The following is a 72,089-nucleotide window of genomic DNA, read 5'->3' as shown; positions in this document are numbered from 1 at the left end:
ATTTTTTCTAAATTTTCTGAATGAACCGGTCTAGATGAAATTGTTTGGTTGAAGCGGTTTAAATGTGAATGTGTTTTTGTATAAAATGGTATGTGAAACCTAGTAAGAACGAGTAATATTGGCTCAATGCTAATATTTAAATGGACGTTAGAATGGTTTCTCGAATTATTTCATGTATTATTTCTATAATTATTTCACTGGTTTCTCGAATTGATTCAACGCATTCAACAAGAATATTTTTTTACAGTTTTAATTTTACTTTCCCAGATATTAATGTAGTGACCCGAACTTTTCCATGTTTATATATATTAATTGAGATTGATATTTACATGATTAAATGTTTCCAACATGTTAAGCAATCAAACTTGTTAAGACTTGATTAATTGAAATAGGTTTCATATAGACAATTGACCACCCAAGTTGACCGGTGATTCACGAACGTTAAAACTTGTAAAAAAACTATATGATGACATATATATGGTTATATATATAGTTAACATGATATTATGATAAGTAAACATATCATTAATTATATTAACAATGAACTACATATGTAAAAACAAGACTACTAACTTAATGATTTTGAAACGAGACATATATGTAACGTTTATCGTTGTAACGACATTTAATGTATATATATCATATTAAGAGATATTCGTACATCATAATATCATGATAATATAATAATTTAAAATCTCTTTTGATATTATAAACATTGGGTTAACAACATTTAACAAGATCGTTAACCTAAAGGTTTCAAAACAACACTTACATGTAACGACTAACGATGACTTAACGACTCAGTTAAAATGTATATAGATGTAGTGTTTTAATATGTATTTATACACTTTTGAAAGACTTCAATACACTTATCAAAATACTTCTACTTAACAAAAATGCTTACAATTACATTCTCGTTCAGTTTCATCAACAATTCTACTCGTATGCACCCGTATTCGTACTCGTACAATACACAGCTTTTAGATGTATGTACTATTGGTATATACACTCCAATGATCAGCTCTTAGCAGCCCATGTGAGTCACCTAACACATGTGGGAACCATCATTTGGCAACTAGCATGAAATATCTCATAAGATTACAAAAATATGAGTAATCATTCATGACTTATTTACATGAAAACAAAATTACATATCCTTTATATCTAATCCATACACCAACGACCAAAAACACCTACAAACACTTTCATTCTTCAATTTTCTTCATCTAATTGAACTCTCTCAAGTTCTATCTTCAAGTTCTAAGTGTTCTTCATAAATTCCAAAAGTTCTAGTTTCATAAAATCAAGAATACTTTCAAGTTTGCTAGCTCACTTCCAATCTTGTAAGGTGATCATCCAACCTCAAGAAATCTTTGTTTCTTACAGTAGGTTATCATTCTAATACAAGGTAATAATCATATTCAAACTTTGGTTCAATTTCTATAACTATAACAATCTTATTTCAAGTGATGATCTTACTTGAACTTGTTTTCGTGTCATGATTTTGCTTCAAGAACTTTGAGCCATCCAAGGATCCATTGAAGCTAGATCCATTTTTCTCTTTTCCAGTAGGTTCATCCAAGGAACTTAAGGTAGTAATGATGTTCATAACATCATTCGATTCATACATATAAAGCTATCTTATTCGAAGGTTTAAACTTGTAATCACTAGAACATAGTTTAGTTAATTCTAAACTTGTTCGCAAACAAAAGTTAATCCTTCTAACTTGACTTTTAAAATCAACTAAACACATGTTCTATATCTATATGATATGCTAACTTAATGATTTAAAACCTGGAAACACGAAAAACACCGTAAAACCGGATTTACGCCGTCGTAGTAACACCGCGGGCTGTTTTGGGTTAGTTAATTAAAAACTATGATAAACTTTGATTTAAAAGTTGTTATTCTGAGAAAATGATTTTTATTATGAACATGAAACTATATCCAAAAATTATGGTTAAACTCAAAGTGGAAGTATGTTTTCTAAAATGGTCATCTAGACGTCGTTCTTTCGACTGAAATGACTACCTTTACAAAAACGACTTGTAACTTATTTTTCCGACTAGAAACCTATACTTTTTTTGTTTAGATTCATAAAATAGAGTTCAATATGAAACCATAGCAATTTGATTCACTCAAAACGGATTTAAAATGAAGAAGTTATGGGTAAAACAAGATTGGATAATTTTTCTCATTTTAGCTACGTGAAAATTGGTAACAAATCTATTCCAACCATAACTTAATCAACTTGTATTATATATTATGTAATCTTGAGATACCATAGACACGTATACAATGTTTCGACCTATCATGTCGACACATCTATATATATTTCGGAACAACCATAGACACTCTATATGTGAATGTTGGAGTTAGCTATACAGGGTTGAGGTTGATTCCAAAATATATATAGTTTGAGTTGTGATCAATACTGAGATACGTATACACTGGGTCGTGGATTGATTCAAGATAATATTTATCGATTTATTTCTGTACATCTAACTGTGGACAACTAGTTGTAGGTTACTAACGAGGACAGCTGACTTAATAAACTTAAAACATCAAAATATATTAAAAGTGTTGTAAATATATTTTGAACATACTTTGATATATATGTATATATTGTTATAGGTTCGTGAATCAACCAGTGGCCAAGTCTTACTTCCCGACGAAGTAAAAATCTGTGAAAGTGAGTTATAGTCCCACTTTTAAAATCTAATATTTTTGGGATGAGAATACATGCAGATTTTATAAATGATTTACAAAATAGACACAAGTACGTGAAACTACATTCTATGGTTGAATTATCGAAATCGAATATGCCCCTTTTTATTAAGTCTGGTAATCTAAGAATTAGGGAACAGACACCCTAATTGACGCGAATCCTAAAGATAGATCTATTGGGCCTAACAAACCCCATCCAAAGTACCGGATGCTTTAGTACTTCGAAATTTATATCATATCCGAAGGGTGTCCCGGAATGATGGGGATATTCTTATATATGCATCTTGTTAATGTTGGTTACCAGGTGTTCACCATATGAATGATTTTTATCTCTATGTATGGGATGTGTATTGAAATATGAAATCTTGTGGTCTATTGTTACGATTTGATATATATAGGTTAAACCTATAACTCACCAACATTTTTGTTGATGTTTAAAGCATGTTTATTCTCAGGTGAATATTAAGAGCTTCCGCTGTTGCATACTAAAATAAGGACAAGATTTGGAGTCCATGTTTGTATGATATTGTGTAAAAACTGCATTCAAGAAACTGATTTCGATGTAACATATTTGTATTGTAAACCATTATGTAATGGTCGTGTGTAAACAGGATATTTTAGATTATCATTATTTGATAATCTACGTAAAGCTTTTTAAACCTTTATTTATGAAATAAAGGTTATGGTTTGTTTTAAAAATGAATGCAGTCTTTGAAAAACGTCTCATATAGAGGTCAAAACCTCGCAACGAAATCAATTAATATGGAACGTTTTTAATCAATAAGAACGGGACATTTCAGTTGGTATCCGAGCGTTGGTCTTAGAGAACCAGAAAATTTGCATTAGTGTGTCTTATCGAGTTTGTTAGGATGCATTAGTGAGTCTGGACTTCGACCGTGTTTTCTTTAAAAATGATTGCTTAACATTTTTGTTAGAAACTATATATTTTTAACATATGAATATTATGTGATATATTAATCTCTTAACGTGTTTGATATTATGTGATAGATGTCTACCTCTAGAACAAGTCCCATTGACTCACCTAATAATAATGAAGAGTCAAATGTAAATTGGAATGATTTGTGGACTGATTCACAAGTTCCCGAAGAGGAACCGGAAGAAGAGTCGGAACCGGAAGAAGAATCGGAACCGGAAGAAGAATCGGAACCGGATGAAGAAATAGAACCGGTGGGGGAAATAATAAAACGGTTAAGTAAAAGAAAATCCTCAACCAACCGACCAAAGTTAATTATGGTCAATGGTGTTTCCGCCAAGGAAGCAAAATATTGGGAGGATTACCAATTCTCCGATGAATCGGATTTCGACGAGAATTCCGATGATGTTATAGAAATTACCCCAACTGAATTTAAAAAGGCAAAAGAAAATAATAAGGGAAAGGGCATAAAAATAGAGAAATCTAATTCCAACCCCGATGAACTTTATATGTATCGTCAACCCCCGAAGTCCTTAAGTTGTAACAATGACCCGGGAACCTCTAAACCACCAGGTTTTTCTAAACCAATGTGGACAACGACGGCTCGTATTAGGGGAACATCATATATCCCTAGAAACTTGGCAAAACGAACCAAAACCGAAGAAGAAGAAACGAGCGAGTCGGAATAAGATAGTTGTATTCGTGTGGTGTAATATATGGAATATAGTGTTCTTATGCTTTATGATATATGTAAAAATTGCTTGTATTAATAAGTATTTTTTTTATGAAACTAACTCTTGTCTATTTTACAGTTTAAAAACACAAAATGGATAGACAACCCAATATTTTAAGAGACCTACCCGGAGACATGATTGATGAAATCTTGTCTAGAGTCGGCCAGAATTCTTCGGCACAACTATTTAAGGCGAGATCAGTTTGTAAGACATTCGAAGAACGTTCCAAGAATGTCTTGGTTTATAAGAGACTTTCGTTTGAAAGATGGGGGATATCACATTGGGAAACCCATAAGTTACGATGTGTTTACTTTGACGCATATATTGCGGGGAACCCAAATGCTATTTTACGCAACGGGTTAAGAAATTATTTTGACTCAATATATCCGAATATTGGACTTCGTGATTTAGAAAAAGCGGCTAACATGCAACATAAAGAAGCATGTTATGCTTACGGATTAGTAATGTTCGCTTCTCACCAAAGTGAGAACAAGAACATCGGGCTACAACTATTAAACAAAACGTTTCCACAAGTGACGGAGTCGGTAATTGGGGTAAGAAATGAGGTTTTTAGATTATTACGGGACTGTTGGACATTACGTAACCCTCGTCCCTTTGATGACGTTACAACACGCTGTCATATCAACGGCCATAACGGTTATGTTGCACAAGACCAAGGATGGGAAGTAGTCCTAGTAAAACCAGAATGCATGACTTGTTTCTGGACGTATGAATTACGTGTCTTTATTGCCTTTGCCGAACGACTTGTGTACTAGCTAGAATTGTCTTCACAACTATCTTGTATCAAAGTTATTGTGTGCTATATTTCATGCTTTATGTAAAATAAGCGGTATTGTAAGTTTGTAAAATATTGTATAAAAGTTTGAACGCGAAATATTATTACAATCAGTTTTTCATATAGAATTGTAGTAGTTAAATTGTATATTAGCTACTAAGTATGAACTTAACGGGTAGGTACTACCCGAATTTAAACTTATAAAACGCTAATATGAAGAAAAAGCTTTTATAAATGAGTTCATATTATGCTACGAAATACTATTAACTACTCTTAATATTCTGTATGATTAACTTGTTCCATTTAACTATTTTGAAGGAAATGGCACCGACTACTCGACACACCGTGAATATGAATGAAGAGGAATTCCGTACTTTTCTAGCTTCAAACATAGCCGCAGTACAGGCTGCGCTACATACCAACAATAACCTTGGATCTAGCAGTACAGGAAATCGTGTAGGATGCACCTACAAAGAATTCACTGCCTGCAAACCTTTGGAATTTGATGGAACCGAAGGACCGATCGGATTGAAACGGTGGACCGAGAAGGTCGAATCGGTGTTTGCCATAAGTAAGTGTACTGAAGAGGACAAAGTAAAGTACGCTACGCATACCTTCACAGGTTCTGCGTTAACATGGTGGAATACCTATCTAGAGCAAGTGAGACAAGACGATGCGTACGCACTACCGTGGTCAGCATTCAAGCACTTGATGAACGAGAAGTATCGTCCCAGAACCGAGGTCAATAAGCTCAAGACAGAACTTAGAGGGTTACGAACCCAAGGATTTGATATTACCACGTACGAAAGACGATTCACAGAATTGTGCCTATTGTGTCCGGGAGCATTCGAAGATGAGGAAGAGAAGATCGACGCGTTTGTGAAAGGATTACCGGAAAGAATCCAAGAAGATATAAGTTCACACGAGCCCGCCTCCATACAACAGGCATGTAGAATGGCTCACAAACTCGTGAACCAAATTGAAGAAAGAATTAAAGAACAGACTGCTGAAGAGGCCAATGTGAAGCAAGTCAAAAGAAAGTGGGAGGAAAACGGTGATAAGAATCACCAATACAACAACAACAGCAATTACAACAATAATCGCAACAATTATCCCAACAATCGCAACATCAATCGCAATTACAACAAACGGCCCAACAACAACAACAACAACAACAACAACAACAGCAACTACAACAATCATCCCAACAACAATAATAACCGCAACAACAACAACAATCAGAAGCAGCTATGCCAAAGGTGTGAAAAGAATCACTCGGGGTTCTGCACCAAATTTTGCAACAAGTGTAAAAGAAATGGTCATAGCGCGGCGAAGTGTGAGGTCTACGGACCAGGGGTTAATAGAACGAAAGGAACAAATGGTGTCGGAACGAGTAATGGCGGAGCAAGTAGTGTCGGAGCAAGTTATGCCAATGTAGTTTGTTATAAATGTGGAAAACCGGGCCACATTATTAGAAATTGCCCGAACCAGGAGAACACGAATGGACAAGGCCGCGGAAGAGTTTTCAATATTAATGCGGCAGAGGCACAGGAAGACCCGGAGCTTGTTACGGGTACGTTTCTTATTGACAATAAATCTGCTTACGTTTTATTTGATTCGGGTGCAGATATAAGCTATATGAGTAGAGATTTTTGTGCTAAATTAAGTTGTCCATTGACGCCTTTGGATAGTAAATTTTTACTCGAATTAGCAAATGGTAAATTCATTTCAGCAGATAATATATGTCGGAATCGAGAAATTAAACTGGTTAGCGAAACATTTAAGATTGACTTGATACCAGTAGAGTTAGGGAGTTTTGATGTGATAATCGGTATGGACTGGTTGAAAGAAGTGAAAGCAGAGATCGTTTGTTACAAAAATGCAATTCGCATTATACGAGAAAAAGGAAAACCCTTAATGGTGTACGAAGAAAAAGGCAACACGAAGCTACATCTTATTAGTAATTTGAAGGCACAAAAACTAATAAGAAAAGGTTGCTATGCTGTTCTAGCACACGTCGAGAAAGTACAAACTGAAGAAAAGAGCATCAATGATGTTCCCGTCGCAAAAGAATTTCCCGATGTATTTCCGAAAGAATTACCGGGATTACCCCCACATCGATCCGTTGAATTTCAAATAGATCTTGTACCAGGAGCTGCACCAATAGCTCGTGCTCCTTACAGACTCGCACCCAGCGAGATGAAAGAACTGCAAAGCCAATTACAAGAACTTTTAGAGCGTGGTTTCATTCGACCAAGCACATCACCGTGGGGAGCTCCTGTTTTGTTTGTCAAGAAGAAAGATGGTACATTCAGGTTGTGTATCGACTACCGAGAGTTGAACAAACTTACCATCAAGAACCGCTACCCACTACCGAGAATCGACGACTTATTTGATCAACTACAAGGCTCGTCTGTTTATTCAAAGATTGACTTACGTTCCGGGTATCATCAAATGCGGGTGAAAGAAGATGATATTCCAAAGACTGCTTTCAGAACACGTTACGGTCATTACGAGTTTATGGTCATGCCGTTTGGTTTAACTAATGCACCAGCTGTGTTCATGGACCTTATGAACCGAGTGTGTGGACCATACCTTGACAAGTTTGTCATTGTTTTCATTGATGACATACTTATTTACTCAAAGAATGACCAAGAACACGGTGAACATTTGAGAAAGGTGTTAGAAGTATTGAGGAAGGAAGAATTGTACGCTAAGTTTTCAAAGTGTGCATTTTGGTTGGAAGAAGTTCAATTCCTCGGTCACATAGTGAACAAAGAAGGTATTAAGGTGGATCCGGCAAAGATAGAAACTGTTGAAAAGTGGGAAACCCCGAAAACTCCGAAACACATACGCCAGTTTTTAGGACTAGCTGGTTACTACAGAAGGTTCATCCAAGACTTTTCCAGAATAGCAAAACCCTTGACTGCATTAACGCATAAAGGGAAGAAATTTGAATGGAATGATGAACAAGAGAAAGCGTTTCAGTTATTGAAGAAAAAGCTAACTACGGCACCTATATTGTCATTGCCTGAAGGGAATGATGATTTTGTGATTTATTGTGATGCATCAAAGCAAGGTCTCGGTTGTGTATTAATGCAACGAACGAAGGTGATTGCTTATGCGTCTAGACAATTGAAGATTCACGAACAAAATTATACGACGCATGATTTGGAATTAGGCGCGGTTGTTTTTGCATTAAAGACTTGGAGGCACTACTTATATGGGGTCAAAAGTATTATATATACCGACCACAAAAGTCTTCAACACATATTTAATCAGAAACAACTGAATATGAGGCAGCGTAGGTGGATTGAATTATTGAATGATTACGATTTTGAGATTCGTTACCACCCGGGGAAGGCAAATGTGGTAGCCGATGCCTTGAGCAGGAAGGACAGAGAACCCATTCGAGTAAAATCTATGAATATAATGATTCATAATAACATTACTACTCAAATAAAGGAGGCGCAACAAGGAGTTTTAAAAGAGGGAAATTTAAAGGATGAAATACCCAAAGGATCGGAGAAGCATCTTAATATTCGGGAAGACGGAACCCGGTATAGGGCTGAAAGGATTTGGGTACCAAAATTTGGAGATATGAGAGAAATGGTACTTAGAGAAGCTCATAAAACCAGATACTCAATACATCCTGGAACAGGGAAGATGTACAAGGATCTCAAGAAACATTTTTGGTGGCCGGGTATGAAAGCTGATGTTGCTAAATACGTAGGAGAATGTTTGACGTGTTCTAAGGTCAAAGCTGAGCATCAGAAACCATCAGGTCTACTTCAACAACCCGAAATCCCGAAATGGAAATGGGAAAACATTACCATGGATTTCATCACTAAATTGCCAAGGACTACAAGTGGTTTTGATACTATTTGGGTAATAGTTGACCGTCTCACCAAATCAGCACACTTCTTGCCAATAAGAGAAGATGACAAGATGGAGAAGTTAGCACGACTGTATTTGAAGGAAGTCATCTCCAGACATGGAATACCAATCTCTATTATCTCTGATAGGGATGGCAGATTTATTTCAAGATTCTGGCAGACATTACAGCAAGCATTAGGAACTCGTCTAGACATGAGTACTGCCTATCATCCACAAACTGATGGGTAGAGCGAAAGAACGATACAAACGCTTGAAGACATGCTACGAGCATGTGTTATTGATTTCGGAAACAGTTGGGATCGACATCTACCGTTAGCAGAATTTTCCTACAACAACAGCTACCATTCAAGCATTGAGATGGCGCCGTTTGAAGCACTTTATGGTAGAAAGTGCAGGTCTCCGATTTGTTGGAGTGAAGTGGGGGATAGACAGATTACGGGTCCAGAGATTATACAAGAAACTACCGAGAAGATCATCCAAATTCAACAACGGTTGAAAACCGCCCAAAGTCGACAAAAGAGCTATGCTGACATTAAAAGAAAAGATATAGAATTTGAAATTGGAGAGATGGTCATGCTTAAAGTTGCACCTTGGAAAGGCGTTGTTCGATTTGGTAAACGAGGGAAATTAAATCCAAGGTATATTGGACCATTCAAGATTATTGATCGTGTCGGACCAGTAGCTTACCGACTAGAGTTACCTCAACAACTCGCGGCTGTACATAACACTTTCCACGTCTCGAATTTAAAGAAATGTTTTGCTAAAGAAGATCTCACTATTCCGTTAGATGAAATCCAAATCAACGAAAAACTTCAATTCATCGAAGAACCCGTCGAAATAATGGATCGTGAGGTTAAAAGACTTAAGCAAAACAAGATACCAATTGTTAAGGTTCGATGGAATGCTTGTAGAGGACCCGAGTTCACCTGGGAGCGTGAAGATCAGATGAAGAAGAAATACCCGCATCTATTTCCAGAAGATTCGTCAACACCTTCAACAGCTTAAAATTTCGGGACGAAATTTATTTAACGGGTAGGTACTGTAGTGACCCGAACTTTTCCATGTTTATATATATTAATTGAGATTGATATTTACATGATTAAATGTTTCCAACATGTTAAGCAATCAAACTTGTTAAGACTTGATTAATTGAAATAGGTTTCATATAGACAATTGACCACCCAAGTTGACCGGTGATTCACGAACGTTAAAACTTGTAAAAAAACTATATGATGACATATATATGGTTATATATATAGTTAACATGATATTATGATAAGTAAACATATCATTAATTATATTAACAATGAACTACATATGTAAAAACAAGACTACTAACTTAATGATTTTGAAACGAGACATATATGTAACGTTTATCGTTGTAACGACATTTAATGTATATATATCATATTAAGAGATATTCGTACATCATAATATCATGATAATATAATAATTTAAAATCTCTTTTGATATTATAAACATTGGGTTAACAACATTTAACAAGATCGTTAACCTAAAGGTTTCAAAACAACACTTACATGTAACGACTAACGATGACTTAACGACTCAGTTAAAATGTATATAGATGTAGTGTTTTAATATGTATTTATACACTTTTGAAAGACTTCAATACACTTATCAAAATACTTCTACTTAACAAAAATGCTTACAATTACATTCTCGTTCAGTTTCATCAACAATTCTACTCGTATGCACCCGTATTCGTACTCGTACAATACACAGCTTTTAGATGTATGTACTATTGGTATATACACTCCAATGATCAGCTCTTAGCAGCCCATGTGAGTCACCTAACACATGTGGGAACCATCATTTGGCAACTAGCATGAAATATCTCATAAGATTACAAAAATATGAGTAATCATTCATGACTTATTTACATGAAAACAAAATTACATATCCTTTATATCTAATCCATACACCAACGACCAAAAACACCTACAAACACTTTCATTCTTCAATTTTCTTCATCTAATTGAACTCTCTCAAGTTCTATCTTCAAGTTCTAAGTGTTCTTCATAAATTCCAAAAGTTCTAGTTTCATAAAATCAAGAATACTTTCAAGTTTGCTAGCTCACTTCCAATCTTGTAAGGTGATCATCCAACCTCAAGAAATCTTTGTTTCTTACAGTAGGTTATCATTCTAATACAAGGTAATAATCATATTCAAACTTTGGTTCAATTTCTATAACTATAACAATCTTATTTCAAGTGATGATCTTACTTGAACTTGTTTTCGTGTCATGATTTTGCTTCAAGAACTTTGAGCCATCCAAGGATCCATTGAAGCTAGATCCATTTTTCTCTTTTCCAGTAGGTTCATCCAAGGAACTTAAGGTAGTAATGATGTTCATAACATCATTCGATTCATACATATAAAGCTATCTTATTCGAAGGTTTAAACTTGTAATCACTAGAACATAGTTTAGTTAATTCTAAACTTGTTCGCAAACAAAAGTTAATCCTTCTAACTTGACTTTTAAAATCAACTAAACACATGTTCTATATCTATATGATATGCTAACTTAATGATTTAAAACCTGGAAACACGAAAAACACCGTAAAACCGGATTTACGCCGTCGTAGTAACACCGCGGGCTGTTTTGGGTTAGTTAATTAAAAACTATGATAAACTTTGATTTAAAAGTTGTTATTCTGAGAAAATGATTTTTATTATGAACATGAAACTATATCCAAAAATTATGGTTAAACTCAAAGTGGAAGTATGTTTTCTAAAATGGTCATCTAGACGTCGTTCTTTCGACTGAAATGACTACCTTTACAAAAACGACTTGTAACTTATTTTTCCGACTAGAAACCTATACTTTTTTTGTTTAGATTCATAAAATAGAGTTCAATATGAAACCATAGCAATTTGATTCACTCAAAACGGATTTAAAATGAAGAAGTTATGGGTAAAACAAGATTGGATAATTTTTCTCATTTTAGCTACGTGAAAATTGGTAACAAATCTATTCCAACCATAACTTAATCAACTTGTATTATATATTATGTAATCTTGAGATACCATAGACACGTATACAATGTTTCGACCTATCATGTCGACACATCTATATATATTTCGGAACAACCATAGACACTCTATATGTGAATGTTGGAGTTAGCTATACAGGGTTGAGGTTGATTCCAAAATATATATAGTTTGAGTTGTGATCAATACTGAGATACGTATACACTGGGTCGTGGATTGATTCAAGATAATATTTATCGATTTATTTCTGTACATCTAACTGTGGACAACTAGTTGTAGGTTACTAACGAGGACAGCTGACTTAATAAACTTAAAACATCAAAATATATTAAAAGTGTTGTAAATATATTTTGAACATACTTTGATATATATGTATATATTGTTATAGGTTCGTGAATCAACCAGTGGCCAAGTCTTACTTCCCGACGAAGTAAAAATCTGTGAAAGTGAGTTATAGTCCCACTTTTAAAATCTAATATTTTTGGGATGAGAATACATGCAGATTTTATAAATGATTTACAAAATAGACACAAGTACGTGAAACTACATTCTATGGTTGAATTATCGAAATCGAATATGCCCCTTTTTATTAAGTCTGGTAATCTAAGAATTAGGGAACAGACACCCTAATTGACGCGAATCCTAAAGATAGATCTATTGGGCCTAACAAACCCCATCCAAAGTACCGGATGCTTTAGTACTTCGAAATTTATATCATATCCGAATGGTGTCCCGGAATGATGGGGATATTCTTATATATGCATCTTGTTAATGTTGGTTACCAGGTGTTCACCATATGAATGATTTTTATCTCTATGTATGGGATGTGTATTGAAATATGAAATCTTGTGGTCTATTGTTACGATTTGATATATATAGGTTAAACCTATAACTCACCAACATTTTTGTTGATGTTTAAAGCATGTTTATTCTCAGGTGAATATTAAGAGCTTCCGCTGTTGCATACTAAAATAAGGACAAGATTTGGAGTCCATGTTTGTATGATATTGTGTAAAAACTGCATTCAAGAAACTGATTTCGATGTAACATATTTGTATTGTAAACCATTATGTAATGGTCGTGTGTAAACAGGATATTTTAGATTATCATTATTTGATAATCTACGTAAAGCTTTTTAAACCTTTATTTATGAAATAAAGGTTATGGTTTGTTTTAAAAATGAATGCAGTCTTTGAAAAACGTCTCATATAGAGGTCAAAACCTCGCAACGAAATCAATTAATATGGAACGTTTTTAATCAATAAGAACGGGACATTTCAATTAATTCTCGCGTAAAACTACTCATTTTAGTGTGTGAAATAAATAGACTTTTCATGAATTTTTCTATCATAATACTCTTATTTTTCCAAATTTTTTGAATGAACCGATCTAGATGTAATTGTTTGGTTGAAGCGGTTTGACTGTGAATGTGTTTTTGTATAAAATGGTATATGAAACCTAGTAAGAACGAGTAAAATTGGCTTAATGCTAATATTTAAATGTACGTCAGAATAGTTTCACGAATTATTTCATGTATTATTTCTCTAATTATTTCACTGGTTTCTCGAATTGATTCAATGCTTTCACCAAGAATTTTTTTTTACAGTTTTAATTTTACTCTCCCAGATATTAAATCTCGCGTAAAACTACTCATTTTAGTGTGTGAAATAAATAGACTTTTCATGAATTTTTCTATCAAAATACTCTTATTTTTTCTAAATTTTCTGAATGAACCGGTCTAGATGAAATTGTTTGGTTGAAGCGGTTTAAATGTGAATGTGTTTTTGTATAAAATGGTATGTGAAACCTAGTAAGAACGAGTAATATTGGCTCAATGCTAATATTTAAATGGATGTCAGAATGGTTTCACGAATTATTTCATGTATTGTTTATATAATTATTTCACTGGTTTCTCGAATTGATTCAATGCTTTCAACAAGAATAGTTTTTTACAGTTTTAATTTTACTTTCCCAGATATTAAATCTCGCGTAAAACTACTCATTTTAGTGTGTGAAATAAATAGACTTTTCATGAATTTTTCTGTCAAAATACTCTTATTTTTTCTAAATTTTCTAAATGAACCGGTCTAGATGAAATTATTTGGTTGAAGCTGTTTGACTGTGAATGTGTTTTTGTATAATATGGTATGTGAAACCTAGTAAAGACGAGTAAAATTGGCTCAATGTTAATACTTAAATGGACGTCAAATGAATTATTTCATGTATTATTTCTATAATTATTTCATTGGTTTCTCGAATTGATTCAATGTTTTTAACAAGAATATTTTTTTATAGTTTTAATTTTACTTTCCCAGATATTAAATCTCGCGTAAAACTACTCATTTTAGTGTGTGAAATAAATAGATTTTCACGAATTTTTCTGTCAAAATAATCTTATTTTTTCTAAATTTTCTGAATGAACCGGTCTAGATGAAATTGTTTGGTTGAAGCGGTTTAAATGTGAATGTATTTTTGTATAAAGTGGTATGTGAAACCTAGTAAGAACGAGTAATATTGGCTCAATACTAATATTTAAATGGACGTCAGAATGGTTTCACGAATTATTTCATGTATTATTTCTATAATTATTTCACTGGTTTCTCGAATTGATTCAATGCTTTCAACAAGAATATTTTTTTACAGTTTTAATTTTACTTTTCCAGATATTAAATCTCGCGTAAAACTACTCATTTTAGTGTGTGAAATAAATAGACTTTTCATGAATTTTTCTGTCAAAATACTCTTATTTTTTCTAAATTTTTCTTAATATACTGGTCTAGATGAAATAGTTTGGTTGAAGCGATTTGACTGTGAATGTGTTTTTGTGTAAAATGGTATTTGAAACCTAGTAAGAACTCGTAAAATTGGCTCCATGTTAATATTTAAATGGACGTCAGAATGGTTTCTCGAATTATTTCATGTATTATTTCTTTAATTATTTCACTGGTTTCTCAAATTGATTCAATGCTTTCAACAAGAATATTTTTTTACGATTTTAATTTTACTTTCCCAGATATTAAATCTCACGTAAAACTTGTAGTGACCCGAACTTTTCCATGTTTATATATATTAATTGAGATTGATAATTACATGATTAAATGTTTCCAACATGTTAAGCAATCAAACTTGTTAAGACTTGATTAATTGAAATATGTTTCATATAGACAATTGACCACCCAAGTTGACCGGTGATTCACGAACGTTAAAACTTGTAAAAACTATATGATGACATATATATGGATATATATATATAGTTAACATGATACTATGATAAGTAAACATATCATTAAGTATATTAACAATGAACTACATATGTAAAAACAAGACTACTAACTTAATGATTTTTAAACGAGACATATATGTAACGATTATCGTTGTAAAGACATTTAATGTATATATATCATATTAAGAGATATTCAAACATGATAATATCATGATAATATAATAATTTAAAATCTCATTTGATATTATAAACATTGGGTTAACAACATTTAACAAGATCGTTAACCTAAAGGTTTCAAAACAACACTTACATGTAACGACTAACGATGACTTAACGACTCAGTTAAAATGTATATACATGTAGTGTTTTAATATGTATTTATACACTTTTGAAAGACTTCAATACACTTATCAAAATACTTCTACTTAACAAAAATGCTTACAATTACATCCTCGTTCAGTTTCATCAACAATTCTACTCGTATGCACCCGTATTCGTACTCGTACAATACACAGCTTTTAGATGTATGTACTATTGGTATATACACTCCAATGATCAGCTCTTAGCAGCCCATGTGAGTCACCTAACACATGTGGGAATCATCATTTGGCAACTAGCATGAAATATCTCATAAAATTACAAAAATATGAGTAATCATTCATGACTTATTTACATGAAAACAAAATTACATATCCTTTATATCTAATCCATACACCAACGACCAAAAATACCTACAAACACTTTCATTCTTCAATTTTCTTCATCTAATTGATCTCTCTCAAGTTCTATCTTCAAGTTCTAAGTGTTTTTCATATATTCTACAAGTTCTAGTTACATAAAATCAAGAATACTTTCAAGTTTGCTAGCTCACTTCCAATCTTGTAAGGTGATCATCCAACCTCAAGAAATCTTTTTTTATTATAGTAGGTTATCATTCTAATACAAGGTAATAATCATATTCAAACTTTGGTTCAATTTCTATAACTATAACAATCTTATTTCAAGTGATGATCTTACTTGAACTTGTTTTCGTGTCATGATTCTGCTTCAAGAACTTCGAGCCATCCAAGGATCCGTTGAAGCTAGATCTATTTTTCTCTTTTCCAGTAGGTTTATCCAAGGAACTTAAGGTAGTAATGATGTTCATAACATCATTCGATTCATACATATAAAGCTATCTTATTCGAAGGTTTAAACTTGTAATCACTAGAACATAGTTTAGTTAATTCTAAACTTATTCGCAAACAAAAGTTAATCCTTCTAACTTGACTTTTAAAATCAACTAAACACATGTTCTATATCTATATGATATGCTAACTTAATGATTTAAAACCTGAAAACACGAAAAACACCGTAAAACCGGATTTACGCCGTCGTAGTAACACCGCGGGCTGTTTTGGGTTAGTTAATTAAAAACTATGATAAACTTTGATTTAAACGTTGTTATTCTGAGAAAATGATTTTTATTATGAACATGAAACTATATCCAAAAATTATGGTTAAACTCAAAGTGGAAGTATGTTTTCTAAAATGGTCATCTAGACGTCGTTCTTTCGACTGAAATGACTACCTTTACAAAAACGACTTGTAACTTATTTTTCCGACTATAAACCTATAATTTTTCTGTTTAGATTCATAAAATAGAGTTCAATATGAAACCATAGCAATTAGATTCACTCAAAACGGATTTAAAATGAAGAAGTTATGGGTAAAACAAGATTGGATAATTTTTCTCATTTTAGCTACGTGAAAATTGGTAACAAATCTATTCCAACCATAACTTAATCAACTTGTATTGTATATTATGTAATCTTGAGATACCATAGACACGTATACAATGTTTCGACCTATCATGTCGACACATCTATATATATTTCGGAACAACCATAGACACTCTATATGTGAATGTTGGAGTTAGCTATACAGGGTTGAGGTTGATTCCAAAATATATATAGTTTGAGTTGTGATCAATACTGATATACGTATACACTGGGTCGTGGATTGATTCAAGATAATATTTATCGATTTATTTCTGTACATCTAACTGTGGACAACTAGTTGTAGGTTACTAACGAGGACAGCTGACTTAATAAACTTAAAACATCAAAATATATTAAAAGTGTTGTAAATATATTTTGAACATACTTTGATATATATGTATATATTGTTATAGGTTCGTGAATCAACCAGTGGCCAAGTCTTACTTCCCGACGAAGTAAAAATCTGTGAAAGTGAGTTATAGTCCCACTTTTAAAATCTAATATTTTTGGGATGAGAATACATGCAGGTTTTATAAATGATTTACAAAATAGACACAAGTACGTGAAACTACATTCTATGGTTGAATTATCGAAATCGAATATGCCCCTTTTTATTAAGTCTGGTAATCTAAGAATTAGGGAACAGACACCCTAATTGACGCGAATCCTAAAGATAGATCTATTGGGCCTAACAAACCCCATCCAAAGTACCGGATGCTTTAGTACTTCGAAATTTATATCATATCCGAAGGGTGTCCCGGAATGATGGGGATATTCTTAAAAATGCATCTTGTTATTGTCGGTTACCAGGTGTTCACCATATGAATGATTTTTATCTCTATGTATGGGATGTGTATTGAAATATAAAATCTTGTGGTATATTATTATGATTTGATATATATAGGTTAAACCTATAACTCACCAACATTTTTGTTGACGTTTTAAGCATGTTTATTCTCAGGTGATTATTAAGAGCTTCCGCTGTCGCATACTTAAATAAGGACGAGATTTGGAGTCCATGCTTGTATGATATTGTGTAAAAACTGCATTTAAGAAACTTATTTTGTTGTAACATATTTGTATTGTAAACCATTATGTAATGGTCGTGTGTAAACAGGATATTTTAGATTATCATTATTTGATAATCTACGTAAAGCTTTTTAAACCTTTATTGATGAAATAAAGGTTATGGTTTGTTTTAAAATGAATGCCGTCTTTGAAAAACGTCTCATATAGAGGTCAAAACCTCGCGACGAAATCAATTAATATGGAACGTTTTTAATCAATAAGAACGGGACATTTCAGTTGGTATCCGAGCGTTGGTCTTAGAGAACCAGAATTTTGCATTAGTGTGTCTTATCGAGTTTGTTAGGATGCATTAGTGAGTCTGGACTTCGACCGTGTTTACTTGAAAAATGATTGCTTAACAAATTTTGTTGGAAACTATATATTTTTAACATGTGAATATTATGTGATATATTAATCTCTTAACGCGTTTGATATTATGTGATAGATGACTACCTCTAGAAAAAGTCCCATTGACTCACCTAATAATAATGAAGAGTCAAATGTAAATTGGAATGATTCGTGGACTGATTCACAAGTTCCCGAAGAGGAACCGGAAGAAGAGTCGGAACCGGAAGAAGAATCGGAACCGGAAGAAGAATCGGAACCGGATGAAGAAATAGAACCGGTGAGGGAAATAATAAAATGGTTAAGTAAAAGAAAATCCTCAACCAATATGGTCAATGGTGTTTCCGCCAAGGAAGCAAAATATTGGGAGGATTACCAATTCTTCGATGAATCGGATTCCGACGAGAATTCTGATGATGTTATAGAAATTACCCCAACTGAATTTAAAAAGGCAAAAGAAAATAATAAGGGAAAGGGCATAAAAATAGAGAAATCTAATTCCAACCCCGATGAACTTTATAGGTATCGTCAACCCCCGAAGTCCTTAAGTTGTAACAATGACCCGGGAACCTCTAAACCACCAGGTTTTTCTAAACCAATGTGGAAAACGACGGCTCGTATTAGGGGAACATCATATATCCCTAGAAACTTGGCAAAACGAACCAAAACCGAAGAAGAAGAAGAAACAAGTGAGTTGGAATAAGATAGTTGTATTCGTGTGGTGTAATATATGTAATATAGTGTGCTTATGCTTTATGATATATGTAAAAATTGCTTGTATTAATAAGTATTTTTTTATGAATCTAACTCTTATCTATTTTACAGTATAAAAACACAAAATGGATAGACAACCCAATATTTTAAGAGACTTACCCGGAGACATGATTGATGAAATCTTGTCTAGAGTCGGTCAGAATTCTTCGGCACAACTATTTAAGGCGAGATCAGTTTGTAAGACATTCGAAGAACGTTCCAAGAATGCCTTGGTTTATAAAAGGCTTTCGTTCGAAAGATGGGGGATATCACATTGGGAAACCCATAAGTTACGATGTGTTTACTTTGACGCATATATTGCGGGGAACCCAAATGCTATTTTACGAAATGGGTTAAGAAATTATTTTGACTCAATATATCCGAATATTGGACTTCGTGATTTAGAAAAAGCGGCTAACATGCAACATAAAGAAGCATGTTATGCTTACGGATTAGTAATGTTCGCTTCTCACCAAAGTGAGAACAAGAACATCGGGCTACAACTATTAAACAAAACGTTCCCACAAGTGACGGAGTCGGTAATTGGGGTAAGAAATGAGGTTTTTAGATTGTTACGGGACTGTTGGACATTACGTAGCCCTCATCCCTTTGACGACGTTACAACATGCTGTCTTATCAACGGCCATAACGGTTATGTTCCACAAGATCAAGGATGGGAAGTAATCCTAGTAAAACCAGAATGCATGACTTGTTTCTGGACGTATGAATTACGTGACTTTATTGCCTTTGCTGAACGACTTGTGTACTAGCTAGAATTATCTTCACAACCATCTTGTATCAAATTTATTGTGTGCTATATTTCATGTTATATGTAAAATAAGCGGTATTGTAAGTTTGTAAAATATTGTGTAAAAGTTTGAATGCGAAATATTATTATAATCAGTTTTTCATATAGAATTATAGTAGTTGAATTGTATATTAGCTACTAAGTATGAACTTAACGGGTAGGTACTACCCGAATTTAAATTTATAAAATGCTAATATGAAGAAAAAGCTTTTATAAATGAGTTCATATTATGCTACGAAATACTATTAACTACTCTTAATATTCTGTATGATTAACTTGTTCCATTTGACTATTTTGAAGGAAATGGCACCGACTACTCGACACACCGTGAATATGAATGAAGAGGAATTCCGTACTTTTCTAGCTTCAAACATAGCCGCAGTACAGGCTGCGCTACATACCAACAATAACCTTGGATCTAGCAGTACAGGAAATCGTGTAGGATGCACCTACAAAGAATTCACTGCCTGCAAACCTTTGGAATTTGATGGAACCGAAGGACCGATCGGATTGAAACGGTGGACTGAGAATGTCGAATCGGTGTTTGCCATAAGTAAGTGTACTGAAGAGGACAAAGTGAAGTACGCTACGCATACCTACACAGGTTCTGCGTTAACATGGTGGAATACCTATCTAGAGCAAGTGGGACAAGACGATGCGTACGCACTACCGTGGTCAGCATTCAAGCACTTGATGAACGAGAAGTACCGTCCCAGAACCGAGGTCAATAAGCTCAAGACAGAACTTAGAGGGTTACGAACCCAAGGATTTGATATTACCACGTACGAAAGACGATTCACAGAATTGTGCCTATTGTGTCCGGGAGCATTCGAAGATGAGGAAGAGAAGATCGACGCGTTTGTGAAAGGATTACCGGAAAGAATCCAAGAAGATATAAGTTCACACGAGCCTGTCTCCATACAACAGGCATGTAGAATGGCTCACAAACTAGTGAACCAGATTGAAGGAAGAATTAAAGAACAGACTGCTGAAGAGGCCAATGTGAAGCAAGTCAAAAGAAAGTGGGAGGAAAACGGTGATAAGAATCACCAATACAACAACAACAGCAATTACAACAATAATCGCAACAATTATCCCAACAATCGCAACATCAATCGCAACTACAACAAACGGCCCAACAACAACAACAACAACAACTACAACAATCATCCCAACAACAATAATAACCGCAACAACAACAACAATCAGAAGCAGCTATGCCAAAGGTGTGAAAAGTATCACTCGGGGTTCTGCACCATATTTTGCAACAAGTGTAAAAGAAATGGTCATAGCGCGGCGAAGTGTGAGGTCTACGGACCAGGGGTTAATAGAACGAAAGGAACAAATGGTGTCGGAACGAGTAATGGTGGAGCAAGTAGTGTCGGAGCAAGTAGTGTCGGAGCAAGTTATGCCAATGTAGTTTGTTATAAATGTGGAAAACCGGGCCACATTATTAGAAATTGCCCGAACCAGGAGAACACGAATGGACAAGGCCGCGGAAGAGTTTTTAATATTAATGCGGCAGAGGCACAGGAAGACCCGGAGCTTGTTACGGGTACGTTTCTTATTGACAATAAATATGCTTACGTTTTATTTGATTCGGGTGCGGATAGAAGCTATATGAGTAGAGATTTTTGTGCTAAATTAAGTTGTCCATTGACGCCTTTGGATAGTAAATTTTTACTCGAATTAGCAAATGGTAAATTAATTTCAGCAGATAATATATGTCGGAATCGAGAAATTAAACTGGTTAGCGAAACATTTAAGATTGATTTGATACCAGTAGAGTTAGGGAGTTTTGATGTGATAATCGGTATGGACTGGTTGAAAGAAGTGAAAGCAGAGATCGTTTGTTACAAAAATGCAATTCGCATTATACGAGAAAAAGGAAAACCCTTAATGGTGTACGGAGAAAAGGGCAACACGAAGCTGCATCTTATTAGTAATTTGAAGGCACAAAAACTAATAAGAAAAGGTTGCTATGCTGTTCTAGCACACGTCGAGAAAGTACAAACTGAAGAAAAGAGCATCAATGATGTTCCCATTGCAAAAGAATTTCCCGATGTATTTCCGAAAGAATTACCGGGATTACCCCCACATCAATCCGTTGAATTTCAAATAGATCTTGTACCAGGAGCTGCACCAATAGCTCGTGCTCCTTACAGACTCGCACCCAGCGAGATGAAAGAACTGCAAAACCAATTACAAGAACTTTTAGAGCGTGGTTTCATTCGACCAAGCACATCACCGTGGGGAGCTCCTGTTTTGTTTGTCAAGAAGAAAGATGGTACATTCAGGTTGTGTATCGACTACCGAGAGTTGAACAAACTTACCATCAAGAACCTCTACCCACTACCGAGAATCGCCGACTTATTTGATCAACTACAAGGCTCGTCTGTTTATTCAAAGATTGACTTACGTTCCGGATATCATCAAATGCGAGTAAAGGAGGATGATATTCCAAAAACTGCTTTTAGGACGCGTTATGGTCATTACGAGTTTATGGTTATGCCGTTTGGATTGACTAACGCACCAGCTGTGTTCATGGACCTTATGAACCGAGTGTGTGGGCCATATCTTGACAAGTTTGTCATTGTTTTCATCGATAACATACTTATTTACTCAAAGAATGATCAAGAGCACGAAGAACATTTGAGAAAAGTGCTAGAAGTATTGAGGAAAGAAGAATTGTACGCTAAATTTTCAAAGTGTGCATTTTGGTTGGAAGAAGTTCAATTCCTCGGTCACATAGTGAACAAAAAAGGTATTAAGGTGGATCCGGCAAAGATAGAAATTGTTGAAAAGTGGGAAACCCCGAAAACTCCGAAACACATACGCCAGTTTTTAGGACTAGCTGGTTACTACAGAAGGTTCATCCAAGACTTTTCCAGAATAGCAAAACCCTTGACTGCATTAACGCATAAAGGGAAGAAATTTGAATGGAAGGATAAACAAGAGAAAGCATTTCAGTTATTGAAGAAAAAGCTAACTACGGTACCTATATTGTCATTGCCTGAAGGAAATGATGATTTTGTGATTTATTGTGATGCATCAAAGCAAGGTCTCGATTGTGTATTAATGCAACGAACGAAGGTGATTGCTTATGCGTCTAGACAATTGAAGATTCACGAGCAAAATTATACGACGCATGATTTGGAATTAGGCGCGGTTGTTTTTGCATTAAAGACTTGGAGGCACTACTTATATGGGGTCAAAAGTATTATATATACCGACCACAAAAGTCTTCAACACATATTTAATCAGAAACAACTGAATATGAGGCAGCGTAGGTGGATTGAATTGTTGAATGATTATGACTTTGAGATTCGTTACCACCCGGGGAAGGTAAATGTGGTAGCTGATGCCTTGAGCAGGAAGGACAGAGAACCCATTCGAGTAAAATCTATGAATATAATGATTCATAATAACCTTACTACTCAAATAAAGGAGGCGCAATAAGGAGTTTTAAAAGAGGGAAATTTAAGGGATGAAATACCCAAAGGATCGGAGCAGCATCTTAATATTCGGGAAGACGGAACCCGGTATAGGGCTGAAAGGATTTGGGTACCAAAATTTGGAGATATGAGAGAAATGGTACTTAGAGAAGCTCATAAAACCAGATACTCAATACATCCTGGAACGGGGAAGATGTACAAGGATCTCAAGAAACATTTTTGGTGGCCGGGTATGAAATCCGATATTGCTAAATACGTAGGAGAATGTTTGACGTGTTCTAAGGTCAAAGCTGAGCATCAGAAACCATCAGGTCTACTTCAACAACCCGAAATCCCGGAATGGAAATGGGAAAACATTACCATGGATTTCATCACTAAATTGCCAAGGACTGCAAGTGGTTTTGATACTATTTGGGTAATAGTTGATCGTCTCACCAAATCAGCACATTTCCTGCCAATAAGAGAAGATGACAAGATGGAGAAGTTAGCACGACTGTATTTAAAGGAAGTCGTCTCCAGACATGGAATACCAATCTCTATTATCTCTGATAGGGATGGCAGATTTATTTCAAGATTCTGGCAGACATTACAGCAAGCATTAGGAACTCGTCTAGACATGAGTACTGCCTATCATCCACAAACTGATGGGCAGATCGAAAGGACGATACAAATGCTTGAAGACATGCTACGAGCATGTGTTATTGATTTCAGAAACAGTTGGGATCGACATCTACCGTTAGCAGAATTTTCCTACAACAACAGCTACCATTCAAGCATTGAGATGGCGCCATTTGAAGCACTTAATGGTAGAAAGTGCAGGTCTCCGATTTGTTGGAGTGAAGTGGGGGATAGACAGATTACGGGTCCGGAGATTATACAAGAAACTACCGAGAAGATCATCCAAATTCAACAACGGTTGAAAACCGCCCAAAGTCGACAAAAGAGCTACGCTGACATTAAAAGAAAAGATATAGAATTTGAAATTAGAGAGATGGCCATGCTTAAAGTTGCACCTTGGAAAGGCGTTGTTCGATTTGGTAAACGAGGGAAATTAAATCCAAGGTATATTGGACCATTCAAGATTATTGATCGTGGCGGACCAGTAGCTTACCGACTTGAGTTACCTCAACAACTCACGGCTGTACATAACACTTTCCATGTCTCGAATTTGAAGAAATATTTTGCTAAAGAAGATCTCACTATTCCGTTAGATGAAATCCAAATCAACGAAAAACTTCAATTCAACGAAGAACCCGTCGAAATAATGGATCGTGAGATTAAAAGACTTAAGCAAAACAAGATACCAATTGTTAAGGTTAGATGGAATGCTCGTAGAGGACCCGAGTTCACCTAGGAGCGTGAAGATCAGATGAAGAAGAAATACCCGCATCTATTTCCAGAAGATTCGTCAACACCTTCAACAGCTTAAAATTTCGGGACGAAATTTATTTAACGGGTAGGTACTGTAGTGACCCGAACTTTTCCATGTTTATATATATTAATTGAGATTGATATTTACATGATTAAATGTTTCCAATATGTTAAGCAATCAAACTTGTTAAGACTTGATTAATTGAAATATGTTTCATATAGACAATTGACCACCCAAGTTGACCGGTGATTCACGAACGTTAAAACTTGTAAAAACTATATGATGACATATATATGGATATATATATAGTTAACATGATACTATAATAATTAAACATATCATTAGGTATATTAACAATGAACTACATATGTATAAACAAGACTACTAACTTAATGATTTTTAAACGAGACATATATGTAACGATTATCGTTGTAAAGACATTTAATGTATATATATCATATTAAGAGATATTCAAACATGATAATATCATGATAATATAATAATTTAAAATCTCATTTGATATTATAAACATTGGGTTAACAACATTTAACAAGATCGTTAACCTAAAGGTTTCAAAACAACACTTACATGTAACGACTAACGATGACTTAACGACTCAGTTAAAATGTATATACATGTAGTGTTTTAATATGTATTTATACACTTTTGAAAGACTTCAATACACTTATCAAAATACTTCTACTTAACAAAAATGCTTACAATTACATCCTCGTTCAGTTTCATCAACAATTCTACTCGTATGCACCCGTATTCGTACTCGTACAATACACAGCTTTTAGATGTATGTACTATTGGTATATACACTCCAATGATAAGCTTATAGCAGCCCATGTGAGTCACCTAACACATGTGGGAACCATCATTTGGCAACTAGCATGAAATATCTCATAAAATTACAAAAATATGAGTAATCATTCATGACTTATTTACATGAAAACAAAATTACATATCCTTTATATCTAATCCATACACCAACGACCAAAAACACCTACAAACACTTTCATTCTTCAATTTTTTTCATCTAATTGATCTCTCTCAAGTTCTATCTTCAAGTTCTAAGTGTTCTTCATATATTCTACAAGTTCTAGTTACATAAAATCAAGAATACTTTCAAGTTTGCTAGCTCACTTCCAATCTTGTAAGGTGATCATCCAACCTCAAGAAATCTTTGTTTCTTATAGTAGGTTATCATTCTAATACAAGGTAATAATCATATTCAAACTTTGGTTCAATTTCTATAACTATAACAATCTTATTTCAAGTGATGATCTTACTTGAACTTGTTTTCGTGTCATGATTCTGCTTCAAGAACTTCGAGCCATCCAAGGATCCGTTGAAGCTAGATCTATTTTTCTCTTTTCCAGTAGGTTTATCCAAGGAACTTAAGGTAGTAATGATGTTCATAACATCATTCAATTCATACATATAAAGCTATCTTATTCGAAGGTTTAAACTTGTAATCACTAGAACATAGTTTAGTTAATTCTAAACTTGTTCGCAAACAAAAGTTAATCCTTCTAACTTGACTTTTAAAATCAACTAAACACATGTTCTATATCTATATTATATGCTAACTTAATGATTTAAAACCTGGAAACACGAAAAACACCGTAAAACCGGATTTACGCCGTCGTAGTAACACCGCGGGCTGTTTTGGGTTAGTTAATTAAAAACTATGATAAACTTTGATTTAAAAGTTTTTATTCTGAGAAAATGATTTTTATTATGAACATGAAACTATATCCAAAAATTATGGTTAAACTCAAAGTGGAAGTATGTTTTCTAAAATGGTCATCTAGACGTCGTTCTTTCGACTGAAATGACTACCTTTACAAAAACGACTTGTAACTTATTTTTCCGACTATAAACCTATACTTTTTCTGTTTAGATTCATAAAATAGAGTTCAATATGAAACCATAGCAATTTGATTCACTCAAAACGGATTTAAAATGAAGAAGTTATGGGTAAAACAAGATTGGATAATTTTTCTCATTTTAGCTACGTGAAAATTGGTAACAAATCTATTCCAACCATAACTTAATCAACTTGTATTGTATATTATGTAATCTTGAGATACCATAGACACGTATACAATGTTTCGACCTATCATGTCAACACATCTATATATATTTCGGAACAACCATAGACACTCTATATGTGAATGTTGGAGTTAGCTATACAGGGTTGAGGTTGATTCCAAAATATATATAGTTTGAGTTGTGATCAATACTGAGATATGTATACACTGGGTCGTGGATTGATTCAAGATAATATTTATCGATTTATTTCTGTACTTCTAACTGTGGACAACTAGTTGTAGGTTACTAACGAGGATAGCTGACTTAATAAACTTAAAACATCAAAATATATTAAAAGTGTTGTAAATATATTTTGAACATACTTTGATATATATGTATATATTGTTATAGGTTCGTGAATCAACCAGTGGCCAAGTCTTACTTCCCGACGAAGTAAAAATCTGTGAAAGTGAGTTATAGTCCCACTTTTAAAATCTAATATTTTTGGGATGAGAATACATGCAGGTTTTATAAATGATTTACAAAATAGACACAAGTACGTGAAACTACATTCTATGGTTGAATTATCGAAATCGAATATGCCCCTTTTTATTAAGTCTGGTAATCTAAGAATTAGGGAACAGACACCCTAATTGACGTGAATCCTAAAGATAGATCTATTGGGCCTAACAAACCCCATTCAAAGTACCGGATGCTTTAGTACTTCGAAATTTATATCATATCCGAAGGGTGTCCCGGAATGATGGGGATATTCTTAAAAATGCATCTTGTTATTGTCGGTTACCAGGTGTTCACCATATGAATGATTTTTATCTCTATGTATGGGATGTGTATTGAAATATGAAATCTTGTGGTCTATTATTATGATTTGATATATATAGGTTAAACCTATAACTCACCAACATTTTTGTTGGCGTTTTAAGCATGTTTATTCTCAGGTGATTATTAAGAGCTTCCGCTGTCGCATACTTAAATAAGGACGAGATTTTGAGTCCATGCTTGTATGATATTGTGTAAAAACTGCATTCAAGAAACTAATTTTATTGTAAAATATTTGTATTGTAAACCATTATGTAATGGTCGTGTGTAAACAGGATATTTTAGATTATCATTATTTGATAATCTACGTAAAGCTTTTTAAAACTTTATTGATGAAATAAAGGTTATGGTTTGTTTTAAAATGAATGCAGTCTTTGAAAAACGTCTCATATAGAGGTCAAAACCTCGCGACGAAATCAATTAATATGGAACGTTTTTAATCAATAAGAACGGGACATTTCAAAACTACTCATTTTAGTGTGGGAAATAAATAGACTTTTCATGAATTTTTCTGTCAAAATACTCATATTTTTTCTAAATTTTCTGAATGAACCGGTCTAGATGAAATTGTTTGGTTGAAACGGTTTAAATGTGAATGTGTTTTTGTATAAAATGTTATGTTAAACCTAGTAAGAACGAGTAATATTGGCTCAATACTAATATTTAAATGGACGTCAGAATGGTTTCACGAATTATTTCATGTATTATTTCTATAATTATTTCACTGGTTTCTCGGATTGATTCAATGCTTTCAACAAGAATATTTTTTTACAGTTTTAATTTTATTTTCCCAGATACTAAATCTCGCGTAAAACTACTCATTTTAGTGTGTGAAATAAATAGAATTTTCATGAATTTTTCTGTTAAAATACTCTTATTTTTTCTAAATTTTCTGAATGAACACGTCTAGATGAAATTGTTTGGTTGAAGCGGTTTGACTGTGAATGTATTTTTGTATAAAATGGTATGTGAAACCTAGTAAGAATGAGTAAAATTGGCTCAATGCTAATATTTAAATGGACGTCAGAATGGTTTCACGAAATATTTCATGTATTATTTCTATAATTATTTTATTGGTTTCTCGAATTGATACAATGTTTTCAATAAGAGTATTTTTCTTACAGTTTATTTTTACTTTCCCAGATATTAAATCTCGCGTAAAACTTGTAGTGACCCGAACTTTTCCATGTTTATATATATTAATTGAGATTGATATTTGCATGATTAAATGTTTCCAACATGTTAAGCAATCAAACTTGTTAAGACTTGATTAATTGAAATATGTTTCATATAGACAATTGACCACCCAAGTTGACCGGCGATTCACGAACGTTAAAACTTGTAAAAACGACATGACGATATATATATGGATATACATATGGTTAACAAGATATTATGATAAGTAAGTATCTCCATAAGTATATTAACAATGAGTTATATACATATAAACAAGACTACTAACTTAAGGATTTCGAAACGAGACATATATGTAACGATTATCGTTGTAACGACATTTAAATGTATATATATCATATTAAGATATATTAATATATCATAATATCATGATAATATAATAATTTAACATCTCATTAGTGTGATGACCCGGGAATTTTCGACCAAATTTAAACTTAATCTTATATGATTTTGATACGATAAGCAGAGTCTGTAATGTTGAGACTTAAAACTTTTGGAACTATTATCATGAATGCAATTACCCTTGGCTATTCCCGACGATTCACGAACAATTATTTGTAAATAAATATGTGTATATGATATATAAATATAAATATAAGAATATATAATATATAATATTATGATTAAATAAAGAATACTTTAATTAATTTGAATAGGATAATTAAGCTAATATCGTTATTATTATTAATATTAATATCACAATTAATATTACTAATATTATTATTATTATTGTTATAATTAAATTATAATTATTGTAATGTGTGGTCATCAAAATATATCTAATTAATATATTGTGATATTTAAAACATAATAGCTTGAGTTTACACATAATCTCTATACATAATTATTACTACAGGTATATTGCTAAAAGGTATAAGTGTTATATATAATATAAACATAAACATTAAATGTTATATCATTAATAATATAAAATATTAATATAGGTAATTACCAGTCAAAATATAGTTACTGCATTAATAATGTTATTATTACTTTCCTTAAAATAAATACTAATATTTATATTGATATTAGTATTAATAACATTATTATATGATATAATGATGTAAAAATTTGCTACATGAAAAATGTTATATCTTTATTATTACTAGTATTATGAATATTATTAATTCTAAAAATATAATACATAGATATATATGAAAGTTTGATATGAACAAGTTGTATGTTATTATTACTATTATTCATATTACTGTTATCATTAATAACATCAATGATATATTAAGTAGTGTTATTACTAGTATTATTATTATTATTATCATTTTTTTTAATTATCAATTGTTAATTAATATCATTATTAGTATATTTATTAGAATTAGTAATATTATTATTTTTATTGTTAATTAATAAGATTAATTAATTAATATATAAATACAAAAAAAAAAGATATATATATATAGAAATATACGCGTAAGATATATTTATATCATCATCAATTTCATTTGTTCTGCCTCCTGTACCCTCGTGACACCAGGTCAAGAATTACCAACCCTACAACAAACTTTAATCGTCATTTTTTTTGGATTCAATCATTCACATCACACCAAATATTCCACTCCTGTTATTTGATAAGAAAAAATAAGAGTTCTTCATGTATTTTTTTTTTTACAAACCGAACCATTTAACCAATAACTTGATTCGGATCAAATTGAAGAAAAGCAAAATTGAAGATCTCTTCTCCTTCTAGTCGTGAATGTATGTGTACAAATTCATATTCCAATTCGTAAGATCAAATTCGAATTTGAGGAGTCAAAGTTTTGTTGTCAAAAAGTCAAATTTTGTTCTTCAATTAAATTTAAATTTTCTGTTACGATTCAAGTGAAATTGAGAATTTAAAAAGATTTTAGGAAGGTTTTAAAACGTATTTCATGAAGGAATCGTGAACTAAAACGTTATCATTTTCGAAATCAAAATTTTTTTTTTTAAAACCACGACGAGCAGCTATGGCTGTTTCTGATTTTTTTTTTATTTTTCTTTGTTGATTGTTAATCCAATTAATTTTAGTTGAGTGTTTCTGTGTTGGATACGAATTGATAAAAATAGCTGATAAACCAATTTATTGGTTATAGATTGAATTTGGTCGTGTGATTAAGGGAAGAAGGAGATGAGTAAATTAGAAAACAGAAATATAGGTTATATATAATTGTTATGGGTATAAATCAGAAAATACGAAATAGATCGATGGTTACCAGGTTGTGATGAGGAACGAGGGGTCTCGGGTTCAATTCTGGGCTGGGACATTCTTTTTGTTGAAAGCTTATTAAGGTAGTTCTTTTATTTCTATTATGATTATTATTATTATAAATATGATTATTATAGTTATTGTTATTAATATTAGTATTATAATTATTATTGTTAAGAATACTACTAATATATGTAATAAATATCAATTATTATTATTATTAGGTATTAGTAATATTATGAATATCATTAATACAGTTATTACTATCATTAGCGTTATTACTAGTATTATATTTTTAGTATTATTATTAATAATCTTATAAATATTATCATCATTGATAATATTATTATTTTGTAATGTCCTTATGTATTTTTGTTATTATCGTTACTAATATTATTATTAACTTTATCATATTAATATTGTATGTATTATTAATAACATTACCAAAAATTATCATTTTAAGTATTATTATCACTAGTATGATTATGATTATTATTATTATCATTTTATAAATATTAGAACTATTATTATTAACATAAGTATATTATTAGTATTAGTATCATTTTCTATAATTATTAGAATTATTAATATTGGCATAAGTATTATTATTAATAGTATCACCTTTATTAAAATGATTATCATTAACGAGTATTGTTATTATTAAAAATTAATATAATCATTACTAAAAAGTATCATTGCTTTGAATATGTATTTTTTTATATATATATAAAAACTATTATAAATACTATTAACATTATTATTAAGAAAATTATTATTTTATCAGTATACTTATTCTACTGTTATTATAACTATATTATATAAACAAAAGATTTCTTTAATAAAAAGATATATAATATAAAACTTAACTATATTAAAAATTGTTATTTATTTAAATATATATAAAATAACATATAATTTATCAATATAAAAATTAATTCACTAATAATAATATATATATTCGATTATGATTATATATGTATTAATGAATAAACAAATGATATAGGTTCGTGAATCCGAGGTCAACCTTGAATTGTTCAATGACGTCGTATGTATTTTTACTACAAAATACAGTATAGTGAGTTCCTTTGATCCCCTTTTACTCTTTACATTTTTGGGACTGAGAATACATGCGCAACTTTTATAACTATTTTACAAAATAGACACAAGTAATTAAAATGACATTATATGGTTGAATGATCAAAATCGAATATGCCCCTTTTTATATAGTCTGGTAATCTAAGAATTAGGGAACAGAAACCCTAATTGACGCGAACTCTAAAGATAGATCTATCGGGCCCAACAAGCCCCATCCAAAGTACCGGATGTTTTAGTACTTCGAAATTTATATCATGTCCGAAGGAGGATCCCGGAATGATGGGGATATTCTTATATATTCATATTGTTAATGTCGGTTACCAGGTGTTCAATCCATATGAATGATATTTTTGTCTCTATGCATGGGACGTATGTTTATGAGAAATGTAAATCTGAAATCTTGTTGTCTATTAAAATGATGGAAACGATTGTTTAAGTTAAACTAATGAACTCACCAACCTTTTGGTTGACACTTTAAAGCATGTTTATTCTCAGGTACGAAAGAAATCTTCCGCTGTGCATTTGCTCATATTAGAGATATTACTTGGAGTCATTCATGACATATTTCAAAAGACGTTGCATTCGAGTCATTGAGATCATCAAGATTATTATTAAATCAGTTATAATTAGATATATTATAAAATGGTATGCATGCCGTCAACTTTGGTTGTAATGAAAGATTGTCTTTTCAAAAACGAATGCAATGTTTGTAAAATGTTTCATATAGAGGTCAAATACCTCGCGATGTAATCAACTGTTGTGAATCGTTTAAAATCATTATGGACTTTGTCCGGATGGATTAGGACGGGTCTTCACAGTTGGTATCAGAGCAGAGGTCTTAGCGAACCAGGTCTGCATTAGTGTGTCTAGCTGATAAGTCGTTAGGATGCATTAGTGAGTCTGGACTTCGACCGTGTCTGCATGTCAAAAGTTTTGCTTATCATTTCATGTCAAAAATTACCTGCTTATCATTCTTAGAGAATCACTTGCTTATCATTCTTAGTCTAGACACATTTTACTGCATTGACTGCATAAATAGTGTATAGACAAAATTCACATCTTAGCGTATCTGTTACTGTAGATCTTGCCTGATATCTTCCGTAAATTTCTCCGTAATTTAAGGAAACCTGGTACTATATATCTATGCATATTATGCATTGAGAATACCATCCAACTATCAATTGCTGTCACTATACTTTTCATACCAAATTTTTTTTTTCTGAGATCGCGTAAGATGGCCTCTACTAACCAACCAAGTTCATCTGACTCCGAAGATAGCGTGACAGGAGCTCACCAACCAATCAACTACCGTGATTACTGGAGAAAATGGGGGTGAGTTCGCGACATACTCACCCTATGGAGAACGGAAGAAGGTACTCCATATCACGAACCGAATCTACCACCTAACCTTGGAGTACTTGACCCGCTCACCGGCGAACCCGTTCGCAACACCGTTTATACCCTTTTTGCAAGAATTTTTCGTCTTGAGGCTACCATTTACGGAACTAGAGAAGATATCCGATCTCTACCTCACACTGATAACCAACCAGGGTTAGTAGAAGAAGTTAAAGAACTTCAAGCTCGAGTGTTAACTATAGAGAGCATGGTACACAATTTGCAAGCACCATCAGTATCACCAACACCAGTAACATCACCAACCTTAGCACCAACAACATTAGTACCACCAACAACAACATCCGCACCACCAGCTTCGACATCTCATTCTATACCTCAAGTATAATCATCGTTCTACGTATCGTTCTATCTATTTTATTTTCGTTTGACATGGCGATTATGTAATCTCTAATGTTTTAGAAATTACATATTCTTGTTCTAATGATAAATCAAATGAGATCAATATCACATTAACTCATTAAATTCATGATTACATCTGAAGAAAATATATACGTATATATGTTTTCATAAAGATTGTAATTAAAAATTCTTTTGTACAAACTGTTAATGGTGAAAATATTTTAACGGGTAGGTAATACCCGAGGAGTATTTAGATTTCACATTAATAAGTTACACTATACATTCTTCGGAATTGATTCAACGATCATTTACTATTCTATTTACAACCACCGATTTACTTATCCGTTCACCAAAGAATAACTATTTTCATTCAAATTCAATTTCATATTTGGATTTTGACCTATCAGAATCCAACAAGTGGCATAATGAAGAAATAATGGACACAATAAAAATTGATTAGAAACAGACTAATTAACAATATTAAATTTTATTAAGAAACCACGCTAACAAAATCCTAGCTAACTGTTCCTAGCTAACTGTTAATTCCGTATTACATTTTATTTATCGCAATTTATTTATCGCAATTTATTTTATCGCAATTTTATTTATTGTCATTTAATTTCTGTTATTTACTTTACGCACTTTATTTATCGTCATTTAATTTCTGTTATTTACTTTACGCACTTTATTTATCGTCATTTAATTTCTGTTATTTATTTTACGCACTTTAAATATCGGGACACGTATACAAGGTTTTGACATATCATATCGACACATCTATATATATTATTTGGAATCACCATAGACACTCTATATGCAGTAATGATCGAGTTCTCTATACAGGGTTGAGGTTGATTCTATAATAATATATATACTTTGAGTTGTGATCGAGTCTGAGACATGTACACGGGTCACGATACGTATTAATTAATTCAAATATTATATATTAAACTATATATGAATGATTGCACTGTCAACTGTGGACTAATAACATTGAACAATTAAAATGAATTAAAATATTGAATATAACATATGAAACTAAACAATTCTTCAAGTTTGCCACTTGATTTCGTCTTAAACCTCATTTGTATCTTCACGATTACATTATGCGTTCAAACCTTTCATGATTCTTGAAAACACCTCAATCGAGAGGATGAACCAACCGCACTTCATTTACGGGAGAAAAGATTGATACATATAGTTATGCGCCTGAAAATACTCAGAACCTGAGTAAACGTTTAACACGTAGCCGTGCTAATTTCTTTAGCGTTATTATTACCGAAAATAACTTTGCATCTACTGTTCGAGATAGCCAGTTTTGTCACAGCTCCAGCAAGACAACTTCGACTTTTCGTACGAAACAACCTTATTATAATGTTGATATATACGCGTGCTCTTTTATTGTTACCAGGGAACCTTTCATATTCCACCATATTACCATCAACGTTTAATCATCTAAAAACACAATTCTCCTGAAACCACCTCGGATTAATAACCGATGATTCAGATATCATAGCATTAAATGCAGAGGAAACAGAAAAATGGTAGATGGTCTAAACGGACAAAAGTTTGATGATAAAGAAAGGAGTGTTAGGAACGCTCGATTGAAAATTGGGTATTGAGAAACAGATTGAGTTACCCATGAAGGAGACCAAGGACAAATACAAGGACCAAATCCTATATTCAAAGGATTCAGGTAATTCTGGATCCGTTGAAATCTTTAGAGAATATCTTGCTCCGAAGTCATGTTAAAATCTTGCGGAAAATCTTTCTCCATCAACCGTCGAACTTAGAAATTCCAAAATATCATCATCATTATCTTTGATATTTCTGAGGATATTTTCATAAATAATCTCGTCCGAAATTATATACCTCCTCGTGCTTCCTGTGTATCATTATATTGAAAACATTTAATAGAAATTTAGTACTGAAAAGCAGATTATGCGAAACTATGAAGGAAGTCGTGGACAAATCACAAAGAATAAGTTTGACTTCAAAGAATCCAAATGATTCTATTTCTGATGAAGTCTTTAGCAAATACCTTGCTTCCGAATCTAAACCCTTACGGATAAATCTTCTTCATCATCCATCGATATTAGAAATTCCAAGATATCATCGTATCTTTCATTATAAATATCCTCCATATTTCTGAAGATATTTTCATAAGTATTCTTATCTGAAATCATTAATCTCTTCATGATATCAGTGTTACATCATATAGAAACTGTTAGTTTCTATATTCTGTAAACTTTGGAGCTTAAAATATGAATGTTATTGAAGTAATGTTGGGAACTGATGCATGAATTAGTATAATATAATGACACTTGATCAATGTGATTATATTACAGTAAGTCATGCTGAGTTTCTAAATGGAACATGATGATTCACAGATTATAACGTCATCATGTGCCATGTTACATAACTCTTTCATTCTGCGTAACTTCTGAACATATCAAAAATATATATATTCTTGATAGTTCTATACTCAGTGATTCTGATAATTTGACAAATCAAATCGTGCTAATACCTTCTTTCTTATTTAGAACATGATGTTTATCCGAAATTCCATACTTACGAATTCTGGACCATTACTCGCTTTACTAGAGGTCGGGAGGATAATAAAAAGGCAAAGAGATCTAAAATATAAGAGAAAATATAAAGCCCAATGACAACATCGAAATTACAAACCGTGGATATCAGTACGTATAGCAATATAAAGACACGGGAGGATTATAAATACAATAATCCCTAGAGCATAATAGAAATAAATAGATTCTTCAGGTGGGAGTTGGAAAAGAAGAACGATCATTGCGATAGTTAAAATAAGAACAAGGATCAGAACAGGGTTAAGCATTTTCATAAATCTTTTGAATTTGGAAATTGAGTATAGAAGTGGTGAAAATAAATGGAACGGAAAGGATAGATTTATAAAGGAAATATCAGACGTAGTAATCGGAGCAGATCACCGTATTTAATTAAAGAGATCTTAATTTCCATAAATCCCGAAGAATATGATCTTATAGATCTTCAAGATTTTCTTTAAATTCCTTGAATTCCGAAATTCAACCAAGGCAACGTCAAAAGTTAAAACGAAACTTCAATTATCCATTTCACTCTTTCGTGTTAGCATCATTCGTACTCTTCGAATAATCGAATTATTTTATCTGTATTATTCAATAATGATAAAACTCTATTTATCAGCTCATATTCGTCAGGAAAACATATTTATTGTTAGCCATGACGACCTCACTCAAATTTCGGGACGAAATTTCTTTAACGGGTAGGTACTGTGATGACCCGGGAATTTTCGACCAAATTTAAACTTAATCTTATATGATTTCGATACGATAAGCAGAGTCTGTAATGTTGAGACTTAAAACTTTTGGAACTATTATCATGAATGCAATTACCCTTGGCTATTCCCGACGATTCATGAACAATTATTTGTAAATAAATATGTGTATATGATATATAAATATAAATATAAGAATATATAATATATAATATTATGATTTAATAAAGAATACTTTAATTAATTTGAATAGGATAATTAAGCTAATATCGTTATTATTATTAATATTAATATCACAATTAATATTACTAATATTATTATTATTATTGTTATAATTAAATTATAATTATTGTAATGTGTGGTCATCAAAATATATCTAATTAATATATTGTGATATTTAAAACATAATAGCTTGAGTTTACACATAATCTCTATACATAATTATTACTACAGGTATATTGCTAAAAGGTATAAGTGTTATATATAATATAAACATAAACATTAAATGTTATATCATTAATAATATAAAATATTAATATAGGTAATTACCAGTCAAAATATAGTTACTGCATTAATAATGTTATTATTACTTTCCTTAAAATAAATACTAATATTTATATTGATATTAGTATTAATAACATTAATATATGATATAGTGATGTAAAAATTTGATACATGAAAAATGTTATATCTTTATTATTACTAGTATTATGAATATTATTAATTCTAAAAATATAATACATAGATATATATGAAAGTTTGATATGAACAAGTTGTATGTTATTATTACTATTATTCATATTACTGTTATCATTAATAACATCAATGATATATTAAGTAGTGTTATTACTAGTATTATTATTATTATTATCATTTTTTTTTAATTATCAATTGTTAATTAATATCATTATTAGTATATTTATTAGAATTAGTAATATTATTATTTTTATTGTTAATTAATAAGATTAATTAATTAATATATAAATACAAAAAAAAAGATATATATATATAGAAATATACGCGTAAGATATATTTATATCATCATCAATTTCATTTGTTCTGCCTCTTGTACCCTCGTGACACCAGGTCAAGAATTACCAACCCTACAACAAACTTTAATCGTCATTTTTTTTGGATTCAATCATTCACATCACACCAAATATTCCACTCCTGTTATTTGATAAGAAAAAAAAAAGAGTTCTTCATGTATTTTTTTTTTTACAAACCGAACCATTTAACCAATAACTTGATTCGGATCAAATTAAAGAAAAGAAAAATTGAAGATCTCTTCTCCTTCTATTCGTGAATGTATGTGTACAAATTCATATTCCAATTCGTAAGATCAAATTCGAATTTGAGGAGTCAAAGTTTTGTTGTCAAAAAGTCAAATTTTGTTCTTCAATTAAATTTAAATTTTCTGTTACGATTCAAGTGAAATTGAGAATTTAAAAAGATTTTAGGAAGGTTTTAAAACGTATTTCATGAAGGAATCGTGAACTAAAACGTTATCATTTTCGAAATCAAAATTTTATTTTTAAAAAACCACGACGAGCAGCTATGGCTGTTTCTGATTTTTTTTTTATTTTTTTTTGTTGATTGTTAATCCAATTAATTTTAGTTGAGTGTTTCTGTGTTGGATACGAATTGATAAAAATAGCTGATAAACCAATTTATTGGTTATAGATTGAATTTGGTCGTGTGATTAAGGGAAGAAGGAGATGAGTAAATTAGAAAACAGAAATATAGGTTATATATAATTGTTATGGGTATAAATCAGAAAATATGAAATAGATCGATGGTTACCAGGTTGTGATGAGGAACGAGGGGTCTCGGGTTCAATTCTGGGCTGGGACATTCTTTTTGTTGAAAGCTTATTAAGGTAGTTCTTTTATTTCTATTATGATTATTATTATTATAAATATGATTATTATAGTTATTGTTATTAATATTAGTATTATAATTATTATTGTTAAGAATATTACTAATATATGTAATAAATATCAATTATTATTATTATTAGGTATTAGTAATATTATGAATATCATTAATACAGTTATTACTATCATTAGCGTTATTACTAGTATTATATTTTTAGTATTATTATTAATAATCTTATAAATATTATCATCATTGATAATATTATTATTTTGTAATGTCCTTATGTATTTTTGTTATTATCGTTACTAATATTATTATTAACTTTATCATATTAATATTGTATGTATTATTAATAACATTACCAAAAATTATCATTTTAAGTATTATTATCACTAGTATGATTATGATTATTATTATTATCATTTTATAAATATTAGAACTATTATTATTAACATAAGTATATTATTAGTATTAGTATCATTTTCTATAATTATTATAATTATTAATATTGGCATAAGTATTATTATTAATAGTATCACCTTTATTAAAATGATTATCATTAACGAGTATTGTTATTATTAAAAATTAATATAATCATTACTAAAAAGTATCATTGCTTTGAATATGTATTTTTTTATATATATATAAAAACTATTATAAATACTATTAACATTATTATTAAGAAAATTATTATTTTATCAGTATACTTATTCTACTATTATTATAACTATATTATATAAACAAAAGATTTCTTAAATAAAAAGATATATAATATAAAACTTAACTATATTAAAAATTGTTGTTTATTTAAATATATATAAAATAACATATAATTTATCAATATAAAAATTAATTCACTAATAATATATATATATATTCGATTATGATTATATATGTATTAATGAATAAACAAATGATATAGGTTCGTGAATCCGAGGTCAACCTTGCATTGTTCAATGACGTCGTATGTATTTTTACTACAAAATACAGTATAGTGAGTTCCTTTGATCCCCTTTTACTCTTTACATTTTTGGGACTGAGAATACATGCGCAACTTTTATAACTATTTTACAAAATAGACACAAGTAATTAAAATGACATTATATGGTTGAATGATCGAAATCGAATATGCCCCTTTTTATATAGTCTGGTAATCTAAGAATTAGGGAACAGAAACCCTAATTGACGCGAACTCTAAAGATAGATCTATCGGGCCCAACAAGCCCCATCAAAAGTACCGGATGTTTTAGTACTTCGAAATTTATATCATGTCCGAAGGAGGATCCCGGAATGATGGGGATATTCTTATATATGCATATTGTTAATGTCGGTTACCAGGTGTTCAATCCATATGAATGATATTTTTGTCTCTATGCATGGGACGTATGTTTATGAGAAATGTAAATCTGAAATCTTGTTGTCTATTAAAATGATGGAAACGATTGTTTAAGTTAAACTAATGAACTCACCAACCTTTTGGTTGACACTTTAAAGCATGTTTATTCTCAGGTACGAAAGAAATCTTCCGCTGTGCATTTGCTCATATTAGAGATATTACTTGGAGTCATTCATGACATATTTCAAAAGACGTTGCATTCGAGTCGTTGAGATCATCAAGATTATTATTAAATCAGTTATAATTAGATATATTATAAAATGGTATGCATGCCGTCAACTTTGGTTGTAATGAAAGATTGTCAAATACCTCGCGATGTAATCAACTGTTGTGAATCGTTTAAAATCATTATGGACTTTGTCCGGATGGATTAGGACGAGTCTTCACAATTAGATATAATAAACAATGGGTTAACAACATTAATTGAGATCGTTAACTTAAAGGTTTCAAAACAACACTTACATGTAACGACTAACGATGACTTAACGACTCAGTTAAAATGTATATACATGTAGTGTATTTAGATGTATTAAAATACTTTTGGAAGACTTCAAGACATATATCAAAACACTCATACTTAACGAAAATGGTTACAGTTACTTTTCCATTCTTTTCTTTCATCAAGAATTCTAGTCGTATTCTTACCCGTATTATACACAGCTTCAAAACGTACTTACTATGAGTATATACCAATAGGAACTAGCATGGGATTCCACTCTTGATTATGTCATGTATGACTAATCAATTTTAACTTCTACCATGAGCTAGTCAACTAACTAGAACTCCTTTTAACCCCACTCACCACTCATCATTCACTCCATTTCACTTCCAATTCTCTCTCAACATACACACACTATTATGAACGTATTTTTCCAGTAGTTAATCATCATCTTCATCAAAAATCACTTCAAGAATCAAGCTATAATCATCATAGGAAGAACACTTCAAGAACACTTCAAAAATCCCTTCAAGTTTACTAATTTACTTCCAAGCTTTCTAATCCATTCCAAGTAATCATCTAAGATCAAGAAACCTTTGTTATATATAGTAGGTTATCTTTCTTATTCAAGGTAATATTCATATTCAAACTTTGATTCAATTTCTATAACTATAAACTATCTTAATTCGAGTAAAAATCTTACTTGAACTTGTTTTTGTGTCATGATCCTACTTCAAGAACTTTCAAGCCATCCAAGATCCTTTGAAGCTAGATCATTTCTTGTCACTTCCAATAGGTTTACCTACTAAACTTGAGGTAGTAATGATGTTCATAACATCATTCGATTCATATATATAAAAACTATCTTATTCGAAGGTTTAAACTCGTAATCACTAGAACATAGTTTAGTTAATTCTAAACTTGTTCGCAAACAAAAGTTAATCCTTCTAACTTGACTTTTAAAATTAACTAAACACATGTTCTATATCTATATGATATGCTAACTTAATGATTTAAAACCTGGAAACACAAAAAATACCGTAAAACCGGATTTACGCCGTCGTAGTAACACCGCGGGTTGTTTTGGGTTAGTTAATTAAAAACTTTGATAAACCTTGATTTAAAAGTTGTTATTCTGAGAAAATGATTTTTATTATGAACATGAAACTATATCCAAAAATTATGGTTAAACTCAAAGTGGAAGTATGTTTTCTAAAATGGTCATCTAGACGTCGTTCTTTCGACTGAAATGACTACCTTTACAAAAACGACTTGTAACTTATTTTTCCGACCATAAACCTATACTTTTTCAGTTTAGATTCATAAAATAGAGTTCAATATTAAGCCATATCAATTTGATTCACTCAAAACAGATTTAAAATGAAGAAGTTATGGGTAAAACAAGATTGGATAATTTTTCTCATTTTAGCTACGTGAAAATTGGTAACAAATCTATTCCAACCATAACTTAATTAACTTGTATTGTATATTATGTAATCTTGAGATACCATAGACACGTATATAATGTTTCGACCTATCATGTCGACACATCTATATATATTTCGGAACAACCATAGACACTCTATATGTGAATGTTGGAGTTAGCTATACAGGGTTGAGGTTGATTCCAAAATATATATAGTTTGAGTTGTGATCAATACTGAGATACGTATACACTGGGTCGTGGATTGATTCAAGATAATATTTATCGATTTATTTCTGTACATCTAACTGTGGACAACTAGTTGTAGGTTACTAACGAGGACAGCTGACTTAATAAACTTAAAATATCAAAATATATTAAAAGTGTTGTAAATATATTTTAAACATACTTTGATATATATGTATATATTGTTATAGGTTCGTGAATCAACTAGTGGCCAAGTCTTACTTCCCGACGAAGTAAAAATCTGTGAAAGTGAGTTATAGTCCCACTTTTAAAATCTAATATTTTTGGGATGAGAATACATGCAGGTTTTATAAATGATTTACAAAATAGACACAAGTACGTGAAACTACATTCTATGGTTGAATTATCGAAATCGAATATGCCCCTTTTTATTAAGTCTTGTAATCTAAGAATTAGGGAACAGACACCCTAATTGACGCGAATCCTAAAGATAGATCTATTGGGCCTAACAAACCCCATCCAAAGTACCGGATGCTTTAGTACTTCGAAATTTATATCATATCCGAAGGGTGTCCCGGAATGATGGGGATATTCTTATATATATTGTAACGACCCGGAAATTTCCGACCAAATTTAAACCTTAAGCTTTATATGTTTTCGACACGATAAGCAAAAACTTTAATATTGAGTCTAGAAAGTTTGAAATCTATATTCGGATAATCAGTTACCCTTCGATTATTCTTGACAATTCGCGAACCATTAATTGTAATTTGATATGTGTGTATATATATGTAGATAATATATATAACTATAAGTTTAATTATAGATATTATATTACTAATACATAAATTATTATGGGTGTTATTAAAAATTATAACATTAAAATTTGTTACATATAATTTGTTATAATAGTATTAGTATTATTAAGATTATGATTATCATTATTGATACTAACAGTATTATAAGTTATTATTATTAGGAAATAATTAATTTTGTCATTAAAAATATTGTTATAACTAATAGCATAATTACTCTAAATATTATTATTATTATTATCAGTATTGCTAATATTATCTGTCATTATTATTAATAAAAAATTTTTTAAAAAATATTACTAGTAACATTATTAAGATATGTAATTATTAATTATTGATATTATTATCATTAATATTAATTTTACTATTATTATTATTATTTGTATAACTAATAATAAGTATTAATACATAATATGATCTATTACATATATATATATATATATACATATACATATATATTTAAAATACAGCTAGATATATAATTAAATACATATACTAGTATATAATTATCTAAATACAGTATATAGGTATATATATAAATAGATATGTACGAATCAAATTCAATTCTAATTTCAATCAATACTGTAGCTAATTTTTGTTCTTGTCTCTTGAATAGATAAACATCTCCATCAAACGTACTATAACTGCTATATTTTCGTTTATCATTTCAGCTATCAGACAATTTCTGTTAGGATATCGATTTTTTTTTTGTTTTTATATATTTGTTTTGTTTCTGTATAAGAAATTCTGTCCACCATTTTTATTATAAAACGGAGCAATTAGCCTACGTTATCTAAAAACAGATCCTTCAAATATTACTCCACTAATATCAAATATTGAATACAGCATCATTTAACTGTGAATTTAGATCGAAATTCAAGGAGTTTTGTCGACACCCCTGTTTATATTGTTCAAATCGAAAATATAGAAAACGAATGAAATTGAAAAATCTATTAATGCAGTTTTATTGGTAATTATCCACTCAAATGTTCTGTAAAGTTTCATAATTTAATTTCATTTACAGAGTTCGAATTTTACGAGTCAAATATAATTTCCAAAAAGTCAAATCTAGTGTTCATAACAAAATTCGCGATTTTTTTGATGTTTCAATTCAAATTGAAAGCCCAGAAAGATTCTAGGAGGGGAATGAAAACTTTTTCATGTTGTAAGTATAATCTAAAACTTCTTAAATTGTTGAAAGTGATTTTTAGTTCATATGGGTGTTCTTGTTACTGCAGCGTTTTTTTTTTTACTTTGTGCTGATTAATCTAAATTGTCACAAGCATTTGATTCCTAATCGTATACACACTCTGAAACCAAATAAGATTAAATCGTTGCTAGAAGTCAAAGGGTTCCAGTCGATTTTCAATTGAAGAAGATGAATGAAAAGGGAAGAAGATATATAATATATACATACGAGTATAAAACAGATAAACAGATTAGACTGGATGGCTAAGCAGGGAGTTGGGTTCCGAGAGGTCACGGGTTCGAGTCCCACAATGGCCTAATCTTTTTACAACTTAATTAGAAGGTAGCATACTAGCATATGTATTATTATTATTATTATTATTATTATTATTATTATTATTATTATTATTATTATTATTATTATTATTATTATTATTATTATTATTATTATTATTATTATTATTATTATTATTATTATTATTATTATTATTATTATTATTATTATTATTTCTATAACTATTATTAATATTCTTATTAGCATTATCATTAACAAAATAAGTATTATTATTATTATTATTATTATCCTTATAAAGTAATTAATATAAATATTAGTATCATTATTATTATTAATAAAATCATTATTTTTATATAGTTATTATTAGTATTCATTAAAATTAACATTTTTATTAAAAGTATCACTTTTATAAAAACTATCATTTTTTTTACTATTATTATACTAATTCTAACACTATTATAGATAGTATTTTACAAATAAAAGAAAATTATATAAATATACATTTAATACATAAGTATACTAATAATATTATTTATATTGATATAACATTAAATTACATATCATATAAGTAATATAATATATGATAAGTATTAATAAAATTTTATATGAATATTAATCTTAATACATAACTAGATATATATAAATTTGTTCGATTACCATTATATGTGTTAATATATACATAAATGATATAGGTTCGTGAATCCAAGGCCAACCCTATACTTGTTCAATGTCGTCATATGTATTTTTACTACAAAATACAGTATGGTGAGTTTTATTTGCTCCCTTTTTAATTGCTTTTGCAATATATATTTTTGGGCTGAGAATACATGCGCTGCTTTTATAAATGTTTACGAAATAGACACAAGTACTTAAAAATATATTCTACGTTGAGTTGTACCACTGGCATACTTCCCTGTAGCTTGGTAACTACTATTTACATGTGGTATTGTAAACGCGAATCCTGTTGATAGATCTATCGGGCCTGACAACCCCAACCGGACTGGACGACCAGTATTCAACGGTTGCACAGTACTTCATTTTGTAGGCTACACTTGGTACAGTGTAGTGAGATTTCATAATAAAGGGAATATGCGACGTTGATTAATAGTTAAGTATGGTTACCAAGTGTTCAACCACTTAGAATGCTTTATATACACTTGCGAGTGTATTATGTTTATGATTATGAAATCTTGTGGTCTATTAATATATTAAAAAGATTGTTATGATAAACTTATGAACTCACCAACCTTTTGGTTGACACTTTTAAGCATGTTTATTCTCAGGTACGAATTAAGTCTTCCGCTGTGCATTTGCTCATTTTAAGGACATTATTTGGAGTCGATCATCGCAATGGAACCAAATGTTGATGACTTCGTCCAGGTAGATTAGGACGGATCGTTACAGGTGGTATCAGAGCGGTGGTCTTAGTGAACCAGGTCTTGCATTAGTATGTCTAACTAGTAGCTGTTAGGATACATTAATGAGTCTGGACTTCGACCGTGCCTGCATGTCAAAAGTTTTGCTTATCATTTCTAGTCGTAAATTATTTGCTTATCATCCTTAGGGAATTGCCTGCTTATCATTCATAAGTCTAGACACGTCTTACTGCATTTAGTGCATCGATAGTGTATAGACAAAATTCATATCTTAGCATATCTGTTACTTTGGACTTTAGTTGACATCTTTTCAAAGATTCTCCGTAATTTACGGGATTTTGGTATTATATATACATATGTAAAGTATGTATTGAAGAGTACCAAATCTAACTTCTATAATCTATTTCATACCAAAAATTCATTTTTCCGATTATACAAGATGGATTCCGCATCTAGTTCGAATTCCTCAGATTATGACAGCTATGCCGATATGGATTTTCATTCAAGCTTCGAAGGCAGCATCACCGGAATGGATCAACCAATCTCCCATCATCTATTCTGGATGAATTGGGGGTGGGTTCGTAATATACTAAGTCACTGGAGACATGAAGAGGGTGATCCCTTCCATCCACCAAATTGCCCTCTTGGCGATGAACCTGAAGCACTTACCGGCGAACCTGTTCGAGAAACCATTTTCTCTCTCATTTCTAGAGTATCTCGTCACGATTATATACTATCCCATATTTCAGATCTTGTTCATTCGCTCACTCCAACCACCAATCATCCCGGTGTACTAGCAGAAGTTAACGAACTTCGCGCTCGCGTGACGGCTTTGGAGAATATGGTGCGAAGGTTACAAACACCAGCAGCAGCACCAGCAGCATAATCCGTACCACCATCATCAACACCGACAGTACCCATATCACCCTCAACCACAACCGCGTCGTAAACCTCAACATCACAATTTGTACCTCGGATATCAACATCACACACCTCAATATCACTATCTGTACTTCGAGTATGATCTTCGATTATCTTCGCTTTACTTATCGTTCTATCTCATTTATCTTCGTTCGACATGGTAATTATGTAATCTTTAATGTTTTAGAGATCATGTAATCAAGTATTAACGATAAATCAAAAAATTTAATATCTTATTGACTCATTAGATCCATGATTACATCTGAAGAAAATATATATACAAGTATATTTTCATAAAGATTGTAATTAAAAATTCTTTCGTACAAACTGTTAATGATGAAAATATTTTAACGGGTAGGTAGTACCCGAGGAATATTTAGATCTCACATTAATAAGTTACAGTGTATATTCTTCGAATCTGATTCAACGGTCATTTGCTATTCTACTTACAACCACCGATATTCGTATCTGTTCACCACCGAATAACCATTTTTATTCAAATTTCATATTTGGATTTTTATCTATCAGAATCCAACAAGTGGCATAATGAAGAAAACATTGGACAAAATAAAAAGTGTTAGAAACAAACAAATTAATTATGAGAAATTCTGTTAGGAATCCACGCTAACTGTTCCTAGTTAACTGTTCCCAGCTAACTGCTAATTCCGTATTACATTTTATCGCAATTTAATTTATTGTTATTTAAGTTCTGTTATTTATTTTACGCACTTTAAATAACGGGACACGTATACAAGGTTTCGACCTATAATATCGACCCATCTATATATATATTTCGGAACAACCATAGACACTCTATATGTGAATGTTGGAGTTGGCTATACAGGGTTGAGGTTGATTTCAAAATATATATATGGTTTGAGTTGTGATCAATACTGAGACCGGTACACGGGTCACGATACGTATTAATTAATTCGAATATTATATATTAAATTATATATGAATATATTGGACTAGTGGACAACTGGACTATTGGACTGCTAACTTTGGACAATTAAAATGAATTAAAATATTGATTTTAACATATGAAACTAAACAATTCTTCAAGTTTTCCACTTGATTTCATCTTAAATCTCATTTATACCTCGACAGTTACAATTTGCGTTTAAATCTTTCATGATTTTTGAAAATCCCTCAATCGAGAAATTGAACTAATCGCACTTCATCTACGGAAGAAAAGATTTTTGCATATAGTTATGCACCTAAAAACTCTCGGAAACTGAGTCAACGTAGCAGTGTTAATTCCTTTAGTGTTATTATTACCCAAAATAACTTTACAATCCCTTTCCAAATTAGCCAATTTTGTCACAGCTCCAGCAAATTAACTTCGACTTCTCAGTAAGACCAGTCTTATTATAACCTCGATATATACACCTTGTCCTTGCTCCGTCGTTATCGGAAAACCTTTTATATTCCACCATACTATCATAAGCGTTTAATCATCTAAAAACACAATTCGCCCGAAAACACCTTGGATTGATAACCGACGATTCAGATATGGCTGCATTAAATGCAGAGGAAACAGTAAAATTGTAGATGGCCTAAATGGCCAAAAGTTTGATGATAAAGAAGGGAGTGTTAGGAACGCTCGATAGAAAATTTGGTACTGAAAAATGGATTGAGTTAACCGTGAAGGAAACAAAGAACAAATACAAGGACTGAACCTGCTTTCAAAGAATTCAAATGATTCAGTGCCTGCTGAAACCGTTAGTAAGAACGCTACTCCTTATTATAAACCTTTCCAGCTGATATTCTTCATCATCATCTTATCTTAGATATTATAAGATATCTTCAAATCTTCTGTTATACAAATTCTCCATATTTCTGGAGATATTTTCACAACTATTCTTATCGGAAATTCTTTATCACTCCGTAACATCTGCGTTACAACATAAAAGAAACTGTGTTAGTTTCTAAATTCTAAAATCTTCGAGTTTAAAATAGGAATGTCCTGAAGCAGTGTTGGGAACTGATACATGAATTAGTATAATATAATGAAACTTGATCAACTTCATTATATTACAGTAAGTCATGTTAAGTTTCTAATGAAATGTGATGATTCACAGTACCGTCATCATGTGCCATGTTACACGGCTCTTACATTCTATCCAATCCCCAAATGTATTAGGAACATATCGTCTTGATAGTTCTATCTTTTCTAGGGTATTTTGGTAATTTAACAAATCAAAATCGTGCCAATACCCTTTCTTTCTTAGAACATTAGCTATGTTCATTCCAAATCTCATACCTACAAATTCCGAACCATTACAAGAGACGCTTAAACACAAGAAGAGGAAACGAAAGCATGAAGCTTCGAAATAGAAATTGGGGTATAGATCACAGCAAATAGGAGAAAGCATTAACTGTGAATGACAATGATTATAGAAGACAGAAGTAGGAACATCGAAATATAAGGGAAGATATAAAACCCAACAACCACCCAGAAACTACAAACCGTGTATATCAATACGTACTGCAACGAAAAGACACGGGAGAATTAGAAACATTATAATTCCAAAGAAAGCATAAAAGTAAATAGATTCTTCTGGCAGCAGATGAAAGAGGAGAATGAAAGATATGAAAGTTAGAAGTATAATAAGAATCAGGATTGGATGGAGCATATTAAAAATGGGTAGAGGAAGAAAGAATAAAAGGTGCAAAGGATAAGGAAACGAAGGGGGGTGGATTTATAGCAATATATCTGACAGAGAAATCAGAACAGATTATTGCATTAATCAAAGAAGATTTTGATTTTCTAAATCGCCGCAGAACTAGATCCTATTACGAAGATTTTCTTTCCGTAAATTCCAGAAATCAATCATAACTACGTCATCGGTTAAAACAATTTCATATTTACCCATTTCACTCTTTTGTGATAGCTTCACTCGTACGCTTCACAGGATCGAATCGTTTTATCCATATCTTCCAATAATGATAAAACTCTATTATTACCTCATATTTGTCATGAAAACATTCCTATTGTTATTTATGACAACCTCTACCAAATTTCGGGGACGAAATTTCTTTAACAGGTGGGTACTGTAACGACCCGGAAATTTCCGACCAAATTTAAACCTTAAGCTTTATATGTTTTCGACACGATAAGCAAAAACTTTAATATTGAGTCTAGAAAGTTTGAAATCTATATTCGGATAATCAGTTACCCTTCGATTATTCTTGACGATTCGCGAACCATTAATTGTAATTTGATATGTGTGTATATATATGTAGATAATATATATAACTATAAGTTTAATTATAGATATTATATTACTAATACATAAATTATTACGGGTGTTATTAAAAATTATAACATTAAAATTTGTTACATATAATTTGTTATAATAGTATTAGTATTATTAAGATTATGATTATCATTATTGATACTAACAGTATTATAAGTTATTATTATTAGGAAATAATTAATTTTTTCATTAAAAATATTGTTATAACTAATAGCATAATTACTCTAAATATTATTATTATTATTATCAGTATTGCTAATATTATCTGTCATTATTATTAATAAAAATTTTTTTAAAAAATATTACTAGTAACATTATTAAGATATGTAATTATTAATTATTGATATTATTATCATTAATATTAATTTTACTATTATTATTATTATTTGTATAACTAATAATAAGTATTAATACATAATATGATCTATTACATATATATACATATACATATATATTTAAAATACAGCTAGATATATAATTAAATACATATACTAGTATATAATTATCTAAATACAGTATATAGGTATATATATAAATAGATATGTACGAATCAAATTCAGTTCTAATTTCAATCAATACTGTAGCTAATTTTTGTTCTTGTCTCTTGAATAGATAAACATCTCCATCAAACGTACTATAACTGCTATATTTTCGTTTATCATTTCAGCTATCAGACAATTTCTGTTAGGATATCGATTTTTTTTTTTTTATATATTTGTTTTGTTTCTGTATAAGAAATTCTGTCCACCATTTTTATTATAAAACGGAGCAATTAGCCTAAGTTATCTAAAAACAGATCCTTCAAATATTACTCCACTAATATCAAATATTGAATACAGCATCATTTAACTGTGAATTTAGATCGAAATTCAAGGAGTTTTGTCGACACCCCTGTTTATATTGTTCAAATCGAAAATATAGAAAACGAATGAAATTGAAAAATCTATTAATGTAGTTTTATTGGTAATTATCCACTCAAATGTTCTGTAAAGTTTCATAATTTAATTTCATTTACAGAGTTCGAATTTTACGAGTCAAATATAATTTCCAAAAAGTCAAATCTAGTGTTCATAACAAAATTCGCGATTTTTTTGATGTTTCAATTCAAATTGAAAGCCCAGAAAGATTCTAGGAGGGGAATGAAAACTTTTTCATGTTGTAAGTATAATCTAAAACTTCTTAAATTGTTGAAAGTGATTTTTAGTTCATATGGGTGTTCTTGTTACTGCAGCGTTTTTTTTTTTTACTTTGTGATGATTAATCTAAATTGTCACAAGCATTTGATTCCTAATCGTATACACACTCTGAAACCAAATAAGATTAAATCGTTGCTAGAAGTCAAAGGGTTCCAGTCGATTTTCAATTGAAGAAGATGAATGAAAAGGGAAGCAGATATATAATATATACATACGAGTATAAAACAGATAAACAGATTAGACTGGATGGCTAAGCAGGGAGTTGGGTTCCGAGAGGTCACGGGTTCGAGTCCCACAATGGCCTAATCTTTTTACAACTTAATTAGAAGCTAGCATACTAGCATATGTATTATTATTATTATTATTATTATTATTATTATTATTATTATTATTATTATTATTATTATTATTATTATTATTATTATTATTATTATTATTATTATTTCTATAACTATTATTAATATTCTTATTAGCATTATCATTAACAAAATAAGTATTATTATTATTATTATTATTATTATCCTTATAAAGTAATTAATATAAATATTAGTATCATTATTATTATTAATAAAATCATTATTTTTATATAGTTATTATTAGTATTCATTAAAATTAACATTTTTATTAAAAGTATCACTTTTATAAAAACTATCATTTTTTTTACTATTATTATACTAATTCTAACACTATTATAGATAGTATTTTACAAATAAAAGAAAATTATATAAATATACATTTAATACATAAGTATACTAATAATATTATTTATATTGATATAACATTAAATTACATATCATATAAGTAATATAATATATGATAAGTATTAATAAAATTTTATATGAATATTAATCTTAATACATAACTAGATATATATATAAATTTGTTCGATTACCATTATATGTGTTAATATATACATAAATGATATAGTTTCGTGAATCCAAGGCCAACCCTATACTTGTTCAATGTTGTCATATGTATTTTTACTACAAAATACAGTATGGTGAGTTTTATTTGCTCCCTTTTTAATTGCTTTTGCAATATATATTTTTGGGCTGAGAATACATGCGCTGCTTTTATAAATGTTTACGAAATAGACACAAGTACTTAAAAATATATTCTACGTTGAGTTGTACCACTGGCATACTTCACTGTAGCTTGGTAACTACTATTTACATGTGGTATTGTAAACGCGAATCCTGTTGATAGATCTATCGGGCCTGACAACCCCAACCGGACTGGACGACCAGTATTCAACGGTTGCACAGTACTTCGTTTTGTAGGCTACACTTGGTACAGTGTAGTGAGATTTCATAATAAAGGGAATATGCGACGTTGATTAATAGTTAAGTATGGTTACCAAGTGCTCAACCACTTAGAATGCTTTATATATACTTGCGAGTGTATTATGTTTATGATTATGAAATCTTGTGGTCTATTAATATATTAAAAAGATTGTTATGATAAACCTATGAACTCACCAACCTTTTAGTTGACACTTTTAAGCATGTTTATTCTCATGTACGAATTAAGTCTTCCGCTGTGCATTTGCTCATTTTAAGGACATTATTTGGAGTCGATCATCGCAATGGAACCAAATGTTGATGACTTCGTCCAGGTGGATTAGGACGGGTCGTTACATATATGCATCTTGTTAATGTCGGTTACCAGGTGTTCACCATATGAATGATTTTTATCTCTATGTATGGGATGTGTATTGAAATATGAAATCTTGTGGTCTATTATTATGATTTGATATATATAGGTTAAACCTATAACTCACCAACATTTTTGTTGATGTTTTAAGCATGTTTATTCCCAGGTGATTATTAAGAGCTTCCGCTGTCGCATACTTAAATAAGGACGAGATTTGGAGTCCATGCTTGTATGATATTGTGTAAAAACTGCATTCAAGAAACTTATTTTGTTGTAACATATTTGTATTGTAAACCATTATGTAATGGTCGTGTGTAAACAGGATATTTTAGATTATCATTATTTGATAATCTACGTAAAGCTTTTTAAAACCTTTATTGATGAAATAAAGGTTATGGTTTGTTTTAAAATGAATGCAGTCTTTGAAAAACGTCTCATATAGAGGTCAAAACCTCGCAACGAAATCAATTAATATGGAACATTTTTAATCAATAAGAACGGGACATTTCAAAACTACTCATTTTAGTGTGTGAAATAAATAGACTTTTCATGAATTTTTCTGTCAAAATACTCTTATTTTATCAAAATTTTCTCAATCAACCGGTCTAGATGAAATTATTTGGTTGAAGCGGTTTGACTGTGAATGTGTTTTTGTATAATATGGTATGTGAAACCTAGTAAAGACGAGTAAAATTGGCTCAATGCTAATACTTAAATGGACGTCAAATGAATTATTTCATGTATTATTTCTATAATTATTTCATTAGTTTCTCGAATTGATTCAATGCTTTCAAAAAGAATATTTTTTTATAGTTTTAATTTTACTTTCCCAGAGATTAAATCTCGCGTAAAACTACTCATTTTAGTGTGTGAAATAAATAGACTTTTCACGAATTTTTCTGTCAAAATAATCTTATTTTTTCTAAATTTTCTGAATGAACCGGTCTAGATGAAATTGTTTGGTTGAAGCGGTTTAAATGTGAATGTATTTTTGCATAAAGTGGTATGTGAAACCTAGTAAGAATGAGTAATATTGGCTCAATACTAATATTTAAATGGACGTCAGAATGGTTTCACGAATTATTTCATGTATTATTTCTATAATTATTTCACTGGTTTCTCGAATTGATTCAATGCTTTCAACAAGAATATTTTTTTACAGTTTTAATTTTTTACTTTTCCAGATATTAAATCTCGCGTAAAACTACTCATTTTAGTGTGTGAAATAAATAAACTTTTCATGAATTTTTCTGTCAAAATACTCTTATTTTTTCTAAATTTTTCTGAATATACCGGTCTAGATGAAATAGTTTGGTTGAAGCGATTTGACTGTGAATGTGTTTTTGTATAAAATGGTATTTGAAACCTAGTAAGAACTCGTAAAATTGGCTCAATGTTAATATTTAAATGGACGTCAGAATGGTTTCTCGAATTATTTCATGTATTATTTCTTTAATTATTTCACTGGTTTCTCAAATTGATTCAATGCTTTCAACAAGAATATTTTTTTACGATTTTAATTTTACTTTCCCAGATATTAAATATCACGTAAAACTACTCATTTTAGTGTGGGAAATAAATAGACTTTTCATGAATTTTTTTGTCAAAATACTCTTATTTTTTCTAAAATTTCTGAATGAACCGGTCTAGATGAAATTGTTTGGTTGAAGAGGTTTAAATGTGAATGTGTTTTTGTATAAAATGTTATGTTAAACCTAGTAAGAACGAGTAATATTGGCTCAATACTAATATTTAAATGGACGTCAGAATGGTTTCACAAATTATTTCATGTATTATTTCGATAATTATTTCACTGGTTTCTCGGATTGATTCAATGCTTTCAACAAGAATATTTTTTTACAGTTTTAATTTTATTTTCCCAGATATTAAATCTCGCGTAAAACTACTCATTTTAGTGGGTGAAATAAATAGAATTTTCATGAATTTTTCTGTTAAAATACTCTTATTTTTTCTAAATTTTCTGAATGAACACGTCTAGATGAAATTGTTTGGTTGAAGCGGTTTGATTGTGAATGTGTTTTTGTATAAAATGGTATGTGAAACCTAGTAAGAACGAGTAAAATTGGCTCAATGCTAATATTTAAATGGACGTCAGAATGGTTTCACGAAATATTTCATGTATTATTTCTATAATTATTTTATTGGTTTCTCGAATTGATACAATGTTTTCAACAAGAGTATTTTTCTTACAGTTTTAATTTTACTTTCCCAGATATTAAATCTCGCGTAAAACTACTCATTTTAGTGTGTGAAATTGTAGTGACCCGAACTTTTCCATGTTTATATATATTAATTGAGATTGATATTTACATGATTAAATGTTTCCAACATGTTAAGCAATCAAACTTGTTAAGACTAGATTAATTGAAATATGTTTCATATAGACAATTGACCACCCAAGTTGACCGGTGATTCACGAACGTTAAACTTGTAAAAACTATATGATGACATATATATGGATATATATATAGTTAACATGATACTATTATAAGTAAACATATCATTAAGTATATTAACAATGAACTACATATGTAAAAACAAGACTACTAACTTAATGATTTTTAAACGAGACATATATGTAACGATTATCGTTGTAAAGACATTTAATGGATATATATCATATTACGAGATATTCATACATGATAATATCATGATAATATAATAATTTAAAATCTCATATGATATTATAAACATTGGGTTAACCACATTTAACAAGATCGTTAACCTAAAGGTTTCAAAACAACACTTACATGTAACGACTAACGATGACTTAACGACTCAGTTAAAATGTATATACATGTAGTGTTTTAATATGTATTTATACACTTTTGAAAGACTTCAATACACTTATCAAAATACTTCTACTTAACAAAAATGCTTACAATTACATTCTCGTTCAGTTTCATCAACAATTCTACTCGTATGCACCCGTATTCGTACTCGTACAATACACAGCTTTTAGATGTATGTACTATTGGTATATATACTCCAATGATCAGCTCTTAGCAGCCCATGTGAGTCACCTAACACATGTGGGAACCATCATTTGGCAACTAGCATGAAATATCTCATAAAATTACAAAAATATGAGTAATCATTCATGACTTATTTACATGAAAACAAAATTACATATCCTTTATATCTAATCCATACACCAACGACCAAAAACACCTACAAACACTTTCTTTCTTCAATTTTCTTCATCTAATTGATCTCTCTCAAGTTCTATCTTCAAGTTCTAAGTGTTCTTCATAAATTCTACAAGTTCTAGTTACATAAAATCAAGAATACTTTCAAGTTTGCTAGCTCACTTCCAATCTTGTAAGGTGATCATCCAACCTCAAGAAATCTTTGTTTCTTACAGTAGGTTATCATTCTAATACAAGGTAATAATCATATTCAAACATTGGTTCAATTTCTATAACTATAACAATCTTATTTCAAGTGATGATCTTACTTGAACTTGTTTTCGTGTCATGATTCTGCTTCAAGAACTTCGAGCCATCCAAGGATCCGTTGAAGCTAGATCCATTTTTCTCTTTTCCAGTATGTTTATCCAAGGAACTTAAGGTAGTAATGATGTTCATAACATCATTCGATTCATATATATAAAGCTATCTTATTCGAAGGTTTAAACTTGTAATCACTAGAACATAGTTTAGTTAATTCTAAACTTGTTCGCAAACAAAAGTTAATCCTTCTAACTTGACTTTTAAAATCAACTAAACACATGTTCTATATCTATATGATATGCTAACTTAATGATTTAAAACCTGGAAACACGAAAAACACCGTAAAACCGGATTTACGCCGTCGTAGTAACACCGCGGGCTGTTTTGGGTTAGTTAATTAAAAACTATGATAAACTTTGATTTAAAGTTGTTATTCTGAGAAAATGATTTTTATTATGAACATGAAACTATATCCAAAAATTATGGTTAAACTCAAAGTGGAAGTATGTTTTCTAAAATGGTCATCTAGACGTCGTTCTTTCGACTGAAATGACTACCTTTACAAAAATGACTTGTAACTTATTTTTCTGACTATAAACCTATACTTTTTCTGTTTAGATTCATAAAATAGAGTTCAATATGAAACCATAGCAATTTGATTCACTCAAAACGGATTTAAAATGAAGAAGTTATGGGTAAAACAAGATTGGATAATTTTTCTCATTTTAGCTACGTGAAAATTGGTAACAAATCTATTTCAACCATAACTTAATCAACTTGTATTGTATATTATGTAATCTTGAGATACCCTAGACACGTATACAATGTTTCGACCTATCATGTTGACACATCTATATATATTTCGGAACAACCATAGACACTCTATATGTGAATGTTGGAGTTAGCTATACATGGTTGAGGTTGATTCCATAATATATATAGTTTGAGTTGTGATCAATATTGAGATACGCATACACTGGGTCGTGGATTGATTCAAGATAATATTTATCGATTTATTTCTGTACATCTAACTGTGGACAACTAGTTGTAGGTTACTAACGAGGACAGCTGACTTAATAAACTTAAAACATCAAAATATATTAAAAGTGTTGTAAATATATTTTGAACATACTTTGATATATATGTATATATTGTTATAGGTTCGTGAATCAATCAGTGGCCAAGTCTTACTTCCCAACGAAGTAAAAATCTGTAAAAGTGAGTTATAGTCCCACTTTTAAAATCTAATATTTTTGGGATGAGAATACATGCAGGTTTTATAAATGATTTACAAAATAGACACAAGTACATGAAACTACATTCTATGGTTGAATTATCGAAATCGAATATGCCCCTTTTTATTAAGTCTGGTAATCTAAGAATTAGGGAACAGACACCTTAATTGACGCGAATCCTAAAGATAGATCTATTGGGCCTAACAAACCCCATCCAAAGTACCGGATGCTTTAGTACTTCGAAATTTATATCATGTCCGAAGGAGGATCCCGGAATGATGGGGATATTCTTATATATGCATCTTGTTAATGTCGGTTACTAGGTGTTCACCATATGAATGATTTTTATCTCTATGTATGGGATGTGTATTGAAATATGAAATCTTGTGGTCTATTGTTACGATTTGATATATATAGGTTAAACCTATAACTCACCAACATTTTTGTTGACGTTTAAAGCATGTTTATTCTCAGGTGAATACTAAGAGCTTCCGCTGTTGCATACTAAAATAAGGACAAGATTTGGAGTCCATGTTTGTATGATATTGTGTAAAAACTGCATTCAAGAAACTGATTTCGATGTAACATATTTGTATTGTAAACCATTATGTAATGGTCGTGTGTAAACAGGATATTTTAGATTATCATTTAATCTATGTAAAGCTTTTTAAACCTTTATTTATGAAATAAAGGTTATGGTTTGTTTTAAAAATGAATGCAGTCTTTGAAAAACGTCTCATATAGAGGTCAAAACCTCGCAACGAAATCAATTAATATGGAACGTTTTTAATCAATAAGAACGGGACATTTCAGTTGGTATCCGAGCGTTGGTCTTAGAGAACCAAAAAATTTGCATTAGTGTGTCTTATCGAGTTTGTTAGGATGCATTAGTAAGTTTGGACTTCGACCGTGTTTTCTTTAAAAATGATTGCTTAACAAATTTTGTTGGAAACTATATATTTTTAACATGTGAATATTATGTGATATATTAATCTCTTAACGTGTTTGATATTATGTGATAGATGTCTACCTCTAGAACAAGTTCCATTGACTCACCTAATAATGAAGAGTCAAATGTAAATTGGAATGATTCGTGGACTGATTCACAAGTTCCCGAAGAGGAACCGGAAGAAGAGTCGGAACCGGAAGAAGAATTGAAACCGGAAGAAGAATCGGAACCGGAAGAAGAAATAGAACCATTGGGGAAATAATAAAACGGTTAAGTAGAAGAAAATCCTCAACCAACCGACCAAGGTCAATTATGGTAATGGTGTTTCCTCCAAGGAAGCAAAATATTGGGAGGATTACCAATTCTTCGATGAATCGGATTCCGACGAGAATTCTGATGATGTTATAGAAATTACCCCAACTGAATTTAAAAAGGCAAAAGAAAATAATAAGGGAAAGGGCATAAAAATAGAGAAATCTAATTCCAACCCCGATGAACTTTATATGTATCGTCAACCCCCGAAGCCCTTAAGTTGTAACAATGACCCGGGAACCTCTAAACCACCAGGTTTTTCTAAACCGTTGTGGAAAACGACAGCTCGTATTAGGGGAACATCATATATCCCTAGAAACTTGGCAAAACGAACTAAAACCGAAGAAGAAGAAACGAGCAAGTCGGAATAAGATAGTTGTATTCGTATGGTGTAATATATGTAATATAGTGTGCTTATGCTTTATGATATATGTAAAAATTGCTTGTATTAATAAGTATTTTTTTATGAATCTAACTCTTGTCTATTTTACAGTATAAAAACACAAAATGGATAGACAATCCAATATTTTAAGAGACCTACCTGGAGACATGATTGATGAAATCTTGTCTAGAGTCGGTCAGAATTCTTCGGCACAACTATTTACGACGAAATCAGTTTGTAAGACATTCGAAGAACGTTCCAAGAATGTCTTGGTTTATAAGAGACTTTCATTTGAAAGATGGGGGATATCACATTGGGAAACCCATAAGTTACGATGTGTTTACTTTGACGCATATATTGCGGGGAACCCAAATGCTATTTTACGCAACGGGTTAAGAAATTATTTTGACTCAATGTATCCGAATATAGGACTTCATGATTTAGAAAAAGCGGCTAACATGCAACATAAAGAAGCATGCTATGCTTACGGGTTAGTAATGTTCACTTCTCACCAAAGTGAGAAAAAGAACATCGGGCTACAACTATTAAACAAAACGTTCCCACAAGTGACGGAGTCGGTAATTGGGGTAAGAAATGAGGTTTTTAGGTTATTACGAGACTGTTGGTCATTACGTAACCTTCATCCTTTTGACGACGTTACAACACATTGTCTTACTATTGGTCACAACGGTTATGTTCCACAAAACCAAGGATGGGAAGTGGTATTAGTAAAACCAGAATGCATGACTTGTTTCTGGACGTATGAATTACGTGTCTTTATTGCCTTTGCTGAATGACTTGTGTACTAGCTAGAATTATCTTCACAACTATCTTGTATCAAAGTTATTGTGTGCTATATTTAATGATTTATGTAAAATAAGCGGTATTGTAAGTTTGTAAAATATTGTATAAAAGTTTGAACGCGAAATATTATTATAATCAGTTTTTCATATAGAATTGTAGTAGTTGAATTGTATATTAGCTACTAAGTATGAACTTAACGGGTAGGTACTACCCAAATTTAAACTTATAAAACGCTAATATGAAGAAAAAGCTTTTATAAATGAGTTCATATTATACTACGAAATACTATTAACTACTCTTAATATTCTGTATGATTAACTTGTTCCATTTGACTATTTTGAAGGAAATGGCACCGACTACTCGACACACCGTGAATATGAATGAAGAGGAATTCCGTACTTTTCTAGCTTCAAACATAGCCGCAGTATAGGCTGCGCTACATACCAACAATAACCTTGGATCTAGCAGTACAGGAAATCGTGTAGGATGCACCTACAAAGAATTCACTGCCTGCAAACCTTTGGAATTTGATGGAACCAAAGGACCGATCGGATTGAAATGGTGGACCGAGAAGGTCGAATCGGTGTTTGCCATAAGTAAGTGTACTGAAGAGGACAAAGTGAAGTACGCTACACATACCTTCACAGGTTCTGCGTTAACATGGTGGAATACCTATCTAGAGCAAGTGGGCCAAGATGATGCGTACGCACTACCGTGGTCAGCATTCAAGCACTTGATGAACGAGAAGTACCGTCCCAGAACCGAGGTCAATAAGCTCAAGACATAACTTAGAGGGTTACGAATCCAAGGATTTGATATTACCAAGTATGAAAGACGATTCACAGAATTGTGCCTATTGTGTCCGGGAGCGTTCGAAGATGAGGAAGAGAAGATCGACGCGTGTGTGAAAGGATTACCGGAAAGAATCCAAGAAGATATAAGTTCACACGAGCCCGCCTCCATACAACAGGCATGTAGAATGGCTCACAAACTAGTGAACCAGATTGAAGAAAGAATTAAAGAACAGACTGCTGAAGAGGCCAATGTGAAGCAAGTCAAAAGAAAGTGGGAGAAAAATGGTGATAAGAATCACCAATACAACAACAACAACAACAACAACAACAGCAATTACAACAATAATCGCAACAACTATCCCAACAATCGCAACATCAATCGCAATTACAACAAACGGCACAACAACAACAATAAAAACAACAACAACAACAACAACAACAACAACAACAACAACAACAACAACAACAACAACAACAACAACAATAACAACAACAACAGCAACTACAACAATCATCCCAACAATAATAACAACCGCAACAACAACAACAACAACAACAACAACAACAACAACAATCAGAAGCAGCTATGCCAAAGGTGTGAAAAGTATCACTCGGGGTTCTGCACCAAATTTTGCAACAAGTGTAAAAGAAATGGTCATAGCGCTGCTAAGTGTGAGGTCTACATACCAGGGGTTAACAGAACGAAAGTAACAAATGGTGTCGGAACGAGTAATGGCGGAGCAAGTAGTGTCGGAGCAAGTTATGCCAATGTAGTTTGTTATAAATGTGGAAAACCGGGCCACATTATTAGAAATTGCCCAAACCAGGAGAACACGAATGGACAAGGCCGCGGAAGAGTTTTCAATATTAATGCGGCAGAGGCACAAGAAGACCCGGAGCTTGTTACGGGTACGTTTCTTATTGACAATAAATCTGCTTACGTTTTATTTGATTCGGGTGCGAATAGAAGCTATATGAGTAGAGATTTTTGTGCTAAATTAAGTTGTCCATTGACGCCTTTGGATAGTAAATTTTTACTCGAATTAGCAAATGGTAAATTAATTTCAGCAGATTATATATGCCGGAATCGAGAAATTAAACTGGGTAGCGAAATATTTAAGATTGATTTGATACTAGTAGAGTTAGGGAGTTTTGATGTAATAGTTAGCATGGACTGGCTGAAGAAGGTGAAATCAGAGATCGTATGTTGTAAAAATGTAATTCGCATTGTACGAGAAGAAGGAGAACCCTTAATAGTGTACGGAGAAAAGGGCAACATGAAGCTACATCTTATTAGTAATTTGAAGGCACAAAAACTAATAAGAAAAGGTTGCTATACTGTTCTAGCACACGTCGAGAAAGTACAAACTGAAGAAAAGAGCATCAATGATGTTCCCGTCGCAAAAGAATTTCCCGATGTATTTCCGAAAGAATTACCGGGACTACCTCCACATCGATCTGTTGAATTTCAAATAGATCTTGTACCAGGAGCTGCACCAATAGCTCATGCTCCTTATAGACTCGCACCCAGTGAGATGAAAGAACTAAAAAGCCAACTGCAAGAACTATTAGAACGTGGTTTCATTCGACCAAGCACATCACCATGGGGAGCTCCTGTTTTGTTTGTCAAGAAGAAGGATGGTACATTTAGGTTGTGTATTAACTAGAGAGAGTTGAACAAACTTATCATCAAAAACCGTTATCCACTACCGAGAATTGACGACTTATTTGATCAACTACAAGGCTCTTCGGTTTATTCGAAGATCGATTTACGTTATGGATATCATCAAATGCGAGTAAAGGAGGATGATATTCCAAAAACTGCTTTTAGGACGCGTTATGGTCATTACGAGTTTATGGTTATGCCGTTTGGATTTACTAACGCACCAGCTATGTTCATGGACCTTATGAACCGAGTGTGTGGGCTATATATTGACAATTTTTTCATTGTTTTCATCGATGACATACTTATTTACTCAAAGAATGATCAAGAGCACGAAGAACATTTGAGAAAAGTGCTAGAAGTATTGAGGAAAGAAAAACTGTACGCTAAGTTTTCAAAGTGTGCATTTTGGTTGGAAGAAATTCAGTTCCTCGGTCACATAGTGAACAAAGAAGGTATCCAGGTGGACCCGGCAAAGATCGAAACCGTTGAAAAGTGGAAAACCCCAAAAACTCCGAAACACATACGCCAGTTTTTAGGACTAGCTGGTTACTATAGAAGGTTCATCCAAGACTTTCCCAGAATAGCAAAACCCTTGACTGCATTAACGCATAAAGGGAAGAAATTTGAATGGAAGTATGAATAAGAGAAAGCGTTCCAGTTATTAAAGAAAAAGCTAACTACGGCACTTATATTGTCATTGCCTGAAGGGAATGATGATTTTGTGATTTATTGTGACGCATCAAAGCAAGGTCTCGGTTGTGTATTAATGCAATGAACGAAGGTGATTTCTTATGCGTCTAGACAATTGAAGATTCATGAACAAAATTATACGACGCATGATTTGGAATTAGGCGCGGTTGTTTTTGCATTAAAGACTTGGAGGCACTATTTATATGGGGTGAAAAGTATTATATATACCGACCATAAAAGTCTTCAACACATATTTAATCAGAAACAACTGAACATGAGACAGCGTAGGTGGATTGAATTGTTGAATGATTACGACTTTGAGATTCGTTACCACCCGGGGAAGGCAAATGTGGTAGCCGACGCCTTGAGTAGAAAGGACAGAGAACCCATTCGAGTAAAATCTATGAATATAATGATTCACAATAACCTTACTACTTAAATAAATGAGGCGCAACAATGAGTTTTAAAAGAGTGAAATTTAAAGGATGAAATACCCAAAGGATCGGAGAAGCATCTTAATATTCGGGAAGACGGAACCCGGTATAGGGCTGAAAGAATTTGGGTACAAAAATTTGGAGATATGAGAGAAATGGTACTTAGAGAAGCTCATAAAACCAGATACTCAATACATCCTGGAACGGGGAAGATGTACAAGGATCTTAAGAAACATTTTTGGTGGCCAGGTATGAAAGCCGATATTGCTAAATATGTAGGAGAATGTTTGACGTGTTCTAAGGTCAAAGCTGAACATCAGAAACCATCAGGTCTACTACAACAACCTGAAATCCCGGAATGGAAATGGGAAAACATTACCATGGATTTCGTTACTAAATTGCCAAGGACTGCAAGTGGTTATGATACTATTTGGGTAATAGTTGATCGTCTCACCAAGTCAGTACACTTCCTGCCAATAAGAGAAGATGACAAGATGGAGAAGTTAGCACGACTGTATTTGAAGGAAGTCGTCTCCAGATATGGAATACCAATCTCTATTATCTCTGATAGGGATGGCAGATTTATTTCAAGATTCTGGCAGACATTACAGCAAGCATTGGGAACTCGTCTAGACATGAGTACTTCCTATCATCCAAAAACTGATGGTCAGAGTGAAAGGACGATACAAACGCTTGAAGACATGCTATGAGCTTGTGTTATTGATTTCGGAAACAGTTGGGATCAACATCTACCGTTAGCAGAATTTTCCTACAACAACAGCTACCATTCAAGCATTGAGATGGCGCCGTTTGAAGCACTTTATGGTAGAAAGTGCAGGTCTCCGATTTGTTGGAGTGAAGTGGGGGATAGACAGATTACGGGTCCGGAGATTATACAAGAAACTACCGAGAAGATCATCCAAATTCAACAACGGTTGAAAACCGCCCAAAGTCGACAAAAGAGCTATGCTGACATTAAAAGAAAAGATATAGAATTTGAAATTGGAGAGATGGTCATGCTTAAAGTTGCACCTTGGAAAGGCGTTGTTCGATTTGGTAAACGAGGGAAATTAAATCCAAGGTATATTGGACCATTCAAGATTATTGATCGTGTCGGACCAGTAGCTTACCGACTTGAGTTACCTCAACAGCTCGCGGCTGTACATAACACTTTCCATGTCTCGAATTTGAAGAAATGTTTTGCTAAAGAAGATCTCACTATTCCGTTAGATGAAATCCAAATCAACGAAAAACTTCAATTCATCGAAGAACCCGTCGAAATAATGGATCGTGAGGTTAAAAGACTTAAGCAAAACAAGATACCAATTGTTAAGGTTCGATGGAATGCTCGTAGAGGACCCGAGTTCACCTGGGAGCGTGAAGATCAGATGAAGAAGAAATACCCGCATCTATTTCCAGAAGATTTGTCAACACCTTCAACAGCTTAAAATTTCGGGACGAAATTTATTTAACGGGTAGGTACTGTAGTGACCCGAACTTTTCCATGTTTATATATATTAATTGAGATTGATATTTACATGATTAAATGTTTCCAACATGTTAAGCAATCAAATTTGTTAAGACTTGATTAATTGAAATATGTTTCATATAGACAATTGACCACCCAAGTTGACCGGTGATTCACGAACGTTAAAACTTGTAAAAACTATATGATGACATATATATGGATATATATATATAGTTAACATGATACTATGATAAGTAAACATATCATTAAGTATATTAACAATGAACTACATATGTAAAAACAAGACTACTAACTTAATGATTTTTAAACGAGACATATATGTAACGATTATCGTTGTAAAGACATTTAATGGATATATATCATATTAAGAGATATTAATACATTATAATATCATGATAATATAATAATTTAAAATCTCATTTGATATTATAAACATTGGGTTAACAACATTTAACAAGATCGTTAACCTAAAGGTTTCAAAACAACACTTACATGTAACGACTAACGATGACTTAACGACTCAGTTAAAATGTATATACATGTAGTGTTTTAATATGAATTTATACACTTTTGAAAGACTTCAATACACTTATCAAAATACTTCTACTTAACAAAAATTCTTACAATTACATCCTCGTTCAGTTTCATCAATAATTCTACTAGTATGCACCCGTATTCGTACTCGTACAATACACAGCTTTTAGATGTATGTACTATTGGTATATACACTCCAATGATCAGCTCTTAGTAGCCCATGTGAGTCACCTAACACATGTGGGAACCATCATTTGGCAACTAGCATGAAATATCTCATAAAATTACAAAAATATGAGTAATCATTCATGACTTATTTACATGAAAACAAAATTACATATCCTTTATATCTAATCCATACACCAACGACCAAAAACACCTACAAAAACTTTCTTTCTTCAATTTTCTTCATCTAATTGATATCTCTCAAGTTCTATCTTCAAGTTCTAAGTGTTCTTCATAAATTCTACAAGTTCTAGTTACATAAAATCAAGAATACTTTCAAGTTTGCTAGCTCACTTCCAATCTTGTAAGGTGATCATCCAACCTCAAGAAATCTTTGTTTCTTACATTAGGTTATCATTCTAATACAAGGTAATAATCATATTCAAACTTTGGTTCAATAATCATATTCAAACTTTGTTTCTTACTTGAACTTGTTTTCGTGTCATGATTCGGCTTCAAGAACTTCGAGCCATCCAAGGATCCGTTGAAGCTAGATCCATTTTTCTCTTTTCCAGTAGGTTTATCCAAGGAACTTAAGGTATTAATGATGTTCATAACATCATTCGATTCATATATATAAAGCTATCTTATTCGAAGGTTTAAACTTGTAATCACTAGAACATAGTTTAGTTAATTCTAAACTTGTTCGCAAACAAAAGTTAATCCTTCTAACTTGACTTTTAAAATCAACTAAACACATGTTCTATATCTATATGATATGCTAACTTAATGATTTAAAACCTGGAAACACGAAAAACACCGTAAAACCGGATTTACGCCGTCGTAGTAACACCGCGGGCTGTTTTGGGTTAGTTAATTAAAAACTATGATAAACTTTGATTTAAAAGTTGTTATTCTAAGAAAATGATTTTTATTATGAACATGAAACTATATCCAAAAATTATGGTTAAACTCAAAGTGGAAGTATGTTTTCTAAAATGGTCATCTAGACGTCGTTCTTTCGACTGAAATGACTACCTTTAAAAAAATGACTTGTAACTTATTTTTTCAACTATAAACCTATACTTTTTCTGTTTAGATTCATAAAATAGAGTTCAATATGAAACCATAGCAATTTGATTCACTCAAAACGGATTTAAAATGAAGAAGTTATGGGTAAAACAAGATTGGATAATTTTTCTCATTTTAGCTACGTGAAAATTGGTAACAAATCTATTTCAACCATAACTTAATCAACTTGTATTGTATATTATGTAATCTTGAGATACCATAGACACGTATACAATATTTCGACCTATCATGTTGACACATCTATATATATTTCGGAACAACCATAGACACTCTATATGTGAATGTTGGAGTTAGCTATACATGGTTGAGGTTGATTCCATAATATATATAGTTTAAGTTGTGATCAATACTGAGATACGTATACACTGGGTCGTGGATTGATTCAAGATAATATTTATCGATTTATTTCTGTACATCTAACTGTGGACAACTAGTTGTAGGTTACTAACGAGGACAGCTGACTTAATAAACTTAAAACATCAAAATATATTAAAAGTGTTGTAAATATATTTTGAACATACTTTGATATATATGTATATATTGTTATAGGTTCGTGAATCAACCAGTGGCCAAGTCTTACTTCCCAACGAAGTAAAAATCTGTGAAAGTGAGTTATAGTCCCACTTTTAAAATCTAATATTTTTGGGATGAGAATACATGCAGGTTTTATAAATGATTTACAAAATAGACACAAGTACATGAAACTACATTCTATGGTTGAATTATCGAAATCGAATATTGTAACGACCCGGAAATTTCCGACCAAATTTAAACTCTAATCTCTATATGGTTCCGACACGATAAGCAAAAACCCTAAAGTTGACCCGCATTTTTTTTCGATCGTTCTATACTTATAAGATTAATATTTACATAAATTAAAACTTACCAACATGATAAGTAATCCAAATTGTCGAGATTTATATTTCCGAAAAGAGTTTTACACAACGTTTGACCGTCTAGTTTGACCGACGATATCACGAACTATACAATATATGATAATTATACGTTTGCGTATATATATGTATATATACATATTTAACATGATTAATGAATGTTTTAATATCTTATTTTGTATCAAAAACTATAAGTTATAAGTATATTTTGAAACTACTAACTTAAGTTTTCAAAACGATAACTATACGTAACGTTATTTGACATAAATACTTAAGACTTATAATGTTTATACATATATCGTATAAGTAATGTATTTACTCACTTTTAAGACTTAAATACATAAAATCATATAAGTGTATTCACAAAAGATAGCTTTATTTGAATCCTCATTCCATTTTTCACAAAATTTCTATACGTATATCTAGAGTATTTGTACTCGTATCATACCTAGCTTCTATACGTATTTACTATTGGTATATACACATCAAATCACCACCTAACCAGCCCTTGTTACTACCCTAGGTATAAGGTAATTGCTTTTGTATTATTGTTTGACAAATACATAAGATTACAAACTAAAATTTTGTCATGTTATCCTTAAAGATCACATTTTTAGGAGTATATATGTATCATCATTTTGATTCATTTACTACTTCAATCTCCTAGCTAAAACACACACACTTATAACCCTTAAACACCTTCAACAATTCAGTAAAGTTCCAAGAAGATCTAGCTTCAAAAACCTTACATAAACACCATAAGAAAACCATACAAAAACACTTCAAGAAATCCTTCCAAGAACACAAACTTACTTCCAATCTTTCATCCACTTCTATCACCCTTTTGATTCTAGCTTCTTACTCCTCTCTTACAGCAAACTTGTCCAAGGAACTTGAGGTAGAATCTATGTTCATAACCTTATTCGATTCATATATATATAGCTATCATATTTTGTGGTACAAAAGTTTAACAACAAGAACATAGTTTGAATGTTTTCAAACTTGTTTGCAAACTAAATAGATCCTTCTAACTTAACTTTTAAAATACTTCAAGACCTGTAATATAACTTAAATATATGCTAATTTAACAAGGTATAATTTGGTTTTTCAAAGAATATCTTAAAAACTGTTTTTACGACGTCGGAGTGCCACCGGGGACTGTTTTGGGTTGGATAATTAAAAACTATCTTAAACTTTGAGTTGGAGGTTTATGTTCTGGAAAAATGATTTTTACTATGAATATGATAACACATAAAAATTTCATGATTTAATTCAAAGTATAAGTATTTTTAGAAAAATAATCATTTAAGGTTGTTTAAATAAAGGAAAATGTTTAACTTCATAAGTTTCACTAAAGTTTCACCTATGCCGTGTGATTTTGAATACAAACCAAGGTATTTTCAGTTCATAGTCTTAAAGAGGGACTCGATCCAAGGAGATGGCAATTTGAATCAACGAAAACGGATTTGTAACGAAGAAACTATGACCGAAACAAAATTGGTTATCATAGACTTGTGCAACTTCGGGACTAATTGGAAAAAAATTATATAAATCACATATTTCTAAGATAACATGATATTTTATATATATGTACTCATAATTCAATTTTATATGGTTCAGGATCACCCGTAAACAATACGAGAAGATTAATCATAAGATCCCATGATTGTACGCAACACGTCATTTGACAACACCGGTACTTTATGTACGCAACACGTCATTTGACAACACCGGTACCGTGGGTCAAGATTAATCTCGACCAACACATATACGATGGGGTTTTATGGGAGTTTTATTTATTTCGTTGGGGGTTTATTTATTGCGGGTATATTAAACATCTAAAAATGAACCATTAAAATTGAATTACTAACATCGAAACGCTAACTACGGACTAAGGAATTATTCAAAGTATTAAAAGTATTATAAATATATATACGAGACGTTTGTTTAAAATGAAAATATATTGATATATTATATATGGATAGGTTCGTGATATCAACCGGAAGACCAAGTCAAAAATATATATATCTTCGAGACAACAGTGAGTATATAGTCCCACTTTTAAACTCTAAATATTTCGGGATGAGAATACATGTATTTTATGTTTTACATTATGGACACAAGTAACTGAAAAATATATTCTACGTTGAGTTGTACCACTGGCATACTTCCCTGTAGCTTGGTAACTAATATTTACAGCGGTATTGTAAACGCGAATCCTGTTGATAGATCTATCGGGCCTGACAACCCCAACCGGACTGGACGACCAGTATTCAACGGTTGCACAGTACTTCGTTTCGTGACTACACTTGGTACAGTGTAGTAAGATTTCATATTAAAGGGAATATGCGACGTGATTAATTGTTAAGTATGGTTACCAAGTGCTCAACCACTTAGAATATTTTTATTAAAATGTTTATATATGAAATCTTGTGGTCCATCGTTATATCGCTGCTAGCATCAAACCTATATATCTCACCAACTTTATGTTGACGTTTTAAAGCATGTTATTCTCAGGTATGAATTAAGACTTCCGCTGTGCGTTAGCTCATATTAAGGATACTAGTTGGGACCATTTAAGCCATGATACAAGAACGTTGCATTCGAGTCATTGAAGATCATTAAAGACATTTATTAAGTAAATGACAGTTTAGGTCATTTGGATATCGAGAAATGTTTGACGAGTTTATTAATTTTTTTTATGTAAAGATAGATTGCCTTTTAAGAATAAATGCAACGTTTGTAAAATGTATCATATAGAGGTCAAGTACCTCGCGATGTTATCAACTGTTGTAATTCGTTTGTAATCAATATGGACATCGTCCGGATGATTAGTTTCGGATCCTTTCAGTTGGTATCAGAGCGTTGGTCTTAGCGAACCAGGCCTTGCATTAGTGTGTCTAACTGGTAGTTGTTAGGATACATTAGTGAGTCTGGACTTTGACCGTATCTACCTGCTAAAAAGTTTTGCTTATCATTTCTAGTCGGAAACCATCTGCTTATCATCCTTAGGGAGTTGCCTGCTTATCATTCTTTAGTCTAGACACGTCTTACTGCATCTAGTGCATCGATAGTGTATAGACAAAATTCATATCCTAGCGTATCTATTACTATAAACATTGCCCGACGAATTTCAAAGATTCTCCGTAATTCACGGGATTTCGGTATTATATATACATATGAAAATTATGTATTGAAGAGTACCAAACCCAACTCCTATAATCTATTCCAAACCAAAAAAATTCATTTCTCCAACTATACAAGATGAATTCTTCATCCAGTTCGAATTCCTCCGACTTCGATAGCTACGCCGACATGGATTTCCATTCGAGCTCCGTGAACAGCGTCACCGGAATGGATCAACCAATTTCCCATCATCTATTCTGGATGAACTGGGGATGGGTTCGTAATATACTAAATTTCTGGAGTCAAGAAGAAGGTGATCCATTTCATCCACCAAATTGCCCTCTTAACGATGAACCTGAAGCACTTACCGGCGAACCCATTCGAAACACCATTTTCTCGCTCATTTCTAGAGTATCTCGTCATGATTACATACTATCCCATATTTCAAATCTTGTTCATTCGCTCGTTCCAACCGTCAATCATCCCGGTATAATAGAAGAAGTCAACGAACTCCGTGCTCGGGTAGTGGTTTTGGAGAATATGGTGCGAAGGTTACAAACACCAACAGCAACACCAGCAGCATAATCCGTACTACCATCGTCAACGCCGACAGTACCTTTATCACCCCAATCACAATCTCAACATCACAATCTGTATCTCGAATATCAACATCACACGACTCAATATCTGTACTTCGAGTAT

The sequence above is a fragment of the Rutidosis leptorrhynchoides genome, chromosome 11, assembly GCF_046630445.1.
Source record: "Rutidosis leptorrhynchoides isolate AG116_Rl617_1_P2 chromosome 11, CSIRO_AGI_Rlap_v1, whole genome shotgun sequence".
In the NCBI taxonomy this organism is placed as follows: Eukaryota; Viridiplantae; Streptophyta; class Magnoliopsida; order Asterales; family Asteraceae; genus Rutidosis; species Rutidosis leptorrhynchoides.
This window is presented reverse-complemented; position numbering follows the sequence as displayed.